The 72,089-nt window shown below is 38.2% G+C and overlaps 1 protein-coding gene across 2 annotated transcripts; it reads right to left on the bottom strand.

Annotated features, from left to right (window-relative positions):
- Positions 1-20,588: 20,588 nt before the first annotated feature.
- On the bottom strand, positions 20,589-58,279 carry LOC131166076 (probable L-gulonolactone oxidase 6). Of its 2 annotated transcripts, XM_058124316.1 has the most exons (4): positions 57,304-58,279; positions 23,487-23,742; positions 22,603-22,704; positions 20,589-21,512 (listed from the first exon to the last, which is right to left on the bottom strand). In XM_058124316.1, exons 1-4 carry the CDS (start codon positions 57,985-57,987, stop codon positions 20,797-20,799), a joined length of 1,758 nt encoding a protein of 585 aa, XP_057980299.1. In that variant the 5' UTR covers positions 57,988-58,279; the 3' UTR covers positions 20,589-20,796. The 2 variants fall into 2 exon arrangements, with proteins under 2 accessions (XP_057980299.1, XP_057980300.1); XM_058124317.1 differs by lacking the exon at positions 22,603-22,704 and having other exon boundaries at positions 57,304-57,491.
- Positions 58,280-72,089: the final 13,810 nt, after the last annotated feature.

Here is a 72,089-nt window from a genome sequence, read left to right as displayed (position 1 = left end):
ATGGCTCGGATTCTTGCACTCGAAGCAAGCCATCATTGTGTCCTATGGTTAGATCATCGTATCCCTACGGCTTGGATTCTTACATTCGAAGGAAGCCATCATTGTGTCCCGTGGCTGGATCATCGTATCCCTACGGCTCGAATTCTTACATTTTAAGCAAGCCATGATTGTGTCCCACGGCTGGATTATCGTATCCCTACGGCTCGGATTCTTACATTCGAACCAAGCCATCATTGTGTCCCATGGCTGGATCATCGTGTCCCTATGGCTCGGATCTTACATTCGAACCAAGCCATCATTCTACCCCATGGTTGGATCGTCGTGTCCGTACGGCTGGGATTTTTACATTCGAAGCAAGCCATCATTGTGTCCCATGGCTGGATCCTCGTATCCCTACGGCTTGAATTCTTACATTCGAAGGAAGCCATCATTGTGTCCCATGGCTGGATCATCGTATCCCTACGCCTTGGATACTTACATTCGAAGCATGCCATCATTGTGTCCCATGGCTTGATAATCGCTTCCCTACGGCTCGGATTCTTACATTCGAAGCAAGCCATCTTTGTGTCCCATGACTGGATCATCGTATCCCTACGGCTCGAATTCTTACATTCGAAGCAAGCGTTCATTCTGTCCCATGGCTGGATCATTGTGTCCCTACGGCTCGGATTCTTCCATTTGAAGCAAGCCATCATTGTGTCCCATGGCTGGATCATCGTGTCCCTACGGCTCGGATTCTTACGTTCGAAGCAAGCCATCATTGTGTCCCATGGCTGGATCATCCTATCCCTATGGTTCGGATTCTTACATTCAAACCAAGCCATCATTGTGTCCAACGGATAGAACATCGTCTCCCTACGGTTCGGATTCTTACATTTGAACCAAGTCATCATTGTGTCCCATGGCTGGATCATCGTATCCCTACTGCTCGGATTCTTACATTTGAAGCAAGTCGTCATTGTGTCCCATGGCTGGATCATCGTATCCGTACGGCTCGAATTCTGAAATTTTAAAAAAGTCATTATTGTGTCCCATGGCTAGATCATTGTATCCCCATGGCTCGGATTCTTACATTCGAAGCAATCCATCATTGTGTCCCATGGCTGGATCATCGTATCCCTCTGGCTCGGATTCTTACATTCGAAGCAAGCCATCATTGTGTCCCATGGCTGGATCATCGTATCCGCACGGATCGGATTCTTACATTCGACCCAAGTTGTTATTGTGTCCGATAACTGGATCATCGTGACCCTACGACTTGGATTTTTACATTCGAAGCAAGCCATCATTGTGTCCCATGGCTGGATCATCGTATCCCTACGGCTCGAATTATTACATTTTAAGCAGGCCATGATTGTGTCCCATGGCTGGATCATCGTATCCCTACGGCTCGGATTCTTACATTCAAAACAAGCCATCATTGTGTCCCATGGCTAGATCATCGTTTCCCTAAGGCTCGGATTCTTTGATTCGAAGCAAGCCATCATCGTGTCCCATGGCTGGATCAACGTATCCCTACAGCTGGGATTCTTACATTCGAAGTAAGCCATCATTTTGTCCCATGGCCGGATCATCGGATCCCTACGGCTTGGATTCTTACATTCGAAGCAAGCCATCATTGTGTACAATGGCTGGATCATAGTATCCCTACGGCTCGAATTCTTACATTCGAAGCAAGCCATCATTCTGTCCCATGGCTGGATCATCGTGTCCCTACGGCTCGGATTCTTACATTCAAAGCAAGCCATCACTGTGTCCCATGGCTGGATCTTCGTTTCCCTATGGCTCGGATTCTTACACTCGAAGCAAGCCATCATTGTGTCCCATGGTTGGATCATCGTAACCCTACGGCTCGGATTCTTACATTCGAATTAAGCCATCATTGTGTCCCATGGCTGGATCATCGTATCCTTACGGCTCGGATTCTTACATTTGAGGCAAGCCATTATTATGTCCCATGGCTAGATCATCGTGTCCCTACAGCTCGGATTCTTACATTTGAAGCAAGCCATCATTGTGTCACATGGCTGGATCGTCGTGTCCCTATGGCTCAGATTCTCACATTCGATGCAAGCCATCATTGTGTCATATGGCTGGATCCTCGTGTCACTACGGCTCAGATTCGTATAATCCAACCAAGCCATCATTCTGTCCCATGGCGGGATCGTCGTGTCCCTATGGCTCGGATTCTCACATTCGAAGCAAGCCATCGTTGTGTCCCATGGCCGGATCATCGTATACCTACAGCTCGGATTCTTACATTTGAAGCTAGCCATCATTGTGTCCCATGGCTGGATAATCGTATCCCTACGGCTCGGATTCTTACATTCGAAGTAAGCCATCATTGTGTCCCATGGCTGGATCATCGTATCCTGACGGCTCGGATTCTTAAATTCGAAGCAAGCCATCATTATGTCCCATGGTTGGATTATCCAATCCCTACGACTCAGATTCTTACATTCGAAGCAAGCCATTATTGTGTCCCATGGCAGGATCATCGTGTCCCTACGGCTCAGATTCTAGCATTCGAAGAAAGCCTTCATTGTGTCCCATGGTGGGATCATCGTTTCCCTAGGGCTTGGATTCTTACATTCCCGGCAAGCCATCATTGTGTCCCATGGCCGGATCATCGTACCCCTACGGCTCGGATTCGTACATTCGAAGCAAGCCATCATTGTGACCCATGGCTGGATCATCGTATCCTTACAGCTCGGATTCTTACATTCGAAGCAAGCCATCATTGTGTCCCATGGCTGGATAGTCGTTTCCCTAGGGCTCGGATTCTTACATTCGAAACAAGCCATCATTGTGTCCAATGGCTGGATCATTGTATCCCTACGGCTCGGATTCTTACATTCAAAGTATGCCATCATTCTGTCCCATGGCTGGATCATCGTATCCCTACAGCTCGGATTCTTACATTTGGAGCAAGCCATCATTGTGTCCCATGGTTGGATCATCGTATCCTTACGACTCGGATTCTTACATTCGAACTAAGCCATCATTGTGTCCGATGGCTGGATCATCGTGTCCCTACGGCTCGGATTCTTACATTCTAGGAAAGCCATCATTGTGTCCCATGACTGGGTCATCGTCTCCCTACGACTCGGATTCTTACATTCGAAACAAGCCATCATTCTGTCCCATGGCTGGATCATCGTTTCCCCAAGGGTCGGATTCTTACATTGGAAGCAAGCTATCATTGTGTCCAATGGCTGGATCATCGTATCCCTACGGCTCGGATTCTTACATTCCAAGCAGGCCATCATTGTGTCCCATGGCTAGATCATCATGTCCCTATGGCTCGAATTCTTACATTCGAAGCAAGCCATCATTCTGTCCCATGGCTGGATCGTCGTGTCCCTACGGCTCGGATTCTTACATTCGAAGCAAGCCATCATTGTGTCCTATAGCTAGATCCTCGTGTCCCTACAGCTCGGATTCTTACATTCGAAGCAAGCCATCATTGTGTCCCGTGGCGGGATTATCGTGTCCCTACGTATCGGATTCTTACATTCATGGCAAGCCATCATTGTGTCCCATGGCCGGATCATCCTATCCCTACGGCTCGGATTCTTACATTCGAAGCAAGCCATCATTGTGTCCTATGGCCGGATCATCCTATCCCTACGGCTCGGATTCTTACATTCGAAGCAAGCCATCATTGTGTCCTTTGGTCGAATCATTGTGTCCCTATGGCACAGATTCTTACATTCGAGGCAAGCCATCATTGTGTCCCATAGCGGGATCATCGTATCCCTACGGCTCGGATTCTTACATTCGAAGGAAACCATTATTGTGTCCCATTGCTGGATCATCGTATCCCTATCGCTTGGATTTCTACATTTGAAGCAAGCCATCATTGTGTCCCTTGGCCAGATCATCCTATCCCTACGTCTCGGATTCTTTCATTCGAAACAAGCCATCATTGTGTCCTATGGCCCGATCATCGTGTCCCTACGGCTCGGATTCTTTTATTCGAGGCAAGCCATCATTGTGTCCTATGGTTGGATCATCGTGTCCCTACGGCTCGGATTCTTACATTCGAGGCAAGCCATCATTGTGTCCCATGGCTGGATCATCGTATCCCTACGGCTCGAACTCTTACATTTGACGCAAGCCATCAATGTGTGCCATGGCTTGATCATCGTATCCCTACCACTCGGATTTTTACATTCGAAGGAAGCCATCATTGTGTCCCATGGCTGGATCATCGTATCCCTACGCCTCGAATTCTTACATTTTAAGCAAGCCACGATTGTCTCCCATGGCTAAATCATCGTATCCGTACGGCTCGGATTCTTACATTCGAACCAAACCATCATTGTGTCCCATGGGTGGATCATCATATCCTTACGGCTTAGATTCTTACATTCGAAGCAAGCCATCAATGTCTCCCATGGCTGGATCATCATGTCCCTACGGCTTGGATTCTTACATTCTAAGCAAGCCATCATTCTATCCCAAGGCTTCTTCGTCGTGTCCCTACGACTCGGATTCTTACATTCGAAGCAAGCCATCATTGTGTCCCATGGCTGGATCCTCGTATCCCTATGGCTCGGATTCTTACATTCGAAGCAAACCATCATTCTGTCCGATGGCTGGATAATCGTATCCCTACGGCTCAGATTCTTACATTCGAAGCAAGCCATCATTCTGTCCCATGGCTGGATCATCGTTTCCGTAGGGCTCGGATTCTTACATTCGAAATAAGCCATCATTGTGTCCCACGGCTGGATCATCGTATCCCTACGGCTCAGATTCTTACATTCGAAACAAGCCATCATTCTGTCCGATGCCTAGATCATCGTATCCCTACGGGTCGGATTCTTACATTTGAAGCAAGCCATAACTGTAACCCATGCTTAGATCATCGTATCCCCACGGCTTGGATTCTTACATTCTAAGCAAGCCATCATTGTGTCCCATAACTGGATCATCGTATCCCTACTGCTCCCATTCCTACATTAGAAGCAAGCCATCATTGCGTCCCATGGCAGGATCATCGTATCCCTACGGTTCGGATTCTTACATTCAAAGCAAGCCATCATTGTGTCCCATGGCTGGATCATCGTGTCCCTACGGCTCTGATTCTTACAATCGAAGCAAGTCATCATTTTGTCCCATGGATGGATCATTGTGTCCCTACGGCTCGGATTCGTTCATTCGAAGCACGCCATCATTGTGTCCGATTGCAAGATCGTCGTGTCCCCATGGCTCGGTTTCTTACATTCAATGCAAGCCATCATTGTGTCCCATGGTTGAATCATCGTGTCCCTACCGCTTGGATTCTTACGTACGAAGCAAGCCGTCATTGTGTCCCATGGCTCGATCATCGTATCCCTACGGCTTGGATTCTTACGTTCGAGGCATGCCCATCATTGTGTCCCATGGTTGGATCATTGTATCCCTACGGCTCGGATTCTTACATTTGAACCAAGCCATCATTGTGTCCGATGGCTGGATCATCGTGCCCGTACGGCTCGGATTCTTACATTCGAGGCAAGCCATCATTGTGTCCCATGGCTAGATCATCGTATCCTTATGGCTCAGATTCTTACATTCGAAATAAGCCATCATTGTATCCCATGGCTGGATCATCGTTTCCCTAAGGCTCGGATTCTTACATTCGAAGCAAGCCATCATTGTGTCCCACGCCTGCATCATCGTATCCCTACGGCTCCGATTCTTACATTCGAAGCAAGCCATCATTGTGTCCCATGGCTGGATCATCGTATCCCTACGACTCGAATTCTTACATTCGAAGCAAGCCATCATTGTGTCTGTACGGCTCAGATTCTTACATTCGAAGCAAGCCATCATTCTGTCCCATGGCTGGATCATCGTGTCGCAACGGCTCGGATTCTTACATTCAAAGCAAGCCATCATTGTGTCCCACTGCTGGATCATCGTATCCCTACGGGTCGGATTCTTACATTCGAAGCAAGCCATCATTGTGTCCCATGGCTGGATCATCGTATCCCTACGGCTCGGATTCTTACATTCCAAGCAAGCCATCATTGTGTCCCATGGCTGGATCATCGTATCCCTACGGCTCGGATTCTTACACTCGAAGCATGCCATCATTGTGTCCCATAGCTGGATCATCGTTTCCCTAGGACTTGGATTCTTTCATTCGAAGCAAGCCATCATAGTGTCCCATGGCTGGATCATCATATCCTTGCGGCTCGGATTCTTACATTCGAAGCAAGCCATCATTCTGTCCTATGGCTGGATCATCGTGTCCCTACACCTTGGATTCTTACATTCGAAGCAAGCCATCATTGTGTCCCATGGCCGGATCATCATATCCTTACGGCTCGGATTCTTACATTCGAAGCTAGCCATCATTGTGTCCTACGGCCAGATCATCGTGTCCCTATTGCTAGGATTCTTATATTCGAGGCAAGCCATCATTGTGTCCTACGGCTAGATTATCGTATCCCTACGGCTTGGATTCTTACATTCGAAACAAGCCATTAATGTTTCCCATGGCTGGATCTTCGTTTCCCTATGGCTCGAATTCTTGCACTCGAAGCAAGCCATCATTGTGTCCGTTGGTTGGATCATCGTATCCCTACGTCTCAGATTCTTACATTCGAAGCAAGCCATCATTGTGTCCCATGGCTGGATCATCATATCCCTACCGCTCGGATTTTTACATTCGAAGCAAGCCATCATTGTGTCCCATGGCTGGATCATCGTATCCCTACGGCTCGAATTATTACATTTTAAGCAGGCCATGATTGTGTCCCATGGCTGGATCATCGTATCCCTACGGCTCAGATTCTTACATTCGAACCAAGCCATCGTTGTGTCCCATGGCTGGATCATCGTATCCTTACGACTCGGATTCTAACATTCGAAGGAGGCCATCATTGTGTCCCTTGGCTGGATCATCATGTCCCTACGGCTCGGATTGTAACATTCGAAGCAAGCCATCATTCTTTCCCATGGCTGGATCGTCGTGTCCTTACGGCTGGGATTCTTACATTTGAAGCAAGCCATCATTGTGTCCCATGGCCAGATCATCGTATCCTTACGACTTGGATTCTTATATTCGAACCAAGCTATCATTGTGTCCCAAGGCTGGATCATCGTATCCCTAGGGCTCGGATTCTTACATTCGAAGCATGCCATCATTGTGTCCCATGGCTGGATCATCGTTTCCCTAGTGCTGGGATTCTTACATTCAAAGCATGCCATCATTGTGTCCCATGGCTGGATCATCGTGTCCCTACGGCTTGGATTCTTACATTCGAAGCAAGCCATCATTGTGTCCCATGGCTGGATCATCGTGTCCCTACGGCTCGGATTCTTCCATTCGAAGCAAGCCATCATTGTGTCCCATGGCTGGATCATTGTGTCCCTACGGCTCGGATTCTTACGTTCGAAGCAAGCCATCATGGGGTCCCATTTCCGGATCATCGTATCCCTACGGCTCGGATTCTTACATTTCAACCAAGCCACCATTGTGTCCAACGGATGGATCATCGATTCCCTACAGCTCGGATTGTTACATTCGACGCAAGTCATCATTGTGTCCCGTGGCTAGATCATCGTAGCCCTACGGGTCGGATTCTTACAGTCGAAGCAAGCCGTCCTTGTATCCCATGGCCGGATCATCGTATCCCTACGGCTCGAATTCTAAAATTTTAAGAAAGTCATTATTGTGTCCCATGGGTGGATCATTGTATCCCTACCGCTCGGATTCTTACATTCGAAGCAATCCATCATTGTGTCCCATGGCTGGATCATCGTATCCCTACGGCTCGGATTCTTACATTCAAAGCAAGCCATCATTGTGTCCCACTGCTGGATCATCGTATCCCTACGGGTCGGATTCTTACATTCGAAGCAAGCCATCATTGTGTCCCATGGCTGGATCATCGTATCCCTACGTCTCAGATTCTTACATTCGAAGCAAGCCATCATTGTGTCCCATGGCTGGATCATCGTATCCCTACCGCTCGGATTTTTACATTCGAAGCAAGCCATCATTGTGTCCCATGGCTGGATCATCGTATCCCTACGGCTCGAATTATTACATTTTAAGCAGGCCATGATTGTGTCTCATGGCTGGATCATCGTATCCCTACGGCTCAGATTCTTACATTCGAACCAAGCCATCGTTGTGTCCCATGGCTGGATCATCGTATCCTTACGACTCGGATTCTAACATTCGAAGGAGGCCATCATTGTGTCCCTTGGCTGGATCATCATGTCCCTACGGCTCGGATTGTAACATTCGAAGCAAGCCATCATTCTTTCCCATGGCTGGATCGTCGTGTCCTTACGGCTGGGATTCTTACATTTGAAGCAAGCCATCATTGTGTCCCATGGCCGGATCATCGTATCCTTACGACTTGGATTCTTATATTCGAACCAAGCTATCGTTGTGTCCCAAGGCTGGATCATCGTATCCCTAGGGCTCAGATTCTTACATTCGAAGCATGCCATCATTGTGTCCTATGGCTGGATCATCGTTTCCCTAGTGCTGGGATTCTTACATTCGAAGCATGCCATCATTGTGTCCCATGGCTGGATCATCGTGTCCCTACGGCTTGGATTCTTACATTCGAAGCAAGCCATCATTGTGTCCCATGGCTAGATCATCGTGTCCCTACGGCTCGGATTCTTCCATTCGAAGCAAGCCATCATTGTGTCCCATGGCTGGATCATTGTGTGCCTACGGCTCGGATTCTTACGTTTGAAGCAAGCCATCATGGGGTCCCATTTCCGGATCATCGTATCCCTACGGCTCGGATTCTTACATTTCAACCAAGCCACCATTGTGTCCAACGGATGGATCATCGATTCCCTACAGCTCGGATTGTTACATTCGAGGCAAGTCATCATTGTGTCCCGTGGCTAGATCATCGTATCCCTACGGGTCGGATTCTTACAGTCGAAGCAAGCCGTCCTTGTATCCCATGGCCAGATCATCGTTTCCCTACGGCTCGAATTCTAAAATTTTAAGAAAGTCATTATTGTGTCCCATGGGTGGATCATTGTATCCCTACCGCTCGGATTCTTACATTCGAAGCAATCCATCATTGTGTCCCATGGCTGGATCATCGTATCCCTACGGCTCGGATTCTTACATTCAAAGCAAGCCATCATTGTGTCCCACTGCTGGATCATCGTATCCCTACGGGTCGGATTCTTACATTCGAAGCAAGCCATCATTGTGTCCTATGGCTGGATCATCGTATCCCTACGGCTCGGATTCTTACATTCCAAGCAAGCCATCATTGTGTCCCATGGCTGGATCATAGTATCCCTACGGCTCGGATTCTTACACTCGAAGCATGCCATCATTGTGTCCCATAGCTGGATCATCGTTTCCCTAGGACTCGGATTCTTTCATTCGAAGCAAGCCATCATAGTGTCCCATGGCTGGATCATCATATCCTTGCGGCTCGGATTCTTACATTCGAAGCAAGCCATCATTCTGTCCTATGGCTGGATCATCGTGTCCCTACACCTTGGATTCTTACATTCGAAGCAAGCCATCATTGTTTCCCACAGCTGGATTATCGTATCCCTACGGCACGGATTTTTACGTTCGAAGCAAGGCATCATTGTCTCCCATAATCGGATCATCGTATCCCTATGGCTCGAATTCTTACATTCGAAGTAAGCCATCATTGTGTCCCATGGCTGGATCATCGTATCCATAGGGCTTGGATTCTTACATTCGAACCAAGCCATCATTGTGTCCAATGGTTGGATCATCGTCTCCCTATGGCTCGGATTCTTAAATTCGAAGCAGGTCATCATTGTGTCCTATGGCTGGATCATCGTATCCCTACGGCTCGGATTCTTACGTTCGAAGCAAGCCGTCATTGTGTCCCATGGCTGGATCATTGTGTCCCTACGGCTCGAATTCTTACATTCGAAGCAAGCCATCATTGTGTCCCATGGCTAGATCATCTTATCCCTACGGCTCGGATTCTTATATTCGAAGGAAGCCATCCTTTTGTCCCATGGCTGGATCATCGTGTCCCTAGGGCTCGGATTCTTACGTTCGAAGTAAGCCATCATTGTGTCCCATGGCTGGATCATCGTCTCCCTATGGCTCGGATTCCTACATTCGAAGCAAGTCATCATTGTGTTCTATGGCTGGATCATCGTATCCCTACGGTTCGGATTCTTACATTCGAAGCATGCCCATTATTGTGTCCCATGGCTAGATCATCGTATCCGTACGGCTCGGATTCTTGCATTCGAACCAAGCCATCATTGTGTCCGATGGCTGGATCATCGTGTCCCTACGGCTCGGATTCTTACATTCGAGGCAAGCCATCACTGTGTCCCATGGCTGGATCATCGTTTCCCTAAGGCTCGAATTCTTACATTCGAAGCAAGCCATCATTGTGTCCCATGGCTGGATCATCGTATCCCTACGGCTCGGATTCTTACATTCGAAGCAAGCCATCATTCTGTCCCATGGCTGGATCATCGTGTCCCTACGGCTCGGATTCTTACATTCGAAGCAAGCCATCATTGTTTCCCGTGGCTGGATCATCGTGTCCCTACGACTCGGATTTTTAGGTTCGAAGCAAGCCATCATTGTGTCCTATGTCTCGATCATCGTATCCCTACGGCTCGGATTCTTACATTCGAACCAAGCCATCATTGTGTCCAATGGTTGGATCATCGTCTCGCTATGGCTTGGATTCTTACATTCGAAGCAGGTCATCATCGTGTCCTATGGTTGGATCATCGTATCCCTACGTCTCTGATTCTTACGTTCGAAGCAAGCCGTCATTGTGCCCCAATGCTGGATCATCGTATCCCTACGGCTCGAATTCTTACATTTTAAGCGAGCGATTATTGTGTCCCATTGCTGGATCATCGTATCCCTATGGCTCGAATTTTTACATTCGAAGCAAGCCATCCTTGTGTCCCATGGCTGGATCATCTTATCCCTACGGATCGGATTCTTACATTCGAAGCAAGCCATCATTGTGTCCCATGTCTGGATCATCGTATCCCTACGGCTTGGATTCTTACATTCTAAGCAAGCCATCATTGTGTCCCATAGCTGGATCATCGTATCGCTACGGCTCGAATTTTTACATTCGAAGCAAGCCATTATTGTGTCCCATGGCTAGATCATCGTGTCCCTACGGCTCGGATTCTTACATTCGAAGCAAACCATCATTGTGTCCCATGGCTGGATCGTCGTGTCCCTATGGCTCGGATTCTTACATTCGAAGCAAGCCATCATTGTGTCCTACGGTTGGATCCTAGTGTCCCTACGGCTCAGATTCGTATATTTGAAGCAAGCCATTATTCTGTCCCATGGCAGGATCGTCGTGTCCCTACGGTTCGGATTCTTACATTCGAAGCAAGCCATTATTGTGTCCTATGGCCGGATCATCGTATCCCTACGGCTCGGATTCTTGCATTCGAAGCTAGCCATCATTGTGTCCCATGGCTGGATCATTTTATCCCTATAGCTCGGATTCTTACATTCGAACCAAGCCATCATTGTGTCCCATGGCTGGATCATTGTCTGCCTACGGCTCGGATTCTTACATTGGAACCAAGTCATCATTGTGTTCCATTGCTGGATCATCGTATTCCTAGGGCTCGGATTCTTACATTCGAAGCAAGCCATCATTGTGTCCCATGGCTGGATCATCCTATCCGTACGGCTCGGATTCTTATATTCGAAGCGAGCGATCATTGTGTCCCATGTCTGGATCATCGTATCCCTACGGCTCGGATTCTTACATTCGAAGCAAGCCATCATTGTGTCCCATGGCTGGATCATCGTATCCCTATGGCTCGGATTCTTACATTCGAAGCAAGCCATCATTCTATCCTATGGCTGGATCATCGTATCCCTACGGCTCGGATTCTTACATTCGAACCATGCCATCATTGTGTCCCATGGCTGGATCATTGTCTGCCTACGGCTCGGATTCTTACATTGGAAGCAAGTCATCATTGTGTTCCATTGCTGGATCATCGTATTCCCAGGGCTCAGATTCTTACATTCGAAGCAAACCATCATTGTTTCCCATGGCTGGATCATCCTATCCCTATGGCTCGGATTCTTACATTCAAAGCAAGCGATCATTGTGTCGCATGTCTGGATCATCGTATCCCTACGGCTCGGATTCTTACATTCGAACTTAGCCATCATTGTGTCCCATGGCTGGATCATCGTATCCCTATGGCTCGAATTCTTAGATTCGAAGCGAGCCATCATTGTGTCCCATGGCTAGATCATCGTATCCCTATGGCTCGGATTCTTACATTCGAAGCAAGCCATCATTGTGTCCCATGGCAAGATCATCGTATCCCTACGGCTCGGATTCTTACATTCGAACCAAGCCATCATTGTGTCGCATGGCTGGATCGTCGTATCCCTACGGCTGGGATTCTTACATTCGAACCAAGCCATCATTGTGTCCCATGGCTGGATCATCCTATCCCTACCTCTTGGATTCTTACATTCAAAGCAAGCCATCATTGTGCCCCATGGCTCGATCATCGTATCCCTACGGCTCAGATTCTTACATTCGAAGCAAGCCATCATTGTGTCCTATGGCAAGATCATCGTATCCCTATGGCTCGGATTCTTACATTCGAACCAAGCCATCATTGTGTCCCATGGCAGGATCGTCGTATCTCTACGGCTCGGATTCTTACATTCGAAGCAAGCCGTCATTGTGTCCCATGGCTGGATCATCGTATTCCTATGGCTCGAATTCGTACATTTTAAGCAAGCCATTATTGTGTCCCATGGCTGGATCATCGTATCCCTACAACTCAGATTCTTACATTCGAAGCAAGCCATCATTGTGTCCCATGGCGGGATCATCGTGTCCCTACGGCTCGGATTCTTACATTCGAAGCAAGCCATCATTGTGTGCCATGGCTGGATCATCGTGTCCCTACGGCTCAAATTCTTACATTCGAAGCGAGCCATCATTGTGTCCCATGGCTCGATCATCGTGTCCCTACAACTCGGATTCTTACATTCAAAGCAAGCCATCATTGTGTCCCATGGTTGGATCATCGTGTCCCTACGGCTCGTATTCTTACATTCGAAGCAAGTCATCATTGTGTCCTATGGTTGGATCATCGTATATCATTGTGTCCCATGGCTGGATCATCGTGTCCCTTCGGCTCGAATTCGTACGTTCGAAGCAAACCATCATTGTGTTCCATGGCTTGATCATCGTATCCCTATAGCTCGGATTCTTATATTCGAAGCAAACCATCATTGTGTCCCATGGCTGGATCATCGTGTCCCTATGGCTCGGATTCTTACATTCGAAGCAAGCCATCGTTGTGTCCAATGGCTAGATCATCGTGTCCCTACGGCTCGGATTCTTACATTCAAAGCAAGCCGTCATTGCGTCCAATGGCTGGATCATCGTGTCCCTATGGCTCGGATTCTTACATTCGAAGCAAGCCATCCTTGTGTTCCATGGCTGGATCATCGTGTCCCTACGGCTCGGATTCTTACATTTGAAGCAAGCCATCATTGTGTCCCATGGCTGGATCATCGTATCCCTACGACTCGTATTCTAACATTCGAAGCAAGCCATCATTGTGTTCCATGGCTGGATCATCGTATCCCTATGGCTCGGATTCTTACATTCGTAGCATGCTATCCCTGTGTACCTCAACATGGATTCTTACATTCAGTACAAATAATCCCTAATAGGCAAAAGCAAAGAGTACCTGTTTGAAAAGCCCAGACAGTTGTGTGGCTTGACTAAATTAGTTGTCTTTTATCTTTGCAGGCTTGTTGCTGCAAAAAAATGTAGGAGAGTTCCTGCCGTTACATTGAAGCAATAAAGCCTACAAAGAGGGGCAATTGTATACACCCTATTTTTTCCCTAGCCAAATAGAACAAGGGGTTTCCTTTTATTATTTTATTATTATTAGTATTTTTATTATCGTTATTTTATTATTACTTTCTTATAATTATTTTTATTATTTATTATTATTATTTTACTATAATTATTATGGATTATTATTACTATTATTTTTATTTATTTATTTATTTTTTACCTTATTATTATTATAATAATAATAATTATTATTATTATATTATTATTGTTATTATTATTATTATTAGCATTAGTATCTTATTTTGATTATTATTATTTTTATTATCTTTATTTTTATTAGTATTATTATTATTATTGTTATTTTACGGATAGTATCTTTATTATTTTTATTTTTACTATAATTATTTATTATTATTTACTATTAGTAGTACTATTAGTATTATTTATTATTATTATTACCTTATTGATGTTATTATTATTATTATCCTTATATTATTACTATAATCCATAAGAATAAAAGTAAAAAAAGAAAAAATAAATAAAATCAAAAAAGGAAGTTTTTTTAGGGTTTTAGAATATTTCTTATAAAAGGAGGGGGTGGAGACCAAAGGAGCGGAACCCAAGTCTCCTCATTGCCTTCACGGGGGGAGACATTCAAAGAAAAAAAAACTTACTGTTCATCACCTCACAGTCAAATCTCTGCCCTCCAGTCGTCCACGAACCAGCCTCCCTCTGCAACTCCTTCTTCTTCCCTGCGTTGCACCAGACCACCCTCGTTCAACCCCTCTACACTGCTTCAGCCACCGCGTGCACCAGCAGCAGCCACCAACTCCAGCAGCAGCAGCGGTCGTCCTGCAACACCGGCGAGTTCCCCTACCAGACGCTGCACAGCCGAGAAAGCCACACCACCTCCTCCCTTCTCCAGACTTGCTCCAGCCACGACTGACAGCCCAACCTGGCGTGGCTGTCTCCGTTCATCTCCATCCTCTGCTCCGGCCATCTGCCGCCAGCCACAGCAATTCTCAGACCAGACTCGAATACCCTCTGACACCGCTGTTCGCAGCCACCTGCGATCTCCACTTCTCGTCGCCGTCGCCGGAGTTCATACTCGAGTCCACGACCACTCCAGTCACCCCTCTGTAAATCCCCTGCCCTCCAGCCAGCATCTCACAGAAAATACACACACACACACACAGTGAACTCAGCACACACAACACTCACACATATACATATTTATTTTATTGATTGTGTTATATATGTTTATATTGATTATATCATTATTGTTATTTGTATATTATTAATAGTATTGATGTTATTATTGACATGTTATTATTAGTAATATTATTACATTGTTTGTATATTATTATTTCGTAACATTATTATATTGCCCTATATTACTATTAGTAATATTATTGTTATTGGTATGTTATTATTAATATTATTATTATTTGTTCGTAGATTATTATTAGTTATATTATTATTAATTTATTAATCTTACTATTATATGAATTGTGTTAGTATTAATATTATATTATTTGTATATATTAGATATTTGATATTTGATATTTGATATTTTGTTGGTTTGGGTTTTGATACTTGATCTTCATGTTTAGGTTCTTAGTTTTTATTGTTGTATACTATCTTGTGGTATGTTATTTATTTTAGTATATATTATGTATTTAGGGTTTAAATTATTACATGTTGTATCTAGGGTTTTAATGGTATATTTAGGGTTTTGTTCATCATATGCTTTATTTAGGGTTCGATTGGTCTCTCATATTGTCATGATATATTAATGGTAAGGTTTTAAAATTATTTCCATAATTATTGTTGCGTGTTTTATTTGTTAACTCTAGGGTTTAAATTGCTTCCCATAATATTACTTGTGTAATAGTTTCCATTATTGTATATATTGCATGTGTATTATAGGGTTTAATTTGTTTCTACATTGTTATTGTACATTAATTGTAAGGCTCTAATTATTTCCAAGCTATTATTATTATTATTATACATATTGCCTATTATATTTAGAGTTTTGATTAGTTTCCATGTTATTAATATTTTTAAGGTTTAATTGCCTCTATATAGATTGTTTATTAATTTTAGGGTTATGAGTGTTTCCATATTGTTATCACATTTCAACTTTAGGGTTTCATATGTTTCCAAATTATTAGTACATATTTTTTAGGATTTTTGATTTATTTCCATATTATTGCACGTTTGATTATTTTCTTATTATTGTATATTATTGCGGGTTTGATTGACATTGTATATTTATTTTAGGGTTTGTCTAATTCCATAATTTCGTCTTATTTGTTTCCATGTTTGTTTATATTACCTTTAACTTTTAGGGTTTGATTTATTGTCATGTTCTTAAATGTTTCCTTTATTGTTAACATTAGGGTTTTATTAGTGTTATGTTAAAGTTTTGATTATTTATAGTTAAGGTTTTTGCATGTATTTGTTAAGATATATTATTATCATATTGTATAGTTAGTAAAATTATGATATATATGTATTATTAGTCTAGTAGTATTATTATGGTATAGTATTAATATTTACGTGTTATGATATATATATATATATATATATATATATTAAAGTGGTATTATAATATCGCATTGGTATTTATGTGTTATTAATATTATGAGATATATATGTGTTATTATTATAGTAGTATTATTATTACAGGTAATGTATTATCATTATAATATATTAGGGCTATTATTTTCACATATTTATGGAATTTTCAACTATATCCTATGTTTATATTTTGTATTGAGATATCCATTATTTCTAATATTTTGGTATTATTTTAGTAAGTATTTTTGTGTGGGTATATCTCTATGATTTTAATGCTGAGGTATGAGCCTTCGGGTTTCACGTACCTTTAAGCTCTGAGGGAATATATATGTATATATTATATTTATTTAGTTATTTAGTTATTTAGTTATTTTCCATGTGTATTTATAAATTCATAAAAGGAGTAATTTAAAGACTTACTAGATTAACTTAGGGATAATTCCAAATTAGTTAGGTACCGTTCGTAAGAACGGGCGTGTAGGGGGTGCTCGTACCTTTCCCTCGCTTAACCGAACTCCTGACCCCAGCTCTGGTAACGTAGACCGATTCTACCCCTAACGTGGTAGTAATCATGTGTTCTAACCACACTAAAAGGTTAGTGGCGACTCCGACATTCTTTGTTTTCACCGAAAATATTAAATCACATTTTTTTTAATTTCACCACAAGGGCACACGCGCTCCGGGACGTTGCGATAGTGATCAGTAATACAGAGATTCAACAATTCAGTTGAGCAAGGATTTGAGCAAGAGAAAGTTTTGATTGCAAGATAGTTTTTAGTAGATTTTTCAATTCTTGGTATGTTTTGATTTGCAAAATCATGTATTTATAGGCTTCTAAAAGTGATTTTGTGTTGCCCAAGAGTACTTGGAGTGTCCTCCAAGTTTTTAGAAAATTTGAGGCACAAGAAACCAATATTCAAATTTAAAAATATTTAAATTTCTAACCATTAACGGTGTTCAGACAACTTAACTATCGGGTTTACTCTTCTGATGTTCCTCAATACACTAAAAATTTTGAACTGGACACAAGGTCAAACGACTGAACTGTAGGTTCAGACTTCTGAAGTCCCAATTCAGACGACTAAACTGAGGGTTCAGTTTTTTGAGGGTGTACTGCCTCTTCAGGATTTCTCTAGAAAATTCTTCAGTAGACTAAATTTATTTTTCAGTCTTTTGAAATATTTTTTTCAGTCTTCTAAGAGTGCTCCTCAGTCGTCTGGGCAGTCGCTTTTCAGATTTTTCATTTTGTTTTCAAAAAATATTTTTGCTCTCTTGCTTTGTTAACTTATAAAACATTTTCCGAGGTTTTAAATAAGGTCTCTAAGTTAATGAAAAACCCTTAAAGAGCTTCAAAAATATTTCACAAGATATTCAAACAAGAAGAACTTACAACAATGTCCTTAAAGCCTAATACTCTACTCTTCAAGCTTTTCATTGTATTTTTCTTTAAGTTCCTTTTGACTTGAGCTTTGAGTCAGCTTTAAGTGTCCACATATTTTGCTCATGTTGGTGTTGCTTTGAGCTTTCTTTTGGACCACTCTATATATACATGTGGCTTTATGAATCCTTGAGCTTTCCATTACTTTTTGTTTTAAACTTTGTTTTTCCCGAAACATCATCATTCTAACAAACACATATTAAATCATCTTTTGTTTGTTGTCATCAAAACATGATTGAAAAGTCATGTTAGGCCAACAATATATATATATATATATATATATATATTATAATATTATATTATATTATATTAATATATTATTATATCATATTATATTATTTAATTAATAATAATAATTAATTAATTTTAATTTAATTTAATTAACTTTTTTTAGTCTTACATGTATATTATTTTTGGGGTCGTTACATTCAATATATCCAGATCCTCTTCCGCGAGATCCTTGACCTCGCGTTCATCCTCGGTGCGACGTCTACCCTTGCTCGTGTCTCCCATTAGTAAAAGATAGTTTTGACTCTAGGACTTGTTCCAAAGACTTACCGTCACTTCTTTTGTTCACCTTCTACTCATGAGCTTGCAAAGATCCTACGAGCTCTTTTACAGGCATGGTCTCTAGATTTTTCGTTTCTTCCAACATGATGGCTATGTAGTCAAATTTTGGATCCAAAGATCGTAAAAATTTCTCACATATCCTTATGTCTATGAGATTCTCTCCATTTCTCTTCAACTGGTTCGAGACAACCATTACCTGAGTATAGTACTCGACAATGGACTCAACCGACTTCATTTGCAAGGATTCGAATTCACCTTGAAGAGTTTGGAGGCAAATCCTATTCATTTTTTCAGCTCCTTTGTATGTCTGGTGGAGAGTATTTTAGACTTCTTAGGGCGTCTTGGTGGAAGCGATGATTTCAAAGGTGGCCTCATCAAGACCCTGGTAGATTATGGACTTGACTTTGCAATCCCTTTTCCAATTGGTGCGGAGGGTCGTTCGTTGAGCATCAGATGTAGATGCTTCAGCTTCTTTTGATGGGGCTTCTTGGTACCCATCTTCAACGATGTCCATGACATCATGAACACCTAGTATGGCTCTTATTTAAATACACCAGTTGTTGTAGTTATCTTTTTTCAGCTTTGGAATGACCGCTTGCGCTATTTGCCATTGGATTTGATATATTTCAAAACTTACTATTGGGGAAGGATTTTGGCCAATCTGATGCCACTAGTGTATTTAGAAGGTCAAAAAAAAATTTAGGAATCGATTTTGGAAAGCAAAGAACCGATCTAAATAACACTAAACTGGTTATAAAACATTCTAGACCGATTTTTTTTAACGGTCGATTAACAGTGTCAATTAGCACCATTAGGCCACGTGGTGGCTTTTGGGTGAGACACGTATCGTGACGATCCACGAATCTAGACGTAGGTCATTTTTTTGGGTCGAATCGTGCTCGTGGGTCTGGATACCGGTTGCTGTTGTCGGATCGGGTCGGGTCACGAATTGGATTGTGGGTTTCTAGGTCGGATCTCATTAGTCAGGCGAAGAATATGCGTGCATACGTGTAAGGCGTGTGACATCGCTGGTCAATACTCTCGCCGGCGCATACAACGCGTTTCGATAATGTTGTTTCAGCTGGTGGAGCGTGTGAGCGCGTGGGAAGGCCTCTAGACTCCATTTGAGATGTGATTTTCACCTATGGACTCATCTCGAAGTATTCTATGCAATGGTATGCTCAAAAATTGATTTCGAGCAACTTCAAATTTGGAAAAAAAATTCAAATTCTTCTATGTTCGCTTCTATTTGGCAAATTTCGACAAATTAGAAGCTCTTATACCACTGATGGGTGGAGGGGACTCACTCAATCACTGGTTGTGATTGAACTCAGGGAGGAAACACTCTGATTGCACACAAACACTCAATTGATTTCAACAATAATCTTTAAAATACAACGGACTCTCAGAACATATAATATCTTCTTCTTCTTCTTCTCACTAGTTACTCTCCTTCTCTACACCCCATATTAATTACACACACACATATCATATATATAGTAAAGGATGGGATGGTAGGTGATGATTAATTCAAAGAAGTAGGCTGGGTTTGGTGTAGGTGGCTGCCGACTGAAGCTCAACAATTCAATGAAATTGGCTGGGGTTGGTGGCTGCCCATCAAGTTTAATTGTCAACACTTATTATCAGTACCCTCTCGTATAAGTACTTTTTTCTAATGTATATATATATATATATATATATATATTAAAAAAACATTTTTTAAAAAAGATAACTACTATTTATAATTACTTCCAAACAATTTCTTAGTTTGGAATGGGAATGAGGCGTAATTGAGAAATGTAACAATCCGAGGCTATAACCTTAAATGGCTCCAAAGAATCAATCCAATTTGGCCAAAATATTGAAAGTTGAAACAATTGGTTTAGCTTTACACTCCATCTAACCCCTCCAGGTTGATCATTATGAGGAGGATAAGTCATATCACCATTGAAATTTTGGATAGATCGAATAATATAATAAAAGAACATCCAAGTGAAGTGTGAAAGTGCAATTGGTATGCCTCGGTGTCACGGGCCCATATGCATATGTATTTATAGGGGTATCAATTAAAATTTTATTTTTAATTTAAATAAATAATTATATTAAACATAAATAGAATTTGATGAGTATTTTAATTTAAGCAAGAGAACTATTAGAAATAATTATTACGAGTATTTTAGACATTTAAAAAATAAGAATTTTTTATTTCTAATAATTAGAAATATAAATAAATGAAAACATATAAGCATGCGAGCATCCCACGACATATGTCGAATTTTTAGTAAATAATAATTCCAGTGGTTAATAATTACTATTGGCACAACCTTTTCACTCAATGCTTTAGTTTTTCATGGTTTTTTTTTTTTATTTTAATTCTTCCCACTATGGAGAACTTAAACGAGTACAGACCCTGGCATCCTTATAAATCTTCCCGGGTCGACAGTAGTACCCCTTCTTCGGCGCGCAATGAACGTCCTCGGAGCACACGCACAGCCCCTCCAGCGCGCACCCATCTCGCACAATGCTCACCCCGCCCTTCAGCCCCAGAACCTGGTCCGTCCACTCGCTTGAAAACAACCCCAGCGGATCGTAAGCCTGCTTCACTTTCAAGAACTCCCCGGCGTTCTTATACTTCCTGATGGCTCCGTCGAAGGCCAGGTTCCGATTCTTGCCCCAGTGCGGCAGCGCGCCGTACTTGAAGAGCGCCAGCTGCTCCACCTCCTCCAGCACGTCCTCGTAAAGCCTGGGCTGCAATGGGTCTTTGCTCCTGTAGTAGGTGATGTCAAAGTCCAGCGCGTCTTCCTGCTTTCCCAGGTAGGCGGCGGATGCCTTGACGTAGCGCATGAGGATGCCGTTGTAGAGTTCCAGGCCGCACAGCGCCTTGGGCTGGAGGTTGACCAGCATCTGCACGTCGCGGATGAGGCTCTTGGCGGCGGACAGCCCGATGCTGAAGGTGGTCTGGTGGAAGAATTCGCCCTTTACGCGGGGATCCCATGCGCACGCCGTCGCATGCAGATCCTCGAGGCTGTCCAGGCATGTTCCCGACGCCTGCAGCCGGTTCTGGTATCCGATGACGGGATACCCCGTGAATACAATGCCTGTTTAATGATCATAAGAAAAAACTACAGGATTATTAATTATGCTAGCTGCATGCCAAAGATGATCGTTTGAGCACGTCGGCTATACAGTATGCTATGTGCATTATTTAATTTAGAGTTAATTTTATTTTGTTACACTTCATCCTCAGGTTTGTTATTTCATCAAGCTGCTTTGGTGGAGGCTTTTTATCTATTTGTTTATCTTCAGATATATATATATATATATACATATACATGTTCATTCAAAATTAACTTTGGGTTTTTTTTTGTTTAAAAATATGTCCATTCATCCTCATATGATTTTTTTTTTGTTTTATTTTATTTTATTACAAATTTGTTGAATTTCAGTTGATTTTGTCTTTTTTATTGTGGCACGGATCTATAGGATATTGTTTATATTAAAGTCAAGAGGATTTGGTAACTTCCTTTCTCCATTGAGTCAATTAATCATGGGTTTTTAAGTTGTAATTGATCATTCAAATTGAACTTAACTAATAGGAAGACACAAGTCTCTAGGATTTGTCCTTGTCTTATGAATTTTAATTTATCTTTGAAATGTTGGAACTTTTGTATTGTAATTTTGGTTTGATTTGTGCCAATTTTGCATTCGTCCAAATGATGAGTAAAATTTTGTTTGAAAATTTGCACAAGATTTAAGGACAAAAAATGCGAAATAATATGTTTATTTTTTAAAAAATTGTTATTTTATTTTTGACAACATCAATGTTGATGTAAAAAAAAAAAAAAAAATCATCCTTTGAAGATAGATTTGCCCAAAAAAAATATAAATAAATAAAAGAGCGTGAACAACATCAAATTAACTAATTTTGTTAGCTATAAATCAAGATGGTTTTGTCAAAACCTTTGGCATCATTTGTAAAAGTTTCATCAATTTTGCAATTGTCAAAACCTTTGGTTATGCCAATTTATTTATTTTTTTCATCGATAGATTGATGTTAGAAAAACTTGATTTTTTAGTAGTACTAATGAAATAAATGGAACCTAATTTTCATGTGCTTTTGAATTGCTATACATCTATACTTAAAATGGATGTCTATTTGGGTTTGGAATTTTAAAATAGCAGTCTTACCATTATTTGTTAGCCCATTAGCTTTGATCGCGAGAGTTGACGTTACTACATTTCCGCTGTTGCACTTTCCATTAGTGTCGCCTGTGGACTCTTGAAGCTCCTCTAAATATTTTATAGCAATGATGAAATTAAAATGGTGTGAAATGCTATACATTTAATTGAATGCAAATTTATTAAAGCATAAGAGATTGATTCATACAATGAAATTGAATTAATGAAAATGAAGTTAAACTAAAATTTTAAAAATACATACACATGCATTTGTAAAAGGAAGCAAACATTTGCTAAAAAGAAATAAAGTTAAATGTTTGATAAAAAATGAAAGCATTATAGAAATGTTTTGAAGTACAAAATATGTACATAAATTTGAATATTTTGTATGAATTTTAAAACATTAAGGACAAATTTTGTATATTAAATTCATTTTGAGGAAACTTTTTTATTTTAAATTGAAGCTCCAATTTCTTAATTTCAAAAGCCCTAAAAAAAAGTCAAAAGTTAGCTTTCACAAGCTTAAAAACATGTACCAAAATGCTTCATATGTTTTCCCCCCCAAAATTAGAAAATTTTTTTAAAAGTAGCCAAAACCCAATTGATCTCATTCAATTTTTTTTTTGTGGCCTAATTTTGGGCATTTATTTTCCTAAGTTTCTCTTTATCTCATCCATCACACTTGAACCTTGTCCCACCCAATTAAGCGTTGAATAATGAAAATCTTGGCTAACCCTAACTAGTTACGTATTGAAAATTTGTGTGATATATTCCTTTTGTTTAACTTCCATTTGATTGAAAGTCTAATGGTATATGATATGCCATATATGAAACAATCCCCTTATGATCTGAAACTAGCTACTAAAATAACAATCAATAAGTATATCACTAACCTGTTGTTCTTATAACCGCTAGTGTGAGCGAGAGTGTTGAGCGGAATCCAATAAAGTCATTTAGACCATTACCGGAGATGTTTGAGGAGACGCGATCGTCAACTCGATAAAGTGCCTTCTGCTGACTGGGGTACCATGTTATATCTGCAAACTCATGTTGTTTGCCGAATGCAACCACTTGATCTCCCAAATCTGAGTCATTCTTGGTCACATAGGTGATCGATCGCTTGAACATTGGTTCTAGCTTTAAAGTTATCTGCAAGCATATAATTTTATTGTTGGAGGCTTTATTTTGATTCGTGAAATATAATAGGTTCTAATGGCACATCTTAAGATTTCTTTTTTTAGAGAATGAGATATTTATCTAATTTGTATCATAAGGCTTTAGGTGTGATGTAACGAGTAAGTTACTTTCGGTCCAAAACAAAATTTGAAGAATTTTTTCTTTGAAAAATCATATAAACTAAACAATACCTTAAAATACACATATTTTTATTTCGATTGGACATTGGTATGAAGATTGAGTAGAGACTTTAGAGTTGAACAACCCAATTACTACAACTTAATTATATACATGTTGAGAATTCCACTTGTGAGCTTGTCCCAAATTGGAAAATAAGAGTGGATAATGGGTTCTCATATACATGGATGGACCCAAGACCCAATAAGCTTAAGCTTTTGGGTCAAATTGATGTTCATTCATGTGTATCAAGCCCACCCATGGGCTCCTCCGGTCCTAATAAGTGGTATCAAAGTTGACGGTTTGTAACTCTGGGTGAGCAACATTGTAAAAGTCGAGAGGTGAAACTAATTCTCCTGACGTGCTAATAGTTGGAGGACCAAGTGTGTGATCGAGGCCAATAAGGATCATCTAGGCCGGGGATGGATCTGAATAGGGTCAAGACGTGAGAGGTAGGATTGGTTAGGAAGCATGTGGAATGCAATCTGACGCACATAAGGCTCCAGTGGTAAGGCCCACTTAAGCAACTGTTGGGGAATTAGGATTACTCCCATAAAGGAGATGGTTTCCGTTCAAGGGGGAGCCGGTTGGAACTCACAAGTGAGGGGGAGATTGTTGAGAATTCCACTTGTGAGCTTGTCCTACATTGCAAAATTAGAGTGGATGATGGGTGCTTATATACATGGATGGACCCAAGACCTAATAGGCTTAAGTTTTTGGGTCAAATTGGTGTTCACCTATGTGTATCAAGCCCACCCATGGGCTCCTCCGGTCCTAACAATACCTGTTTAGTCAAAAGTCCAATTTGCATCCCTTCAAAGGTTAATTGAACACAACCAAAATTAGTAAACCACAATGGTTTTGTGTTAAGTTCGCATTAACATGTGTGCACACCTTTGACAAATTAAGAAATAGTTTTTATTGGGTGGTTGAAAACGATAAGGAAGAAGTTAATGTGGACGTAATTATGGAAGGTGGATCCTATCCTCCCATCAAGATATGAAAGACAAAGGTTTATGACTAGCTTTTGGTTTTAATAGGTAGGCCTTAAATTGGCTACAAAAGCCTAATCTTTCAACAACTTTCTCCTTTGTACATTGCAGTGCACTTTCCAAAATGAGAACTAAAAGGATAGATAGGTTTGTGGTGCATTGTAATGTTGGTGTGAAGATCGCATTGACGCAGATTCTTCAACTATGCACTGTGTAGGTATTACAGGAATGTCTTCTTGTTCTTATTTTACCTTATTTGAGGCTTGTAGATAATAGCAGAGTTGCTTGGATTTTTTGACAAAGTAGACTCGATAGTGACTTATATGAATGAGCATGTTCAAAAGGAACAGGGTCTACAGTTAAAGGATGGACTACTTTATGCCTAAAATGCTGAGATGCACCTTCTTGAAGCCAATTTAATAGATACAATCTTAAACAATAAGCTATAAATTAGAGGTTGAATATTAAGCTATGAAGGTAAAGGAGATAGTTGAACTAGAATGAAAGAAGGCTGATCCAATGTTAATAGATAATAATGGAAGAGAACTGATGAATATTAGAAGGATATTTCTTGAAAGTAAATCGTTGCTCATTTGAAGACTTCTACAACATATTTTAGCTTCAATACAAACATTTAAACACTTCCCTTTATAAGTTTTAGCTTGATTTAAATAGCCTTTTATATATTACTATATGAGGATAAAATAAATGGTAAAAGGAAGATGAGCTACTTGAACCTAGGTTTTGATGATGTCATTAGAGTATGCTATTGAAAAGTAAAATAAATATGATGGAGGCGGCTAGGATATTAAAGTTACTATATTGTGTTGATGTTCAGTTTTGATGATTGACAAAATTGATTAATGATGAATGTGTTCAACATTCATAGACTTAGTCATAGACTAATGAATAAACTTGGTCATAGACTCATGCATAGACTTTATCACAAACTCTCACATAGACATACTCATAGATTCACATGCAAACTTTGTATAGACTTTTTTACAGACCTATTTATAAATGTACTGTAAATTATCGTCTAGATTAGTGTGCTTTTTGGTTAACTTATTGATTTAATTTGATTTGAATTATTTCTTATTTCATTGATTGATATAGTCATATGGCTAACTCTTGATGTCAAAGCTTAACAATAAAAAATTTAAATTCGAGAACCAAGGAGGATCAATCCAAATGACTAGGAATTTCATTTTTTGGATAATACAACAACATTCACTTCCATTTGCAATTATCCTCCAACTCGATCATGTATTTACTACAAAATCCAGAAGAGGTAAGTTGTGAACTCAACCAACTCTCTCTATATCTACTAGCCGAAGTAGACTGAACAGAAGATACAACACATGAAGAGAATAGAATCACTCACACTTGAGTTTCATAGTACTATATGTTCAATTTTGGTTGCATTACTGTTATAGTTCTCATTCTATGATTTTATTGTCTTATTCTAACTAATAGGTTATCCTTTATGAAGGATCTCTAGTCTCACAATTTCTTAATATTCAAGCTAAGTGTGTGGGCTAGAAAAGACCTCAGAGGTGTGTTATATTGTTGTTACTTTATTTGTGTGTAATCCTGATTAGTGCGTGTGTCATGGAGTACTTTTGGAAATATGTGTTGTTGGGTGTAATCCTAGTTAGGATGTGTGCTCCAAAGTGCTAGGCAGTAAGATTAGCCAAGGGTTGTGTTAACCTTGTAGGGCTTTATTGTCCTTTGTTCTATGACATGGATTGTTGCTAATTTTCCAACAACATAGGACTATTATCCTGTAATTTGTAATACCACATGTAATAGTGAAAAGATCAAACTTGTTTGTTTGTAAGTGGAATTATGTTAAGAGATCGAACCACTAAAATTTTTTTTTGTTACTCTTAGTTTTCTTTTACTGCCTATATTAAATTGGACACCATATATCGAGCATCCTTAATTAATCAACTTAATGATTGGATTTTGGCTGTGAATCTCATATTAAAACATCTTTGATCAATCAACTAATTAATGATTGGATTGTTGTTGTGAACATCATTCAAAACATCTTGATTAGTCATCCTAATTTATTAAGTAGATTATACTGTGGCTGTGTATTTCCTATTAATCATTCTTAATCAACTATCTTAATGATTGGCTAGATAATATTATTTTCATGTATATCATATTAAGTTTTCTTGGTCAACCAACATGAAAAAATTGAATCTTTTACAAAATTTTTTATTTGATTCATTTCATCAAAAAAGCAAATTAAGTTTTGAGCATAATTTGTTATAAAAAAAGATAGAAGTTTAATATCACCTCAAATCACCTGTCTCTTGAGTGCCTAATTGGACCAACATAGTGGTTAATCCCAACATCGCCTAACTATTGATTTGAAAAAATGTCTTTATTTTGAGACACAAAATTTATCTTGCCTAGGAATTTCGTAAAGCTTGATTATACTAACTTTTAATTTCTTTCCCACTTCTTTGAATTTTGAATCCTAATTGTATGCTTTTAACACCTCTCTATGTTGCTTTTATCATGTGTTGTGACTAATTTTGTATGTGCTAGCTTAGAGAAATAACAAAGTTAGCCTACTAATGTATTCATTACCCCTTAATTCTAGGGGTAGGAATTGCACGCTATATATAGGCATGAAGATAGATATCTTGAGTTTTGAGTAATGTCATAGACCCTATTTGATTACAGGTGTTACCTTCTAAAGCCAACTCTTTTTATCTTGAAAAGTTTAGCTCTTTGATCCTTACTAAGTTATAGTTGAAGCATTTCCTCTTGGATGTCTTTTTGATATATACATTTTTGGAGAGTAGGTTTTATAAAAATCAATTTTACTCTTTTTATAGTAAAAATAGTGATAAAAATAAGGTCCATGTCTTTTGACCTAACTTTCTATGTCCAATGTCCTTTGAGTATTGTTTAAGTGAGATTATAGATTTTGAGAATCGGTCATCTCATAGGCCCTTTACTCTCTCAAAATGAAGAAGGTTGGGAATATATCTTCATTAATTCCGTAGGCTTAGGTCAACCCATAGCTTGGGTGATTTCTTTTTGAATGTTCTTTAAAACGGAGTTTGAGAATAGATATTCTCAAAGCCTTTTAAACATTTTGAGAATAGGTCTTCACCAATCTTTTAGGTCTCTACTAACCTATAACTTGAATGGTTTCTTTTTGAATGTTCATCAAGTACGACTGAGATTTGAGAATAAATCTTCCCCAATCTCTTTTTCCCTTTTGTGGATTTGATTTTCATCTTAATTTCTTGGCCAAATGATTCGGTGTCATTCTGAATATACATTAATAGAATCTTTTAAGCGAGGTACATTTATGAGTGTGTAGTTATAAAGGACTATTTGGGTTCCTTCTTCATTTTCTTCATCAATTGATTATCGTGAAAATTAAGATTAATCTTGATAGTGATTTAAACTTTTCTCCGATCACTTAATTTCCACTTGCAAAATTTATTTTTAAGTTTTTTTTTTCTAGCCTATGACTCTAATAGAATTGTCAACTCAAAAGAGAAAATATATGAAATTCTTGGGTGGAGATTTTGGAAGGAGAAGTTGGATTTTACATTCTTCACCCTAGATATTAAAGTTATGATCTTAACATTTTAGCTTAATTATCCTCAAAATTTTTAGAACTTCCATGTTGAACATCTTGGTATAGTTCCATAAAGATTGATGGCGTTTGTGCTATACCACCATAAAATCCATAGTCAACTTTCTAACCTTCTAGATTAAAATTAGATGGATAAGCAATGAAAGTTGTATCACTCAAAATTATATTAGATTAGCATTCTTGAGCATCTTTATGAAGAAATAGCACATACTAGTGTTGAAAACTGTATGGAGCATCATAAACATTTGAAAATCTTTGACACGGTCAGTAGGATATAGGGGCCATCAAAACTATCTATTTAACGTTATCTATAAGTTTCTATTATGGACTTGTCAAAAAAACTTCACAAAAATGGAAATTGATACAATATCCCCCCCACCTTTTTTAAGAAGGAGATAAGCTTTTTGGTCTCAATTTTCGTCTTTGTTTCATCACTTTTTTGGTTTTTTCTTCTATTCTCATAGCTTCTTGTTGCATAGGAAATCTCTACATATTGTAATCATCATTAGAATTTTTAGAATAGTGTGCTACTTCTCATATTAAAATGGGACCCTACTCTATAAGCACTGGGTATCATGTTGTTGCACTAATTTATGCTTGTGCCACCTATTATGCGTAGGGGATTGCTTAATCGAATATTAAGAACCTTTTAAGGATAGAGTGCATTGAGATGGGGACATGGTGAATGGGTTGTGAAAGGACTTCATTTACCAACCGTCATTAGAGGTGTAATGATAAGGATAACTAGAATCATAGAATTCGTAGAAATTCATAAAAGGAGGGAGAAGGATAGGGAGGTCAAAGGATTTAAAACATAAATTAGGGAAAAGGTGATAAGGTGAAATAGATTAGAGACAGAAGAAAACAAAGAGATAAAAAGATAAAGACTGTCGCGTTATACGTATTGAATTGATTAAAAGATGCTTACAAGACAGGTTGTACACCTATTTATACCCGTCTAATGTCAAATTTACATAAATTCTAAGGTTACAAAGAGGTTAAATACTATGTATAAAGTTGTAGCTTTGGAAAAAAAAAAAAAGTACAAATCCTAGATGCAAAATCAATGGCAGTTCAGTTGAGACAAGAAACCATCTATTTTTTTAAGCGTAATGTGCTGAAGCAGATTTACCAAAGGATAAGTGGATAGTTAAACTTACAAGGATTTTTTATGAACATGGAGGAAATTTGGTGAAGCTAAAAGTTATGGATTGTTCAAAGAAATATACTATTTGTAAAATGGCTTAGTTCCGTTTCATACAGATAAGCTAAATTACGAGCTCTTCTAGACCTTATGTCTGAGATTTCGCACTCAATTGGTGATGAAGATTCATTCCTCTATGGTGAACCATGTGGAGGTGTCTACAGCTTAGTAACTTGTGACTCGATAGCCACTTCTCTTGTCTGTGTGGGTTTTTCTCCTTTAAGCGTCAATTTCGCATCTTTGGAAGCCTTTCCCACTTTTAGGATTCATTTTATTCAAAGATTACATCTCGATTGTGAATGACTTTCTTGTTGATGGGATTGTAGAATCGATATCCCATGGTGTTGTAGCCGTATCCAACAAAGATACACTTCTCTCCTTGATCTTCCAACATTGTCCTTCTTGCCTCTAGGATCTTGGAGTACGCTATGGAACCAAACACTCTAAGATGACTCACACTAGGCTTGTGAGTACTCTAGGCTTCATGTGGCATCTTTGTATCAAGACTCTTCGTATGACACTTGTTAAGCAGATAAACTACACATGATATTGTTTCTACCCAAAAACTCTTTGGCATATTCTTATCCTTTAACATGCTCTTGGCCATGTTAAGGATCGGGCGGTTCTTCCTCTCGGCTGTACCATTTAACTGGGGAGTGTAGGTTGATGTGAACTTTTTTTGAATCCCTTATTGCCTAAGGAATTTCAAGAAAGTTTCATCCTTGTACCCTCCTCCTTGGTCTGATTAGAGTGACTTGATGCGATAGCAACTCTGTTTCTCCACAAGACCTTTGAACTTTTGAACTTGTCGAACACCTCTAACTTCCATTTCAGGAAGTAGACCCAAGTATTCCTACTGTAATCATCAATGAAGGTGAGGAAGTATGGGTTTTTTCCATTTGAAAACAGACTCAATGGACCACACACGTCTGTGTGAACTAGTTGGAGCGGCATGGAAGATCTCTAGTCGGCTTGCTTTCCAAAGCTATTTCTACATTGCTTGCTCAGAACACAACTTGCACATATTATATTTGGGTGGTGGATGTTGGGTAAGCCTTTCACCATCTTCTTGCTTTCCAACTGTTTCAAACTTTCAAAGTTTAGATGTCTGAACCTAAGATGCCATAGCCAGTCTTTGCCTTTGATGATAGCGCTCAAACACCTTGGCATATCATGTTGAATGGTGAATGGAAACATTCGATTCTTTGGCATTTTTACTCGAGTAACGAGCTTACCTCGAACATCTATTATCACCATCTACTTATCTTTAAGGCTAATTTGGTAGCCTTTCTCCATAAGTTGTCCGAGACTAAGTATATTAGTCTTCATGGCTGGCACATAGTACATGTTGGAGATAAAAGCATGGTCTCCATCCTTCCTCTTGATTAGGACATTTCCCCTCCCTCGAACTGGGACTTTAGAGAGATCACCAAATGATATCTCTCCCTAAACTTTCTCATCAAGTTCATTAAATAGGTTCTTTCTACCACTCATGTGATTGCTGGCTCCAGAGTTAAGGTACCAAATATTTTGTCCTGGTGGGTTGAACTATGTGTCATTAGCATCAACGATTCTCCTTCGACTCTCTCCTTTTCTGCAAAGTTAGCATTTTCATTTATTTCGTGATTTTGGGGATTACCTCTGCACTCATTACTGTAGTGTCCGTATTTATGGTAGTTGTAGCACTAAACGTTTCTCTTGTCTGTGTTCAAGTGGTTATTGTATCCCCCTCTTCTTCCTTGTCCTCTGCCTCGTGGGACATAGTTATGTTGATTGCGTCCTTCTCAAGTGGGACCTCTTCTACCTATGCTACCTTCTTTGGAGTCAAAATTTCCATAATGCCTCATCCTCTTCCTCGCTGTGACATCCCCCTTTGTCGTATCTATCTGTAGTGAAGGATAACTTCATTTGGAGGGCTTGCTTTAGTGCTTTTTTTTATCACTTCTTCTGTTGACTTTTGGCTCATAGACTTGAAGTGAGCCCATAAGTTCTTCTATGGACATGGTTTCCAAATATTTTGTTTATTTTATGGTCACTGCTATATAATCAAATTTTGGATCCAAAGATCGCAAATTTTTTTTCACAAATTCTCTCGTTGTTGAGAGTCTGTCCATTTCTTCTCAATTGATTTGATACTACCATAACTTGTGTATAGTAATTAGCAATAGATTCAATAGTTTCATTCTTACAGATTCGAAATCACCTCACAATGTTTGAAGACGAATTTTCTTCACTTTGTCTACACCTTTGTGTGTTCGATGGAGAGAGTCCCAAACTTCTTTAGACATATTGGCGGAGGTGATGATTTTAAACATGGCCTCATTAAGGCCTTGGTAGATTATGGACTTCGCCTTGCAATCCTTCTTTCGATCGGCTCACAAGATCGTTCTTTGAGCGTCAAACATAGTTGTTTCGGCTTTTTTTTATGGGCTTTCTCCGTACCCATCTTCAACGATGTCTATGACATCTTGAGCACATAAAAGGGCTCTCATTTGAATAGACTAGTTGTCATAATTCTCCCATGTCAACTTTGGAATGACCATTTGGGTAACACCGTTCGCCATAGGGTTTAATATATATAAAAAAGAAGTTATAGAGATTGATTTCAGAAAATTTGATGCCACCAATGTGTTCAAAAGGTCAAAAAATTTTAGGAACCGGTTTTGGGTTGCAAAGAACCGGTTTAAAAATAACTGAACTGGCCAAAAAACAATTCTGAACCGGTTTAACTAGATCAGTTTAACTTAACGGACGTTAACAGAGATAATGGCGTGAGTGATTATTGTTAGGGCCATGTGGCGGCTTCTAGGCGTGCCGCATGTCGGTGAATGAACGTAGGTCTGTCACCCGATCAGGTCGTGTTCGCGGGGCTGGTTTCGGGTTTCTAGATGTTGGGTTGGGTTTCAGATCAAGTTTTTGGGTTGGATCACGTCAGCCGGGTGGAGAAGATGTGTGAGGACACATGGAGTGTGTTTCTTCTCCGGTCAGTAATATTGCCGGTGATACACGTGTCACTGACAATGAATTCGCTGGCAGCACGTGAAAGCGAGTGTTGGGGCTCTCGGACTCCGTTTGAAGCATGGTTTTCACTGTTGAACTCATATTGATGTGAATTTCACAATAGTATGCTCAATTATGGATTTAGAGTAACTTAAAATCTGGAAAAAAATATAATTTCCCCTATGTTCGCCTCTATTTAGCAAATTCCAGCAAACCTAAAGCTCTGATACCACCAATGGGTGGAGGGGACTCATTCAATCACTGGTGATGATTGAAACTCAATGAGGATTACACTCAATTTGCACAATAAATGCTCAATTAATTTCAATATGAAAAATTACAAAGGAATTCAAAGTACACAAACACTTCTTCTCACTGGTTAATGTCTCTCTCTACACCACACTTTACATTACACACACACACACACACACACACACACACACATCTATTTATAGCAAAGGATGGATGATAGGTGAAGATTATAATCAACAATGGTGAGTTGAAGTTGGTGAAAAGTTAGTGGCTGCCGATCTCCAATGTCAACAGAAGCGGCTAGTTGGTGCGGCTGCCGACGACTCCAGTCAAGTTTAATTTTCAAAAATTCCAAAGCTTGGCAACATGTTTAAGGTTTCTAAAATGAAATTTCTAAGAAAGAGCTTTGTAGAAACTGGAAACCAAATGTTTTTTTAGAATTTTTGAGATCCTAGGAGTGAGAATCGGAAGTGCATCTTCTTATTGAAACTTTATAAATCAACTTTAAAAGCTCAATCGCTTGGTTCACCTCATTTCCTCCTCCTTTCCTCTAATATGCCAATTAAAAATCAAATCCCAAAAGGGTCTATTATTGGGGAAGTGCAAAACCTCTGCAATTTTAGCCTTTTGATGAGTCACCATAGCGAAAAAGGTTCGAGTAAAGATTTTGAATGGTGTCCTTAGTAGCCCATTTGTCTATCCAAAATTTTTTTTACTCTCATCACCAACCAGAATCTTCATATGCTCCCACACTTCTAAATTAAGTTTGAGAATATTCATTCAACCAAAGACTCCCTCCAAAGGCTTTTGAATTCTTGGGATAGTACCAAATGGGGGTATTGATTCCATACTTAGAGCAAATCACCTTTCTCCCATAGGCTATTGTCTTCTTTAGCAAATCTCTATATCCATTTTGCAAGAAGAGCTTTATTCATGATCTCCAAATTTTTTATTCCAAGACCACCTTTAATTTTGGGATGAGTCACCGAGCGCCATTTGACAAGGGGATATTTAAAACTCTCGCTTGTTCCTTTCCACGGACAATTTCTTTGCAGGTTTTCAATGCGAGTAATGATCCTCTTTTGCAACGGAAAATTGACATGCAGTAAATGGAAGATTGGAATGAACTGAATTAATCAATGCCAGTATGCCTCCAATAGATAAAAGGTTTGATTTACAGGAAGCAAGCTTTCTTTCCATTTTTTTCCAAAATTGAGTCCCATATGTGCCTACATGTTGTCTTTGAACCCAACTAGATACCAAGGTAAAGAGAGGGAAAGGAACCCGTTGTGAAACTCAATATATCTGCCATGGAGTCTGCATCCTCAATGTTACCGATCGAATATATTCGGTTTTTGGACAAATTCACTTTAAGACCCGTAGCCGCCTCAAAGCAAAGCAAGATGGCAACATATTTCTGAGCTCCGATGAGGAATTACTGTATAAAATTAAAGTGTCATCGACAAATAAAATATGTGAGAGGATTTTGCAGTGTGATCGGTGGTGGATTTGATTCCTTTAATCAACTTCTTCTCAAATCCTCGCACTAACATTTGACAAAGCGCCTCCATAATAATAACAAAGAGAAAGAGAGATAGGGGATCTCCTCGTCTAAGACCCCCCAAACTCTTGAAATGTTAGAGATTTATACTGAAATACATGCTTTATGGAATCAGTTTTATTGTTTATCAATAACTTCCGTTATTCCATTTTAATGAGAATCATTGTAGAGACCCAAAGAATTATAGAAAATAAATAATAAAGGAAAAGGAGAGAAAAATAACTTTTCAAAAGGAGGCTTAGTAGGGTCTTGTCGACGAATGCAAAGCACTCATTAACGAGCAACCTTTTTGGGCTTGTCGACGGAGACTCGTGTCTCGTCAATGAGAACTTACCGAGAGAGGTTTAGTGGAACTTGAATTTCATTGATGAGGGTTACAAGTTCATCGACGAACTCTATTCATGGACTCGTCGACGAGGTGACGTGTCTCGTTTACAAATCTGTATCTTATAAATAAGCTGAGCTGAAGACCTAGCGAGAAAATTTCATGCAATATATTTCTCTCTCTCTAAAAACTCATCCCTCTCCCCTTCTTTCTAGAATTCTGGCTTCGTTAAAGCCCAGATCGATGATTGGAAGGTACCACACTACTCTTGGAAAGATTCTCTTCAAGTTTGCTGGAGTAGTTCGTTAGTTAGGCCAACTTGGACACTATCCCAAAATTAGGGTACGTAAGAGATTTAAGAGTATTATGAGTTGTTTGGAGTATTTGAAATGTAAGTAGTATTATACTAAAATTGTTATGGGTAATGAGGTGATTAATTTGGTAAAAATATGATTTTTAGGCTTTTGAGTTGGGAACGTTGGGGAGCGTCAAATTGGGTGTTGTTGTGAGCATCTTAGTAAGTCAGGAAAGGGGAATAAATTATAGCAGGTATTTTTGTGAAATACTGGGTCAATTATATGTGAAATGATTTATTGTATTTTCCCTCAAATTATTTTGATATGTTTAACAAATGAAATCTGTGTGGCTTATGATTATATGTAAATTATGAAATGTTAATGGTGATTTTTGGATAATAAGGAAATGGGATAAATGATGTATATGAATGTTTTTTTTTTGTGAAAACAGTGATAGTATGAAATGCTAATATTTGTGAATATAGAGAAATGTGGAAATATGTGAAATATGGAAAGGGATTTATGAAATGAGGAAAATATGAAATATTGATATGTGTATACTGGAGAAGATGAAACATGTGATATGTAATATATTTTCATATATATATATATATATATATATATGCATATTATTATGAAAGGAAATTGGTATGGAAATATTGAGAATTTATCGGTAGATAAATGTAAATTTACTAGGAATATTGAAATGGGAGTATTGATCGGTAAATATTGAATTGTGAATGGTAGTTGTGAATATTGGGAAAGTGAACATTGTAACTAACAAATGCAATGAATATTGAATTTGGAAATACTGATATGAGAAAAGTAAAATAGTGGAAAAGAAAACCTTGATGGAAAGGATATGTAAACCCTAGCGATGGGTTATGATATCGAGCACGGTACTGATGCTAGAGGATGAAAAGTGTAACCACACAGACTCGTAGAGCGTGTGGCGAGACAGTGCAAATGGGCCAGAGAAGGGTTGTATATTGTCCCCTGGATTCTGGACCAGGGTATTTGGCAGGTCATTCGTTACTACAGATAGGTATATGGGATTATTTGATCTAACCGACTCGGCTAACTGTGGTTAGATCCAGCTTTCGGGCCGCACAACCTTGACCATAAGGGGAAGCATAGCGTGGAGAAAAATCCTCAGGGCAGCCATGAGTTACATACAGTGCAGTATGGGTTACCAAGGATACTAATTTGCTAGATATGGAAATGGAAAAAGGGAAAGAAATGGAAATGGAAAATGGAAATGAAATGAAAATGAGAAATGAAATTGCATGAGTTAGTAAATAATCAAATCGAAGTAAAACACACTGCCTGAGGGCTTACTAAGTAAGGTGAGTGCTTTAATAAGTATCAGTTGTAGTTGAACCCGGGTAAATCAGGTTAGGCTATAAACAATTTCAGGGGAAAGGGAAACTACTTGTATGGGCGGGTAAGTTTCCCTATTCTCAGGAACTTCGTGGGTAAACTTGGATTATGAATGAATGATTTTAGAAATGGAAGTAAAAACTTATAAAAGCTTGTGTTGTATATCTATATGATTATGGTTATATAAATATTATATTTTCTCAGAAGATACTATCACTGATATGTTATATGCTATGAAACAATGAATCTCATATTGCCACATACTGTAAATAATTTATTCTGGCTTAGTGAGATGTGTCTCACCCAATCATTCAAATATTTTAGGAAACCGAGATCAAACTGGTGATAGATCTCCTAGGTAGAGTGGAGGTGGTACCCTGACATACAGGGTGAGGATGTAAACTAGGGATGAATGATTCCCTTAGAGTTTTGGTTATTTTGGGTTGTATGTTGATGTATAAACTTCTGGCTAGTTGAGACTCTAGTATGTGTATTCACTGTGATGTATATATGTATTTTGTGACTTCCACTAATAGGAATACTGGTATGGTTGTTTTATCCGGTACGCACCCCGGGTTGGGTCATGTTTAAATGGTATCAGGGTGGTGACGTGGCCAATATGTTATGTATACTAATATGTGAAAAAATGGTATAAAAAATCGTGGCGTCACAGTTTGGTATCAGAGCCTAGGTTTGCTTGGTTTTGCAGACTTTAGTAAACAGCGGAATACATTACCAGAGTGTAGGAATGGATATTGACGGGATATAAGCCAGTTGTTGTAGAGAATGAGATTAGAATTTAGGGTTCTGTCTTGCGACCTGTAAGCAGGGGTTCCGTCGTTGTTTCTGTGTTTTTCCTAAGGTGACAATTCCAAGAAAATCATGAATACTATCGTTGGGTCTTGTTTTGGGTGGTAGGATTGAATTCTAAATGGGAACTAAGAATAATAGAATATATTATTTTAGAAGGATGTTTAATAAGTTATAGTTTGATGAATATATTGATTGTGTGATAATGATGGAATTCTGAGATTGGTTGTTTCCTTTTTAGGATGGACCCTGGGAATAGTGACACGAATGCTAGGGGTGATAGAGCAGAACCTTCTAGTATGGGGGGCAAAGATTCCGACACAGTATTGTGCAGTGTCACTCAGTGGGTAGTGGCTGAGATGGTCAGGAGTTCGGGGGAGCGGAGCTGCACGATCGAGCAGTTTATGCATATAAGACTCCCATCCTTTGCTGGAGGAGCAGACCCAATAGTGGCTGAGAATTGGGTTCAGGATGTTGAGGAGATGCTAGTAGTGCTCCTGTGTGCCGATGAACAGAAGGTGTCATTTGCAACATTCAAGTTGACCGGGGAGGCAAAAAGCTAGTGGATTTCAGCAAGGTTGATTGAGGAGCAGAGACCGGATCCTGCGCTGGTGTCGTGGGGTTGGTTCAAGGAATTGTTTTTTAAGCAATATTTTCCTACTATCATTCGAAGCGTGAAGGCAGCAGAGTTCTTGCACCCGACTCAGAGACAAATGATGGTGTGGTTGTACGCAGCCCGGTTTATTGAGCTATCATGGTATGCCCCACATTTGGCACTAGGTGAGGAGAAGAAGGCCAAAAAGTTCGAGGAGGACCTCAGACAGAATGTATTTGAGTAGGTCATAGGTTTTTGGGCCTAGACATTTGCTGAGGTTGTGGACAGATCTGCAGTGATCGAGAGTTGCATGAAGACAGGTATCGTAGCTCAGAGTCAAGAGAAAAGGCCAGTACCTTCAGAGTTTCAGGCAGGGTCTAGTTGGGGCCCATAGAGGAGGCAGAACAGTAGAGGAGGACGGAGACTGGGGGGAGGTGATTGAGCAGGATAGGGTAAAAAAATGCCCTCTCTTTGCCCTACATGTTATAAGAGGCACTTGGGAGAATGCCGACTTGGGGAGACAGTCTGCTATCGGTGTTATCAGCCGGTACATATGGCAAGGGATTGTCGTGCACCCCCGGTGATAGTGCCTACTCTGAGGCCATATAGAGGAGGTCATCAGGCACCTCGCGGTGGTCAGCAAAGGAATACCACGTCGGCACGAGTTTATGCATTGAGACTTGGGATGCGGAGGCTGACGGAGACATCGTGACGGGTACCATTTTAATTCTATCATTTAAAGCTACTACATTGTTTGATTCAGGGGCGACCCATTCCTTCATCGCCCAATAATTCGTAAAATTATGTGGGTTTGAAACTCAGTGGTTGGGGGTTAGTTTATCAGTAGCTACACCAACAAGGTCTGTGGGGATATACTATAAAGTACTTAGCAATTGTCTAGTGTGTATTCAGGGAAGGATTTTAATGGCCGGTCTAGTTGTCTTGGATATGCAAGGATTTGGGGTGATATTGGGTGTGGACTAGCTAGCCGCTCACTGTGCCAGTATAGATTGTCATCAGAAAGAGGTTGTGTTCAGACCTCCAGGAAAACAGGAGTACAGGTTTGTGCGATCTTGTGTGCGTACCCCACCACAGTTGTTATCTGCCATTTAGGCGAGGCGGTTGCTACTAGAGGGTTGTCAGGGTTTTGTGGCTTGTGTAAAGGAGACATTAGAAAGGGAGGTGAGATTAATGGATATCCCGATAGTGAGGGATTTTCTTGATGTTTTTTCCTGAGGATTTGTCGAGACTACCTCCTGATTGCGAGGTAGAGTTTTCAATTGATCTAGTACTTGGAACAACGCCGATTTCAAAAGCACTGAACATAATGACACCGAAAAAATTAAAAGATTTGAAGGATCAGTTGCAAGAACTATTGGATAGGGGATTTACTCGGCCCAGCGTGTTGCCCTGGGGAGCACCGATTTTATTTGTGAAAAAGAAAGATGGGTCGATGAGAATGTGCATCCACTACCATGAAATTAATAAAGTGGCCATCAAGAGTAAGTACCCGCTTCCCCACATCGACGATTTGTTTGATCAGCTATAGGGGACACAAGTTTTCTTAAAAATAGATTTACGGTTTAGGTATTATCAAGTAAAATTCATATTAGAGGATGTTCTAAGACTACATTCAAGACTTGATATGGCTATTACAAATTTTTGGTCATGCCATTTGGGTTAACAAATGCTCCTGCGGTGTTTATGGATTTGATGAATAGGGATTTTCACCAGTATTTGGATTAGTTCATGGTGGTATTTATTGATGATATACTGGTATACTCAAAGAGCCCATAGGAGCACAAAGAACATATGAGAATAGTACTTTAGATACCGAGGGAAGGGAAGTTGTTTGCGAAATTTAAGAAGTGCGAATTCTGGTTAAATCAGGTTACCTTCCTTGGACACATGATCTCTAGGGGTGGTATCTCAGTAGACCCAAGTAAGATCGAGGTAGTAGTAGATTGGGTACGACCAAAGAATGTGCAGGAAATTAGAAGTTTTCTGGGATTGGCTGAATACTATCGCACAGGTTCCTTGAGGGTTTGTCTAAATTTCTGGGTCCATTGACGAGGTTAACTAGGAAAAGGGTAAAATTTGAATGGTCAGATCAATATGAGCAGAGCTTGCAAGAGCTGAAGCAGCTACTCATCACTGCACCGGTGTTGACAATTCCTTCAGGTGAGAAGGGTTTCGTGATTTACAGCGATGCATTGCATAAAAGGCTTAGTTGTGTTCTGATGTAGTAGGAGAGAGTTATATCATATGCCTTATGTCAGTTGAAAGAATATTAGAAGAATTACCCTACCCATGATTTGGAGCTGGTAGTGGTAGTGTATGCACTAAAGATTTGGCAGCATTATCTTTATATGGGTAGGTGTGAAATTTTTTACTGACCACAAGAGTTTGAAATAAATTTTCATGTAGAAAGAATTGAACATGAGGTAGAGGAGATGGTTAAATATGATAAAGGATCACGATTGCACCATCAGTTACAACCCAGGAAAAGCTAATGTGGAAGCTGATGCCTTAAGTCAAAAATTCGTGAGCGCATCAGTATCTGCAGTGGGGATTCAGCATTCGATTAAGATGGATCTAGAAAGAATGGGAATAGAACTCGTAGAGGGTGATCATCAGGTCTTTATTGTTAATCTGGTGTTGAAACCGACTCTACAGGAAAGAATTAAAGTGGCACAGAAAAGTGAAGCAAAATTAGTAGAGCTAATAGAGAAAGTATAGGATGGTCTGGAGAAAGATTTTAGTATCTTAGATGATGGGGCCTTGAGGTTCCGTACTAGGTTATGTGTACCTGCTGATCATGAGATTAAGAAAGTGATTTTGGAGGAAGCGCACTGATCCTTGTATATGGCACATCCTAGTAGCACTAAAATGTACATGGATCTTTGGGATTCGTTTTGGGGGAGCAAAATGAAAAGTGAAATTGTCGAGTTTGTAGCATAGTATTTGACATGCTAGTAGGTGAAAGTTGAGCATTAGAGACCAATGGGGTCATTGTAGTAGCTGTATATTCCTGAGTGGAAGTGGGAGCATAGAGCGATGCATTTTATCACTGGGTTATTGCTGGTGCTTCACGGATAGGGCGCTATTTGGGTAGTGGTGGATCAACTTATGAAGACTGCCCATTTTTTTCCTATTAGAGTTAACTACTCCTTAAACCGGTTGGCAGAGTTATATATTTAAGAGATAGTGAGAATGCATGGTGTGCGTATGTCTATAATTTCAGACTGAGACCCATGGTTCACATTCTTTTTTTGGAGGAGTTTGCAAGAGGCCATGAATTCTCAGTTGTCGTTCAACACTGCATTTCATCCTCAGATAGATTTACATACGGAGAGGATGATACAGATATTAAAGGATATGCTACGTGCATGTGTGCTAGACTTTGGGGGCAGTTGGTTACAGTTTATACCGTTAGTCGAGTTTGCATATAATAATAGTTATCAGACCAGCATAGGGATGGCACCATTTGAGGCATTATATGGCAAAAGGTGCCGATCCCCGTTATATTTGGATGATATTGGTGAAAGATAGATATTGGGGCTAGAACTGATACAGCAGACTCAGGAAAAGGTTAGACTTATCAGAGATAGAATCAACATAGTGCAAAGCCGGCAGAAGAGTTACGCTGATACTCGTCAGTAAGAATTGGAGTTTGGAATAGGGGATCATGTGTTCTTAAAAGTGGCACCGTTGAAAGGTGTTATGAGATTCGGGAGGAAGGGTAAACTGAGCCCTAAATATATTGGGCCATTTGAGATTCTAGAGAGAGTGGATCTAGTTGCTTACAGGTTGGCTCTGCCACCTGCTTTGTCTAGAATTCATGATGTATTTCACATTTCGATGTTGAGGAAATACATCCCGAACCCCTTCCATGTGATCAGATATGAGGCATTGGAGTTCAGTGATGCTTTGTCTTATAAAGAAGCGCCAGTACAGATTTTGGACTGGAAAGAATAGGAGCTACATACAAAAAGTATACCCTTGGTAAAAGTTTTGTGGTGCAAACATGCAGTAGAGGAGGCTTCTTAGGAATTAGAGGAGCAGATGCGCCAAAGGTATCCCCACCTATTCAGCGAAAATTAGGGTTAAGGTATGTAATTTAATTTGTATAATGTAGGTTAGCTAGTGTTTAGATTTTAATGGTTTTGGGGAGAATTTTATTTCAATGGTTGTAATCTCCCAGAACCCTTTATAACCACGGTATTCCTCCGCCATAAGTAAGGGTGAGTAATAAAATTTTCCTTCAGTGGATGGTGTATATTAGAGGTAGTAAATTTCGAGGACGAAATTTTTATAAGGAGAGGAGAATGTAAAGACCCGAAGAATTATAGCAAATAAACAATAAAGGAAAAGGAGAGAAAAATGATTTTTCAAAAGGAGACTCAGCAGGGTCTTGTCAACGAACGCAGAGCGCTCGTCGACGAGTAGCCTTTATAGGTTTGTCGATAGGAACTCATGTCTTGTTGATGAGAACTTACCAAGAGAAGTTTAGTGGAGCCTGAATTTCGTCGATGAGGGTTACGAGTTCGTTGACGAACTCCCTTTATGGACTCGTTAACGAGGTGACGTGTCTCGTCGACGAACTCCCTTCATGGACTCGTTAACGAGGTGACGTGTCTCGTCGATGAATCCGTATCTTATAAATAAGCTGAGCTTGGGATTTAGCGAGAAAATTTCATGCAGTATATTTCTCTTTTTCTAAAAACTCATCCCTCTCCCCTTCTATTTAGAATTCTGGCTTCCTCAAAGCTCGGATCGACGATCGGAAGGTATCACACTACTCTTGGGAAGATTCTCTTCAAGTCTACTTGAGTAGTTTGTTAGTTAGGCCAACTTGGGCACCATCCCAAAATAAGGGTAAATAAGAGATTTAAGGGTATTATGTGTTGTTTGGAGTATTTGAAATGTAGGTAATATTATACTGAAATTGTTGTGGGTAATTAATGAGGTGATTAATTTGGTAAAAATATAATTTTTAGGCTTTGAGTTGGGAACGTTGGGGAGCGTCAAATAGGGTGTTGTTGTGAGCATCTCAATAAGTCAGGTAAGGGGAATAAAGTATAGTAGGTATTTTTGTGAAATACTGGGTGAATTATATGTGAAACGATTTATTGTATTTTCCTTAGAATTAATAGGATATGATTAACAAATGTAATTTATTTGGCTTATGATTATATGTAAATGATGAAATGTTAATGGTGATTTATGGATAATAAGGAAATGAGATAAAGAATGTATAGAAAAGTTTTTTTTTTTTTTTGTGAAAATAGTGATAGTATGAAATGCTGATATTTGTGAATATAGAGAAATGAGGAAATATGTGAAATATGGAAAGAGTTTTTATGAAATGCGAAAAATATGAAATATTGATATGTGTATACTGGAGATGATGAAACATGTGATATGTAATATATCTTCATATATATATATATATATATATATATATATGTATGCATATTATTATGAAAGGAAACTAGTATGGAAATATTGAGAATTTATCGGTAGATAAATGTGAATTTACTGGGAATATTGAAATGGAAATATTGATTGGTAAATATTGAATTGTGAATGGTAATTGTGAATATTGGGAAAGTGAACATTGCAACTAACAAATGCAATGAAGCAAGCAATGTTGACATGCCTTGTCCATTAATTCCTCACCAATTGCACAAAGTTGGATTTTAAAATGGATAAGATAATTTTAAAATTTTTACCATTTTAATATTATTAACTCTTTTTTTTTTTTTTTAACATAACATAAGGGGTTGATTGTGGGCCTTAGTTTTGCTTTACTCTATTCATTAGTACTGTTAATTATTAGTGAAAGTATGTGGCTATGTCATTTCTTAATATTTTTTTCTCATTTCTAAACTAGTAGCTTAAAAATCCAAATTTATGATATTTTTTAGATCCCTTATTTTATTGAAACTAGTTGTCAAAAGACAGTCACATTTCGTGTAGGTATACTAATGAATAGATATTTAAACAAACAAACAATAAAAAAAAAAAAATTAGATTACAAACATTAAAAAAAAATTAAAACATATTGAATTAAAATTTGTCTAAATCTACCCAAATCCTAATGCAAGATCGGAAATTAATGTTTCCAAATAAAACGTAATATAAAATTATATTGAATTTTAATCAAATTTATCTAAATTTAACTTCAAAGTCCGAAATTTATGCACCTAAACGGATAATAAATGATGTTCAAGTTTCAACCATTGATCAGCTTTGAAAGCTTGGACAATTGTTTTAGCCTCCAACGTGGATCAGTATTTGTAGACTCCTTCAGTGAATGAATTCAATTGTTTTATCTACTTTACAACTTGCAAACAAAACAATGCCAGGACAACTCTGAGGCAATAGTCTTTGATGCCTAAAGTGGTTCAAGATTTTAGAAATTTAGTGAGGAGGATTGTATACCTTCGCCTTGGATTTTTTTTTTTTTTGGGGCCTTCATTTAGGTCCATAGTTTTATATTTGGAAACTTGCTGTGATTATGGGCTTCCATCCTATATGGGAATGATTACCGTCCAACACTGATGCCTCTCTTTACCACCATAGGTGTACTAGCTGTGTCCAACTGATATTTTCTTATTTGTTTAAAATTAGGGTGTTTGAGATGAGCCTGTCAATGTGTCACGCCGATAAAGCTAGCTTTCTAATGTGTTGACCTTTCTAGGCAAATGTTGTTGGTTCTTTTTTTAGTTTATAGGTAAATTCATTGATAGTGGGAGAACCAATCAAGAAGCTTGGAGCTCCCAAAAAGGGATACAAAAAGAGTGAAGAAATCACCCTCCCATGTTGGGAAAAATATAATTGAATTCCTTACAGTTTTGATTAGACAAAAAGGAGTTAGACCTGAACCAGTGAAACAGATTAGTAAGACATCTTTTGTACACAACTTGGGTCGCATTGTATTTTTTCTTAAAAATTTTGTCTTTCCTTTCCTCCATTTTGTCCAACAGAAAGCTGCTTTTAATCTTCTAAGGAAACCCTTTAGATTTGTGGAACTCCACAAAAAGAACAATGAAGGAGATTTTTTGGCATAACCAAATGATTCAACATGTTTTTACAGGCCAAGCTCCAAATCTTCCTATTGTAATGGCAATGAAGAAAATGTTGAAAATATTAACCTTGACTAAATGTGGAGATGGCCGGCAGCCCACTGCTGTTGACATTAGAGATTGGCAGGCAACCTACTCCACCTACCAGCCCACCTCCGTTGAAGTTTAATTCCTACAATTGTTGATTATTTGTTTTCTCTAATTGCTATAAATAGGTGAGTGTGTGTGCAATGTAAAATGTGGTGTGTTGAGAGTGTAAAGCTAGTGAGTGAGCGAGAGATTTTGTTTTTGAATTCCTCTGTATTATTTTCCATATTGAAATATACTTGTTTGTTATTTATCCTCACTGAATTTCAGTCACATCCAGTGACTGAGTGTACCTCTCCACCCATCAGTGGTATTAGAGCGTCCAGGTACGCCGGAATTCGCCAAATAGAGGCGAACAGAGGAGAAATTCAATTTTCTTCCCAATTTTGAAGTTGTTCCAAATCTCAAATTGATCCTGCCATTGTGCAATTTGCTTCGAGACGATTCTAACGGTGAAAACCACGTTTCAAACGGACACCACGAGACTCCACATGCGCTCCCACGCGCCTCCCAAGAAGACAGCGCTCCTCCCACGCGCCGCATGCGCTGACGAAGACTCCGGCAGACTGCCGCATGCGCCTCACGCACCCGTACGCGTCTTCTTCGCCCGATTGGCGACCTGGATCAGCGACTTGCAAGCCGGATCCGTACCCGAGCTTTGACCCGCATCCAACCTGCCTCCCAGTAGCGGACACGCGGCACGCACAGAGAATGCCATGTAGCGTAACGGGATCATTAACGTCGTTAAATGCTCATTAAGTTAAACCGGTTAGTTTAAAAATTCACCAGAACTTCCTGTAGCCGGTTCAGTGATTTTTGAACCGGTTCTTTGCAACCCAAAACTGGTTCTTAAGGTTTTTCGATCCTCTGAATACATTGGTAGCATCATATTTTCAAAAATCAGTCCCCATTTCTCTATTTTTATATATTAAATTCAATGGCTAACGGTACTATCCAATTAGTCATTCCAAAATTGACCCGAGAGAATTATGACAATTGGTCGATTCAAATGAGAGCCTTTCTAGGTGCTCAGGATGTCATGGACATCGTTGAAGATGGGTACAGAGAAAGCCCATAAAAAGAAGTCGAAGCAGCTATGCCCGATGCTCAAAAAACGACCTTGCGAGCCGATCAAAAGAAAGATTGCAAGGAAAAATCCATAATCTACCAAGGCCTTGATGAGGCCACGTTCGAAATCATCGCTTCCGCGAAGACATCCAAAGAAGTCTGGGACTCTCTCCATCGAACACATAAAGGTGCAGATAAAGTAAAAAGATTCGTCTTCAAACATTGCGAGGTGAGTTCGAATCTCTAGAAATGAAGCAGAATCCATTGCAGACTACTATACACGAGTAATGGTAGTATCAAATCAAATGAGAAGAAATGGAGAGATTCTCAATGACGAGAGAATTTTTGAGAAAATTTTGCGATCTTTAGATCCAAAATATGATTATATAGCTGTGACCCTAGAAAAAACAAAAGACTTGGAAACAATGTCTATAGAAGAACTTGTGGGCTCACTCCAAGCCCATGAGCAGAAAGTTAATAGAAGAAGTGATGATAAAGCACTGGAGCACGCCCTCCAAACGAAGTTGTCCCTCATTGCAGAAGGATACGACAAAGGGGGGACGTCACAGCAAGGAAGAGGACGAGACCGAGGATCTCGTGGAAGAAATTATGGAAATTTTGATTCCAGAGAAGGCGGCAGAGGCAGAAGAGATCCCACTAGAGGAGGACGAAATCAACAGAACTATGTCATACAAGGCAGAGGACAAGGAAGAAGAGGAGGATACAATAATCGCTCGAATGTAGATAAAAGAAACATTCAATACTACAATTGTCACAAGTATGGACACTATAGCAATGAATGTTGGGGGCGACAACAAGAAAAGGTTAGTGAGGAGGCCAACCTTGCCGAAACTGATCATGCAGATGGAGAGTCATTGATGCTGATGGCACACAATGCAACTCCTTAGGACGAGGGTGTTTGGTACCTTGATTCTGGAGCCAGCAACCATATGACTGGAAAAAAGAAGCTATTCTTTGAACTTAATGAGAAAGTTCAGGGGGAGATCTCTTTCGGTGATAATTCTAAAATCCCAATCCAAGGGCGAGGAGATGTTTTGATCAAACAGAAGTCTGGAGATCATGCTTACATCTCCAACGTCTACCATGTGCCAGCCATGAAGACTAATATACTTAGTCTCAGACAACTCGTGGAGAGAGGCTATTGAATTAGCCTCAGTGATAAGTAGATGGTGATAATAGATGCTCGAGGAAAGCTTGTTACTCGAGTTCAAATGGCAAAGAATCGAATGTTTCCGCTTGCCATTCAACATGATACGTCAAGGTGTTTGAGCGCTATCATCAAAGACAAAGACTGGCTATGGCATCTAAGGTATGGGCATTTAAACTTTGAAAGTTTGAAATAATTGGGAAGCAAGAAGATGGTGAAGGGCTTACCCAATATCCATCATCCAAATATGATATGTGAAAGTTGTATTTTGAGTAAGCAACACAGAAACAGCTTTGGAAAGCAAGCCGACTGGAGAACAACCATGCTGCTCCAGCTAATACACACGGACGTGTGTGGTCCACTAAGACCATTTTCAAATGGACAGAATCGATACTTCCTCACCTTCATTGATGACTACAGTAGGAAGACCTGGGTATACTTCCTGAAAAGGAAGTCAGAAGTTTTCGACAAGTTCAAAGGGTTCAAAACTCTTATGGAGAAATAGAGTGGCTACCGCATCAAGTCACTCCGGTCAGACCAAGGAGGAGAGTACAAAGACGAAGCTTTCCTGGAATTCCTTAGACAACAAGGGATTCAAAAACAGTTCACACCATCATACACTCCCTAGTTGAATGATGTAGCTGAAAGGAAGAATCGCACAATCCTTAACATGGCTAGAAGCATGTTAAAGGATAAAAATGTGCCCAAGAGTTTTTGGGCAGAAGCAGTATTATGTGCAGTCTATCTGCTCAATAGGTGTTCGACGAAGAGTCTTGATACAAAAACACCATATGAAGCCTGGAGTACTCACAAGCCCAGTGTGAATCATCTTAGGGTGTTTGGCTCCATAGCCTATGCCAAGATCCCAGAAGCAAGAAGGACAAAGCTAGAAGATAAAGGAGAGAAGTGTATCCTTGTTGGATACGGCGATAGCACCATGGGATATCGACTCTACTATCCCATTAACAAGAAAGTCTTTCACAGCTGGGATGTCATCTTTGAAGAAAATGAATCCCGGAAATGGGACCAAGTTGAATGTTCCAAAGATGCGAAATTGACACTTGAAGGAGAAGAACCTACACAGACAAGAGAAGTGGCTATCGAGCCACAAATTCTCGAGCTGCAGATACCTCCACAAGTTTCATCACGGAGGAATGAAGCTCTATCACTAATAGAGCGTGAAATCTCAGACATGAGACCTAGAGGAGTTCGAAATCTAGCCTATCTGTATGAAAATACAGAACTAATTGAAGAGTATGTTACTCTTTACTGTCTATTGTTAACCAGCGACCCGGTTAGCTTTGAGGAAGCTAACGAAGAAGACCAATAAAGAAAAGGGATGGATGAGGAGATTCAATCCATCGAGAAGAACAAAACTTGGGAGTTGACAAATCCCCCGAAGGGCCGTAAAACCATTAGTGTGAAATGGGTCTACAAGACCAAAAAGAATGCTCAAGGAGAAGTTTAGAGATATAAAGCAAGACTTGTCGCCAAAGGCTACAAGTAAAAAGAAGGGATTGATTATGGAGAAATCTTTACCCCGGTTGCCAGACTTGAAACCATCAGATTACTTATTTCACTTTCAGCATAAAATGGATGGAAAATTTACCAGCTAGACGTGAAATCAGCATTTCTGAATGGTTTTCTAGAAGAAGAGATTTATATCGATCAACCACCTGGATATGTAATGAAGGGAAAAGAAGACAGAGTGTACAAGTTAAAGAAAGCACTCTATGGCTTGAAGCAAGCACCTCGTGCGTGGAATATGAGGATTGATGACTACTTCCAAAAGAATGGATTTGAGAAGTGTCCCTACGAGCATGCGCTTTACATAAAGATGGAGACAGATAGAAGCATGCTGATAGTTTGCCTATATGTTGATGATTTGATCTTCACCGACAACAATCCAGAGATGTTTGCCGCTTTCAAGAGGAGCATGGTCAAAGAATTCGAAATGACGGATATTGGCCAAATGGCTCACTTCCTTGGCATAGAAGTCGTGCAAAGCGAGAAAGGAATTTTCATCTCCCAGAGCCATTATGCAAAAGAAGTATTGAAGAAGTTTGGGATGGACAAATGCAACCCAATGACAACTCCGGTTGAAACAGGATTGGAGTTGAGAAAGAATGAGCAAGGAGATGTTGACCCCACATATTTTAAGAGTCTGGTTGGAAGCTTGAGGTAGTTGACGTACACAAGACCAGATATACTTTATGGAGTTGGACTTGTTAGCAGGTACATGGAGACTCCTGACTAGTCCCACCTGAATGCAGCGAAAAGGATACTCCGATATGTCAAAGGTACCATCACCGATGGTATGTTTTATTCATCAAGAGGTGATTGCAGACTTATTGGCTATTCAGATAGCGATTGGGGAAGAGATCTTGATGAAAGAAAAAGCACGACTGGATTCACATTTTTCATGGGAGATACAGCATTTACATGGTCTTCAAAGAAGCAACCCATCGTAACGTTGTCATCATGTGAAGTTGAGTATGTTGCTGCCATCTCGGCTGTTTGTCATGGTATATGGATTAGGAATGTACTGAAGTATCTGGGATTTCTTGAAGATAACCCCACAGAAGTTTACATCGACAACTGATCATCGATTGTACTTGCGAAAAATCCAGTTTACCATGAAAGAAGCAAACATATTGATACTCGGTATCATTTTATCAGGGAGCATGTCAAGAAGAAAGAAGTGGAATTGATATCTTGCAGAACGTATGATCAGATTACTGACATTTTCACAAAGCCACTCAAACATGATATTTTTACAAGATTGAAGACAATGCTCGGAATGACAAAGTTAGCAGAGTCAAGTTTAAGGGGGGATGTTGAAAATATTAACCTTGACTAAATGTGGAGATGGCCGGCAGCCCACTGCTGTTGATATTAGAGATTGGCAGGCAACCTACTCCACCTACCAGCCCACCTCCATTGAAGTTTGATTCCTACAATTGTTGATTATTTGTTTTCTCTAATTGCTATAAATAGGTGAGTGTGTGTGCAATGTAAAATGTGGTGTGTTGAGAGTGTAAAGCCAGTGAGTGAGCGAGAGATTTTGTTTTTGAATTCCTCTGTATTATTTTCAAGATTGAAATATACTTATTTGGTATTTATCCTCACTGAGTTTCAGTCACATCCAGTGACTGAGTGTACCTCTCCACCCATCAGAAAAATATGATCTACTCCTTCACTTTCCTCCTTACAAAGAACGCACATTGAAGCCATCTTCCATCCCCTTTTTTGTAAATTCTTAACTATCAAAATTCTATTGTTAATAACAAACCAGCAAAAAATAATGACCTTTGAGATAATGAAAGAGTTCCAAATCTGATTGGAGGGTAGTCGAGAGTTTAAATGGATTTTTTCTTTTTAAAGGAGTTTATAACAACTGGCCACTGGGAAAGCTTTGGAACTTGTGGGTTCCTAGGAACAAGAATCGAGGTCCCCCTACTCATTGTTGCTTCATAGACTAGTTTGAGCAACTCAATGACTTGATCGCCCTCCTTGCCTCTAATCTTCTTAATGAAAGAAATATCCTAGAGTGGTCTATGGTTGGGAAAACTAAGAACGTTCGCCACTTTTAACTTTTTTTTTGGTCGGCCAAAGTAAACTGGTTTTGGTAGAGATCCTAACGAGTTGCATTGGTGGCCCAAATATCCAACCAGAACTTGTTTTGTTTCCATCTCCCACTCTGATCTTCATGTGATCCCAAATAGTTGGCTTGAATTTTGTGAAATTCCATAAGCTCCAATTGATGCATATAGAGTGCTTTGACGAAAACCAATTAGAGGACGTATACCTATATTTGATACCTATCACCGATATCTGTAGGCTCTTTCCCTCTCTGCAAAAGCGTCAAATCCATTTCCCAAACAGAGCTTTGTGCATGGTGTCAAGGTGTTTGATTCCAAGTCCACTATGGCATTTGGTTTGAGACACTAAACTCCACTTTGCGAGAGAGAATTTAAATTTCTCTTCTGTTCCTTTCCAGAAAAATCCCTTTGCAGCCTTTCTAAAACCTGAATCACGTTCTTTTGCATGGGGAACATAGACATAAAGTAAATGGGTTGATTGGAAAGAACATAGTTAATCAATGTCAGTCTACCTCCTATTGAAAGAAACTTTGATTTCCATGTTACTAGCTTCCGTTCCTTTTTCTCTGTGTCTTTAAGGGCTCTGATCGGGAAGATGCGACTTTTTGATAGATTAAATTTTAATCCCTTGATTGCCTCAAATGAAGTTGTTTTCATGATTGTATACGACATAATTTCCAATGTTAAGAGGTTCAAGGGATTACGTTAGTTTTCATATTTTTTTGGGTGTTTTTCTACTGTACTTTCTATTTGTATATTTTATCCCTTTGTGTTGTTACATTCTTTCATAAGTTGTAGAAAATGTACATTCTTGGGTACTCATTTTTTTTAAGTATCATAGATTTTCTAGTAGACACATAACTAGAACTTGATCGCGTATCACTTCTTTCATGGCACAATTAATCTTACACTCTTCCGCTATACATAGGTTTGTGTATGTGTGCACACCAAATGTTTGACACTCTCCTTCCTATAGGTTTCCATCAAAATCCATGGATGAAAGGCCTTTTGTGCTCAATATTTATACTTATATTTTAAAATTTCAAAATCATAAACATTCCAAAAACTATGCAAAAGAAGAAAAAAATAAAAAATTTTGTAGCATGAAACAACGCATCATGTTTACGTATGCATTTTAATTGTTCAATCTTCAATACTATACATGTGTCCTAATTGATGATCTTGCTTTCTAGGGTGTTAATCCCTATCTGTGATGGATCATTAGGATGATGTTGCTTTGGTATAACAATCATAATGTGATATGAGGTATAGAGCACTTTATGAAATATTGAATTACTGAGAGAAAACTAAGGGTTTGTCCAAAAAACAAGGCATCTAAATGAATTATTTAAGGATCTCTTTGACATATATTGTGATATCTTTAATTCAATTATGATAAGTAGTTATTTCATCAATTTGGAACAATTATACGTTGTTGTACTAATCAATCCAAAGAGAGATGCACAAGCTAGCTAGCTCTCATTTAAGATGTGTTTAAGTGTAGAAGACCTTGTATACTACCAACAAAGAGTAAAGATAGCTTGATATTATAATACAAAGAGATATTCAATGCTACAAAGAAGTCAGAACTATTTCAATCAAGTTGATAATCCATGGCTAATTGGTACTTCATAAAAGAAAAGTGCAATAGAGACACCAATATATCATCTCTAGCATATCTAATCTAACTGCCCATGCAGAATAATGCTGCACCTTTTTTTTTTCATTAATCTAAGTTATAATTTTGCAAATTAATTAATCAATAGCTAATTAGGTGATCTAACAATCGAATCTTATATACAAATCAATTATCCTATAAACCTTTTGGAAGAGTAACTATATGTATATTCTTCTCTCTCGCTAAGCATTTGACTCCTAATATTCCACATGCTATGATAGCTTTCATGGCAATTGCAACTAAAAAGCATTACATTTAAAACATTTAGTACATATATGACAAGCTATATATATATATCCAAAAAGATAAATAAAATATATAGCCAATATAATTGCAAAAGGTAAGGAAAAAAAAGAAGAAAAACTATAATTTTATCTATACTATCCATCATAATAGTAAGAATATTGCGGATATTTTTTTTTAAAAAAAGGTATTTTTAAAAAAAAAAAAAGGTATTTTTTTTAGTTCCATTAATAAATGTGGTCGTGTAGACTCAAGTTATTTGATTTTCTTGGGCTCTAAATAAAAAATAATGCCATTTATTAAAATTTTAATCTCTTCTTAGAAGTGAGATTATAAGAATAATTTTCCTTCATGATACTCTTTAAGTAAACCAATTGAGAGGGTGCTAGTGTAATTTAGAAATATGAAGGAGTTCAATACAATCATGATAAATTTTACTTAGAGCCAATGTAAGTTACCCTTAATATTGATGATGATGGTGATGATATATGACAAATTTTTGATGGTGTTGTTGTTGTTGTTGTTGTTGTTGATGATGATGATGATGATAATAATAATAGACGCAAATATTAAAATTGATGTCTTCTATTACTAATTAATTTTTATTTATTCTAAAAATTCAGCCTAGAGTTGATGAAGGCGGAAGATTCTTAAATGAGGAAAAGAATATTCCTATAACATGTTATGTCATCGGAGAAAATTTTGTTATTATTATTATTTTTTATTTTTATTATAGCATGCTTGAAATTTTGCATAATTATACTTACTTGCATCCAAAACATTTCAAAGTCATGTTCACTCATGTTCACATCCCACGAATTGGCATTTAATTACTATAAGAGCTCTTGTATCAATGTGTGCAATTATTAACATACCTATTTAGACCAGTTGGGTTGGCTCAATTAGTAAGGACAACTTATGATTTGAGTGACCCCAAGGTCACATATTCAATTCCATTTTGAGAGTTTACCACAGTGAATTACTAAGGGTGCTTCAATCGGGGGGGGGCAGCTTTCACCCCCGAGTTTTGTGTCATACCCTAGCATCCAAAGTGGTGCGATGGTGGTTGGAGTCCTCAGGTTATAAAAAAAAAAAAAAAACCTATTTATCTAATATTTTATAACTTATTGTGGCAAATTAAAAACTAAGTCAAATTATTACTATATGGAGATGGGCCTTGATCCATCCTTCACTGGCACTCATGGTGACATTTGTGAGTTGTATCACTAAATATATAGCTAATATAATAATATGGTTTACTTATTTTTAAATACTTTTATAAATTGGAGAAACTTGCATGTAAATCATATTATGTGTTGAAATATTGAGAAGCTTTATATAGAAATCATCTGATTATATATTTCTAAGTCAAATGTATCTTATTCATCTTTTTATAGTTTTTTTTTTTCTAAAAAAAAATAAAAAAGAGGACGACACATCCATTTATTTATTAATATACCCTCACTTATGGCGGAGGAATACCGTGGTTACAAGATCTTTTTATAGATTTAAGTAAGCAAAGTGAATAAATAATATAAATTTATTTAAAATGATATTATTATGAAAGTGTTTTATTTGTTTCATCTTTTATTCTACACAGAGAGATCAATTTTACTTCATAGATACAATAAAAATGATGACTTAAGAGAGTTTCAACCCTTTAATAAATTAATCTGCACAAAAGCGTTCAAAGAAATTATATATCATCACATTTTAGTGATCTCTTAATAATATATAATCTTGATAATTTTCCTTTAGGGTAACAGAAGAGATATCTCTATTTTTCTTTTGAAAATTTTGAAAAATTCATGTTAGGCCTCCAATAACAAGGTTTAAAAGAGCCCTTGAGCAACTAGATCGCTAAATATATCCATATATATACACACACACATTTATATAAAAAAAAAAAAAAAGATTCAAAAGCTACTTCTATTAAAGTGTATTGCCCCAACATTAATACATGCTGCAGTTATTTTATTTTTTTTATTTTGCTCAAATAAATAAAGTAATGTTGTTTCTTAATTATTTGCAACTTCATTTAAAAAGTGAGGGTATAGTTAAGATTCTTCGATTTTGATATTTTAATATTAATTATTAATTAATTTCCTTAGAAAGAAGTTTTAGTTATACTTTTTGTTTTTCACAAAAATACAATGGTGATTTTAGTGTGATTATGACAAAGTCTCATCATTAATGTTTGTGTAGTATATCATCTCATCATCCATTTTGGTCATCATACTTGTTTATCTATTAAATAAAATTACATTCAATAATGTTTATTGCCACAACAATATTTTAAGTTGTAGTTATTTCATTTTTTATTTTCTTAAAATAAACATAATCATTTTTTGTTAATGATTTGAAATTTCATTAAAAAAAAGTGAGAGTATAATTAAGACTCATTAATCTTGTTAAGATTATTAGAAAGAATTTTGTTAGTGCAATTGTTTTTCTTTTTTATTGAAGGATAGGAGTAATTTTAGTATATTTAGGTCAAACCTCCTTGGGGTAAATATAGTTTATCATCATCATCAGCATCACCATTGCTATCACCATTATCATTCTCTTCCATTTTATTCAACAAGACTTTTTGTTTATCAAATGAAAAAAAAAAAATCTTTTATTAATGTACAATATTGCCATAACAATTGTGTTGGTTTGAAGTTATTTTATTTTTTTTATTTCTTCAATAAAATATAAAATCACGTTTATTATTTTTTTGCAACTTCACTTAAAAAGCAAGAGTATGTATGGTTAAGAGTCAATTATTTTGAACTACTAGTATATTCTTTAAAATTATATGAAAACAAGTTTATTGTTTGTGATGCGAGGCTGAAACTTGGTTGGTTGGGGTTAAGTTGATGGATTATGTCAAACTTTATTGGTTGGGGTTAAGTTGCTATCATCATCATCATCGTCGTATAATTTATGATCATCGTTATTACAATTTTTCAGATCATCATCTTACTTGTTCGTTTTTATAAAAAATTAATCCTAACGTTATTTGAAAAGAAATCTTTGTATAATTTTTTAAATATGAGGGTAACTTTAATGTCACCATGTCAAATGTCATTGGCAATATTAGAATAATTTACTATCATAATCATATATTTGGGTTGTTATTCTTGCTTAAAAAAGTTTATATACTTCAATTAATGACTTATGCTATTAATAAGATGGTTACTACAGTGAGAAACTTGAAAATAGACAACTTCCCTTGATAATAGTTACTATTTGTTTATTCCTTTATATTTTATGGATCTGACATTAAAAAGGAAAGGAATAAACATTCTTATGACGAAATTAGGAATTATTATTAATCCTTATTTATTCCTTGTTATGGAGTCGTAAAAAGTTTTATATTATTATTTATTTTATAGTAGAAGCCCCCCTCCCCCCACACATACACACACAATCAAATCATTCTATATTAACCATTCTATTCTTAAGAATGGACTTTCTGTGAATTAAACATAACCTTGAATTTAAAATGTGAGAAAAATTAAATTAAAAGACATTATATAAAATGAATATATTTTATCCAAAATATATGTAAGAAGTTTTTCGATAATGTATAAAAACCTACTTTTAGGCTCCAATCAGACCCTTGAGCGTTTAGGTTGATTGGTTGATTCTTACATTAATTAGTTCAGCCAAAGTAAGTACAATATTATGGTGATATTATGTAGAGGAACCTATATGTCCATTGTGTTCATGTGCTTATTTTTTTAAATGTGTAACATGTGGTCTCATATTTGTTTGCTTTAGACATATAAAGAGTATAATGAAAAAAATAGGCACATAGATAATATGGAAGAGCAGGTTTGCTTGTATAATTTCTCAAATCATGGATATGAAACTTGTTAAACATGCATTAATATAACAACACAATTTGAGGGTTTCAAATTCTATTAGAGAAACCCTTCATTGTAAGTCTTTCTCTAAGCACAAAACTAGTAGTTTGTTCGTTATGAGTTTTCATTTAAAACTCTTTTGGGTTTATGATAGATTAGTAATTTTTTCAATGACACTAAGTAGTCTCCAAAGTACTTCTTAGTTGGTTTAGAATAGATTAGTAAATTTTTCAAGGACATTGAGTAGTCTCCAAAGTACTTCTTGGTTATAAACTAAAAAAAATTAAAATAAATGTATGATTGCTACTTAGAAGAGACGAAGTGTGACCGGAAACCTTTTCTGAGTGTGGCGTCTATCCATCTACACCTTGTATTTTCTCAAAATCAAAATGTGGCTAGCCTTCTCGGGATTATATTCCGAGAGACATCTCCCACGCTCTATTGTATGATATAATCCCTACTAATGATTTCATTTTTATGAAGGTTATCATTTCTCTTAATAAAATTAACCAAACCATACCTGTGAAATGACCCCAAGAACTCCAAGCGAGACCTTAGCAGCATTAAAATCCGGATCCGTGTTGTCAAGCGTTCGCACCTTAGCATATCCCTCTGGAGCTGCCCCCGGGCTTACTATCCTAATTTCCACTACGTGGTCGTGAACAGAGCTTCCATTCCCCCAGAGCGAGCTCCCATGCGCCCCCGTCCCCAGCATTCCCCCCACCGTCAACCCCCACCAGTACGGCGCGTAGGGCAGCGCCAGCCCTGCCCTCGCCGCCTCCCCGATCACTTGCCTCAGGCTAACCCCACTCTCCACCTTCATCGTCATCGCCGAAGCATCCACCTCCAGCGTTCGGTTCAGATACTTGGTGCTGATGAGAACCCCGTCCTGGCCGTCGGGGCACACCAGCTTCGGAATGGTATGAGAGAACCGCGTCACCGCCTTCATCTTCCTTCGCCCGGCTGTCGCCTCCGCCACCGCCGCGACTAGTTCTTCCTCCGTTGTGGGGTACACCACGTTGGCCGCGCGGCACACGGCGCGGTCGGGGAAGACGCCGTAGGAGTTGCTGATGGTGCAGTTCCTGTTTGCGGAGGTGCACGTGATGGGGTCCCCGGGAGGGCTGCAAACGGCCTGACAGATAACCAGTAAGAAGAAGCATTTCAGCCAAAAGAGTCGCCGGAGAAAGGCATTCTGATTAGGCATGGCTGGCTGCGTGCTTACTTTTAGTTGGTAATTAAAATGAAAGGCAGGGTAGTGTTTTATGGCAGGGGTGGCGGTATGAATCGTAGAGGAGTAACGTAGATGAGTGAGGGAGGGAGAGGTAGGTAGCTAGCTAAGTTAGGGATCCAAATGAGGAGGTGGATGTCACAAGGATGCTTTGAAGCCAAGAATATCTCAAGATTGTTTTTCTTTTTTGAGGGTGTACGTTCACTCAAAGCCGTGGGCGATTGCATTTATAAATTATAATGCGTGGTTGGATGTAGGAATGAAAGGCGGGGACAGATGGGGCTGAGGATGGAGTTAAAAGGTGGGGCTGGGCTCCGTTGGTTCACTAGAAGGGCAAGAAGTGGTTGAGCATTAAAGCAGTGTTGGTATGATCGAGGATTTCTCTGCCCCGCGTGAAATGTGGGTCAGGACTTTCGCGCTCAAATTAATTCCGGACGTGTTTGACTATTGGCGTATATTTGGGTTTGTTTGATTTGTTTGGTCTAATTCAACGCGGGCAAGCAAATCTGAGTACTTGGTATAGTAAGATTTGTTTAGAATAAAAGTTAGTCTTGATACATGGTAAATCTTGTTATTTGATTCATCAAAATTATGTGAGCGTCATTTTTGAAAAATATTTTTCTCAATAAGATATTATTTAATATATTATTTTAAAATAATAAGAAATGGAAAAAAAAAAAAAAAACTTTGTATTCCTTATTTACTTGTATATTTCTTATTTATTATACTATACACTTATACTGCATTTGTACTACACACTTGTATTGCACTTGTACTATACTTGTACAGCACTCCGTGCCTCCTATATAAATAGGCACCTGTGTAAAGTCCTATGAATATGAAATACAATTATACTTGTTCAGTATTTCTAACATGGTATCAGAGCCACTACTTTGACCTTTTCTTAGCAGTCTTGTTTTCTTGGTGTTGCTCATTCCCTATCACGCTTCCGTTGCCGTCAAAGAACGACACCACAAACCACTACATCCTCTGCTTTGGAGTCTATACACCTCACACGCTAATCGTCGGCAGTCTACATGCTAGATCGGAGGTCTCAGGAGTTATATTGTGCTAATTATATGTCTAAGGAAAATTATGTCTACGAAAGTGGGACTTAAGCGGTCCATAGTGACCCTCCACTTACTTGGGAATTTACTTGGTGTAATTTAACACAATCATTACTGGGTCCCACCATCACATTAGCTTGCCACGCAAGCACGCCACTATTAGCCGTTGATCCCCAGCATTGACCATTGACTTGACTGTTGACCATTGACCAGATTGTTGACCGTTGCCTTTGACCATTGACTTTTCCGGTGTTGGCATTATCAGGCCAGATTCTCCTTACTCAATTTTATGCATAGATTTCATTTTTATAGTATATTTTTGCATATTACATCTCTAGATGGATAAAAAGGATATTTTTATTTCTCGCCTCATCAATACTATATTGGAGGGGACTAGGAATTATTTATCTTGGTCTCAAGTTATGCACAATTTTCTTAAGGGTTACATGCTTTGGCAATATTGTGCTGGTGCAATCACTACTCCTGTCAAGGGGGCAGCCGAAGAAGCTACTGCATTCACTGCTCGCCTAGTTGAATGAGATAGTCATAACCATATAATCCATTCGTTCCATCTCCAATTTGTTGGACAGTTTTGATGATGCAAAATCTGCATGAGATATGTTGGCCAAATGATATTCCACTTTTTACGGATCCATGAAATATCAGTTAGTGGTTGAGTTGCATCAACTCCAGCAAGAATTAGGGCAATCTATCAATGACTACTATGATCAGCTTCGCTTCCTTTGGGACCGAATTGACCTTTTTGATCCAACTTGGAAATACTCAAAAGATGCTTAACAATATGCTGCTGTTCGAGATGAATTTCATCTCTATGAGTTCTTGATGTCACTTAACAAAGCCTATGAACCCATTCAAGGTCAGCTTCTTAATCGCAATCCTCCTCCTCCTCTTAATATTGCTGTAAATGAGTTGGCTAGAGAAGAAGCTCATCTTGCAATCCTTCAAGCCCAGAATAAGCTGAATGTTCTGGCTATTACTCCCTCTGCTCCCTTAGAGCAACCTTCGCAATTAGGGTTTGATGCCTCTATCTTTGGCAATAGTCGCAAGCAGTCTAAGAAAAAGTTCTACAACTATTGCAAGCATCTTGGCCACACTATTGAGACTTGCTACCATTGTAACAAATCTACTGCATCTGTTGCCAATTCTGAGTCTACTCTACCAATGTCTTTCGTCTCATCTGAGTCTTAATCTTTTCGATCCATTATTCACCTCTCCTTAACTAAACTATAGGACATAATAGCTCAGGTTATTAGTATGGCTGGTAATGCATCTCTTTCCAGTGCTCTCTCAGTTTTGCGTGGTAAGTCTCAATCTTGGTTTTTTTATTCTGCCTGTTGCAACCTCATGACACCTCACTCGTCCTTATTTTCTAAACTTGAACTTGCACCACACCCTCTAAATATTCATATAGCCGATGGTTCCACTTTACATGGCAATAGTTTAGGGTTTGTTTTGACCTCCAACCTTTTAGTTCCTAGAGTCCTCCATGTACTTGATCTATCCTATAATTTATTATTTGCGGGATAATTAGCTAAACTAGATTATCGCTTTATCTTTGACTATTCTAGATGTATTGTGCAAGATCTAAGGACAGGGCAAGAGCTTGGGACCGGTCCTAGAGTTGGGTGTATGTTTCTCATGGATAACCTTCATCTTCCACTTGTTACTCCTATTTCTGTTGCTGCTGCAAATGTTGCGGTTTCTTCTTTACCTTCTCTCGCACTTTGGCATACTCGTCTTGGTCATGCACCCTATTCTCAGGTACAAAAATTATCTTCTAAGGGTCTATTAGACTATGTGTCCAAAGACAATTTTGATTTTACTTCACACTAGTTAGGCAAACAACCAACTTTACCTTTCAGTAATAGTGAATCTATCACTAATAGCATTTTTGAGTTAAGTCATTCTCATGTTTGGGGACTTTCTCCTATTACTAGTATTGGTGGATCTCGATGTTTTATTATCTTTATTGATGATTATTCTCGCTATAGTTGGATCTTTACCATGAAATCTAGTTCTGAATTACTACTAATCTATAGTAGCTTTGCAAAAATGGTTGAAACACAATTTTCCAAACATATTAAGAAAGTTCCTTTTGATAATGCTCCTAAATATACTCAATATGCTTTTTAAGCCCTTTTGCATTCCTATGACACTATACATCACCTAACTTTTCCAGGTACCTCTCAGCAAAATGGTATAGTCGAACGAAAACTTTGTTATATTCTGAGCACTGTTTTTACTCTCCTTCTCTTTGCCAAAGTTCTTGCTCCTTTTAAGGGTGAAGCTGCTCTTCATGCTATTCATACTATCAATAGCATTCCCAGTCCTGTCTGTAACGAATCGAAAAATATTGGTATTTAAATAATAAAAATAAAGAGAAATAGAAACAGGAACAAAAGAAGGCAATTGATGACGTTACATTTTGGATGGGATAATCTTGTGGAATTTCTTAGCTCCTCGTCGACGAATATAGGGGACTCGTTGACGAGGATAGGATCCGTCGACGAGAAGATACTGAGAGAGGATTTGTGAAAACCTGAAATTCGTCGACGTGGGTTGAAGTTCTTTGATGAACTTTCTATGGGACTAGTCGATGAGGTGATGTGGCTCGTTGACGAATCCCATAATATAAGTAGGGTTAAACGTGATTTTCAGTCATTTTCCTACACAGAATCTTTATCTCACTCCTCATACGGTTCCCTACCCTTCTCTCTATGATCTCGGGCCGATTTTCTACCGGTTCGATGATTTGAAGCCACCATAATGCTCATGGTAAAGTTCTCTGCAAGTCTGTCGGAGCAGATCGTCGGTAGGGCTAAGTTGGAAACCATCCCAAATCCAGGGTAAGGTTTTCTATTCAATATTAGGATTTTTAACAGTTGTAGAAAGTGTAGTACGCGTAGAAATACTAAACTTTTGTTCTGAGGAATGTTGTTTTCAAGGTGTTGAGTAGGGAACCCTGTGGGTGCGGGACAAATTTTCTTAGGGGCTTTTCAGAAATCAGGTAAGGGGATAAACTAAGCTAGTTCTTTTATGAAAATGTATGTATATTATTATAGAATTTGATTTGAGGGAAATAAATATATTTATATATGATTTATATTTGGGAAATACTGCTGAAAATGATGGTATGTTAAATATACAAAAAAACGTATTTTGTGTGGCATGAGTAGAAATTATGAAATACTATTTTCTGGGAATATGTTAATGATATGGATTTTTATAATGGAAAACTAGCGTACGGGCAGAGATTTTGATATGATTTGCCGGCGTATGGATCAAGTTATGTGTATGATTTGCCGGCGTACGGGCCGAGCTATGGAAATGATTTGTCGGCGTACGGGTTGTGCTATGTGTATGATTTTATGGCATAAGAGCCGAGCTATGTGAATGATTTGCCAGTGTACGGGTTGTGCTATGATATGAATTGCCAGCGTACGGGCCGAGCTATGGTAAAATATGAAATACAAGCATACGGGTTGATGATTTTCATGATATACATATATATGCAAAATGATATGATTGATTTGATAATTAATGATATGAAATATCCATGTATCACAACTTCAGTATATGTTACATGATATCAGAACCTAATTGGCTTAGTCTAGGCTAGCACTTGCATGGTACCATTGCTATGTGTCAATGGCCATCATGATCATGATATTTGTGTTAACGCCGCTGTACGGAGTGGTATGAGATTGGATGGTCGATGTGGTTTTTAAGAAGTGTGTGAGCGCCTCTGGTGTACGGACCAGGTCTGGTAGACCCATCAGAATTACAGACTATACTTTTGACTTGACAGTGGTCGACCAACCATTGTTAGGTTTTGCCTTCGGACCACACAACCCAATCATGTGGGGGTAATACATGACAATAGCCAGTTAACCTACCAGGATTGTTTTTATATTATTATTATATGAGATGATATATGTTCATGAAAATGCAATATATTCTGCCATGTTTTGATGATATATATGTTTTCCTAGATTTGACATAACAGTTTACTAAATATGTTCTGTATGGTATATTTATAACATGAAATACTTATGTTACCACACACTAGTATTAGTTTATTTTCCTTACTTAGAGGTATCTCACCCCAAAATTTTATAAACTTTTTAGGAGCCTTTGATAGGAGAGTAGAAAAAGCCCTGCTAATCTAGTGCTGTTGATCTGCCCTCTTTGAAGGGTAAGTTTTAGTAGGGACAACTGAATTCTGTGAGAAATGTCCCTAGATCTTGTTTTTGGGATGTGTATACTGAAATATAGTGGATATAGTGACTCTGGTATTTATGGTATTGTGATGGATGTTTTCGTATTTATGATATTGTGATTGTATGTTTCCTTCTGTTTAGGCTTCCTCTATGTGTGCTAATGTATCCCTGGTACCCACAGGTCCAAGTGGATTATGATCTGTTGGGTTTTATTGTGTTGTAAAAAAAAAGAAGAAGTGAAAATTAACCAGGTCGTCACACTGTCATCCAAAATCAAACTCCATATGAGTGTCTTTTTAGGTGACCTTTAGACTATCATCACCTTCGCTCCTTTGCTTCTTCTTGTTTCATTCTTCTTCAACCACATGAGTACAACAAACTTAAGCCTTGATCTAGACTTTGTTGTTTCCTTGGCTATGGTGAAACTCAAAAGGGGTATCAGTGTTATGATCCTGTCTCTCATCATCTTTATGTCTCCCGTAATGTTGTCTTTTGGGAAGATTGATCCTTTTATTAGTTCTCTCACTTTCTATCTTCCCTATCTACCTCCTCTATGTCATAAATCTTTCCAAATGAGTCGCCTATTCCCTTTATAGGTTCTCATGATCCTCCTATAGACTTCTCTATCCAACCACCAAATACTTTTGATCCCTTTCCTAGTTCACCCTTCAATGAACAAGTGGAAGATGAATAGGTCGGTGATGGGCTACCCAACCCTGAGCTTGGGTCCCATGCTCCTGCTCCACCTAAAGATCTTGTAGAAGAAATTCCACCTCGCCACTCAACTCGGGTAAGACCCATTCCTGCACGCTTACTTGACTATCATTGTTACACTGCTCTTGCTACACTGCACCAGCCTCACACCTATCTTGACGCCTCCACTGACCCTTTATGGAAGATTGCAATGAAAGAGGAACTTGATGCATTATCTAAGAACCATACTTGGGATTTGGTTACTCTCCCTCCTGGACAGCCCGTTGTTGGTTGTAAGTGGATCTACAAGATCAAGACTCACTCTGATGGGTCCATTGAGCGCTATAAGGCTCGTCTTGTTGCAAAAGGTTTTACATAGGAGTACGAGATTAATTATGAGGAGACCTTTACTCTAGTTGCTCGTATCTCATATGTTTATGCCCTCTTAGTTGTTACTGCTGCTAGTAAGTGGAGCCTTTTTCAGATGGATGTCAAAAATGCCTTCCTTAATGGGGAGATAAGAGAAGAAGTTTATATGCAACCTCCATTTGGTCTCTCTATTGAATCAAATAAGGTTTGTCACCTTCGACGTGGACTTTATGGTCTTAAACAAGCTCTACGAGCTTGGTTTGCCAATTTCAGCTCCACTATTGTTTGCTTGGGTAACATTGCCAATTCTTATCATTCTACCTTATTTCTTCACCGCACTGACAAAAACATCATTTTGCTTCTCCTATATATGGATGATATGATCATAACTGGTGATGACCTCCTTGGCATTCAAGAACTCAAGGATTTTCTCAATCAGCAGTTTGAGATGAAAGATCTTGGTCATCTCAGCTACTTTTTGCGTCTTAAAATCACTCATTCCACAGACGGTCTTTACATTTCTCAGGCCAAGTATGCATCTCAACTCTTGTCTCGAGCTGGACTCACTAATAGCAAGACTGTTGACACTTTAGTTGAACTTAATGCGCATCTGACTCCCTTAGGGAGGAAACCGTTGTCTAATCCCTCTATTTTTAGACTCTTGGTTGGCAGCCTAGTTTATCTCACTATCACTCATCCAGACATCTCCTATGTTATTCACTAGGTCTACCAGCATAGGTCCGCTCCATGATTGACACACTGTTGTTGTTTTGCGCATTCTTCGATATCTGAAGGGCACTCTTTTCCATGGCCTTTTCTACTCTGCTCAGTCTCCGCTTGTTCTCCATGCATTCTCTGATGTTGATTGGGCAGGAGATCCCACTGATCGCAGGTCCACCACTAGTTATTATTTTCTTCTCGGCACTTCTTAAATTTCTTGGCGAAGTTAGAAACAAACCCTTGTGGCCCACTCTAGTACTGAAGCAGAATATCGTGCCCTTACTAATACTACATCTCAGCTCCTTTGGCTACGATGGCTTCTTAAGGACTTAGTCGTGTCCATATCTGCTACTCCTCTTTATTATGACAATCAAAGTGTAATGACCTGATTTTATTCATGCCATATTTTTTTTTATAACATATATACATAACTATAAAATTTCACTACTCTAATACCTTCTCATAAAACTAAACCACCATCACAGTCCAAATAGGAGTCGTGGAATCTGAGACACAATAAACTACCTATGCAATGGGAAGCAAAATACATAAAACCATGTCAATATATACAATACCAGAGTGTAAGAATTTTTCCCAAAATATGCATACATAATCATATCCAAAATACCCTCAACTGAACCTAGGGACTACTCAAAATGACTTTCCAAAATACTCACCCTACAGATAGGGTAGTAGTGTAGTCCCCTCTATCTGCGAGTTTAATCTGCTCGCCTAGTTGGATCACCTGAAAAATATTAAATCACTAGGATGAGACAACACTCAATAAGATGAAATATGCTATTACTAGTGTATGGAAGGTGAGTTTACATATTAATAAAATCTGATTTAGAAATACCATAAATAATTGAATATGAGAAAACACGTAAAAATAATGTATAGTATAACTCAAACTTATGTTACTTAACACAACCTATTTTTCTGAATTTTCTAATCATAATACTTCTAATATTCATAGGTATGTCTACGGTTTCTGTAAATCTGTATATATATAATAACTAAGAAAAATCCTTGGATGGATAACTGAAAGTCATGATTTAACCCCTCATGATAAGGTTGTGCGGCTTGAAGGCGGGACCTATCTTGGCTGGCCGACCAGGATAAGTCAACTGAACTCTAAAAGTCAGATTGGTCTCCTCAACCCTAATTGACGGGGAGCCTGTCCACAACATAGGCATGATCGACTGCTGAAAATCCACATACTATTTGAGTTATGTGGTTGCACTCTGAACTGAAAATAGCTACGGTATCGTGCTTTACTGATTGAATCTGGTCCATCAGGGTCTGATATTATATATGTAGCTGATATTTCTATATTACTATTACCATTATTTTGAAATAACCATAACACTTGTAAAACTGATATGAATAAATCTGAAAATTTGAATAATTGACTGAATATTTAATATCTGTATAACTGAATTTTTGTTTGAATATCTGAGTATTTGGGTGTTATGGTTTTAAAATCATGGTGTTCTGAAATTGTTGAAAATATATGTTTTTGAATATACTGTATAATTTCTATTTGTATGTATACTGAAAAAGTCATCATTCTATAATACACACACACACACACACACACACACACATATATATCCCATGATATTTTCTTCTAATATACTGTAAAAAATGTTATTTGTAGCTGCATAAATACTGTGCTAATTTGCTATAAGCTCATGCCACACGATTTAAATAAATAAATTCACATGCTTTAAAATCTGTATTTTCTGCTATACGTATATTTTATAATCTGAATAATAAAAATCTGGTTAAACATGTAATTTCTACTAATAATCATACTAAAACTCCTAACATAGCATATTTCCCTTACCTCATAGTTAAGCTCGCCTACTAATGTTCTAAATTACACCTCTAGCATTTATAATTCTATAACCCTGAAAATAATATATATATCTTGTCAATCAACTAATTCCTAGAATTTTCTTCATTTTTCCATCTTCAGAATTATAAACTATTCATTATTTACTTGGGTTTCAGAAAAGATATCCACTAAAGTTGTTAACCCACTCCTACAGGATCCCCAAAACACTCTATTCCTGAAAATATAATACCTTAATTTTACTTCACAAAACTCTAGTATATTCTCATATAATACAAAATTTATGCTCAAATGAACTTGGTAATACTGAAAAAACCCAAATAATCTATTTACCTCGGTTTTGGAATGGATCTCAAACTTCTTAAATCAATATTTCACTCTGACTATGTTGTAGAGAATCTCCCCAGGATCACCGTGGTAGCTTCTGATCGTCAAACCAAGGAGAGATAGAGTCAGAAACCTAGAGAGAAGTCAGAGGAACAGTTAGAGAGGGAGAGAAAGAGAGAGAGAGAGAGAGAGAGAGAGAGAGAGAGAGAGAGAGAGACTGTAAAAATGAATTATTTTTCGTTAAAAGTCCGTTTTAGGGCTATATATAAAGTGTTGTCCACGTAGCCTTGTCGATGAGCCACGTAACTTCGTCGACAAGTCCAAGTGGTAGTCTTATCGACGAATGCGTACTCCTCGTCGATGAGATTCAGGGCCTAAAAAACGGACCTCTTGGTAACTTCTCGTCGATGAGGCGAATGTCTCCGTTGACAAACCCAAGTAGGATGCTCGTCAACGAGCACCCTACGTTCATCGACAAGACCCTGTAATACCCTTTTTTTAAAATTTTCATGTTTTCCTCTTTTATTTTATTATTTAATCACTATAATTCTTTGGGTCTCTACACAAAGTGCCATTCACATTGCTCACAATGATGTCTTCCATGAACGGACTAAACACATCGAGATTGATTGTCATTTTATCTGTTATCATTTTGTCCATGGTGTTCTCAAGCTCTTCTCAGTTTCTTCTAAAGATTAGTTTGCACATATCTTTACCAAGTCACATCTGAAGGGACGTCATCGTACTTTCGTTGACAACCTCAAGCTGGTCTCCCACCCATTTTGAGTTTGAGGGGGGTCGTTAACGTGTATTTCTTATTTACTTGTACTACACACTTGTACTACACTTGTACCACACTTGTACTGCACTTGTATTATACTTGTATTACACATTTGTACTGCACTTGTATTGCATTTATACTATACATGTACAACACTCCGTGCCTTTTATATAAATAGGCACCCATGTATAGTCTTATGAATAAGAAATATAATTATAGTTATTTAGTATTTCTAACATCGACAAACTTCTAGCAGTAGTTTTTAAGCATCAAGTACAAATATAAACTTGAAAGAAGTTTATGTTTGGTTGGTACGTAAGAATGGGGAAATAAGTAGATACATGGTGTATCAATCAAATTTAACATGATTTTATTTTATATATATATATATATATATATATATATATATATATATATAATATGTTATTAAGAATGTAATGGAATTTAGTCAAATTAGTTTTCTTCTATTAGTTACATATTTTATTGTATAATTTTTTATTTTATTTCACTCAATCCCATTTCATTCTATTACATTTTAATCTATTAAATCATTTCAAACTCTCAAAACATGGAGTTAATTAGAATAAGCTTCAAGAGAGATTTTAAATACAAAATCACTGCACCTTTAGAATGTTGAGTTAGAATCTTGGCATAAGATTTAAAACACCAATTAGTAAAATTCAGAACTTACTAATTGTAAAGTATCATACTAATATATACTTGACCCATTTAACAGTGAGAAATGTATTAATGTGGTGTTTTTAAAGAAGAAATGTAATAATGTGGTTCCTAATAAAACTGTGGGTTTCATCATCTTATAGTATTTTAATATTCTAACCCACTACCTTCAATTCTTCAAATAAAAATAATAAAAATTTAACACTTTAATTTATTATTATCATTTTTATCATATTTTGAAGTCCCCAACGGTGGTGTTGAGCTGTAAACTCAAAGGGAACCCATCACTTATTCTTTATCATCCTAGGGAAGGTATAGTTTAAACTAGTAATTATGTTATATTTTAAACAATCAATCTTAAAATTCTTGGATTGTTGTGGGACGTTTTCGTGTAAATAGTTAGCCATCAAATAAAAATTATTTAAAATTTAAGAATTTAATTTTCAAATAAAATATAGTGTGACTAGTAATCCAACTATATAATTTCTCTCTAAACTAATAAATGAATTATGAGTCCTACCTTAAGGGCTGCTCTTTATGACTCTCTCGGTTTTTTTTTTTTTCCCTAGGGAGGTGAAATGGTGTGTTTTACACTATCCCACTTGGGATTTTGTCCCTGGAGACAATATTAATGCTAATTTACTGCATACACATGTTTTGTTTATGCAAACAAAATGATTGAATGACTACTCATGAAATGGTGGGTCATCCTTCAGAGCACAAAAACTTAATGGATGCAATCAAAAGAAGTAAGCGGCATGGTTATCGGAAATTTTGATTGTTCTTGCAAATCTTTGACAAAGATTTTGCCCCTTTTTTTTTAATCTTACATGATTTGTGAAAAATATCTTGATCGGAGCAATGCTACTCTTAAAAAAAATATCTATGAGAGTAGCATTTCTTCTAAATTCAAAAAGTTGGACTAAAATTGATATTTATTGTTCAATTATTTGACTAACTATGGACTAATATAACAAAATAATCAAATTAAAGCCATAATAAGCTGGTTTTAATTTTTTTTATAATACTCGTGACGTTTAACATTGATTCCCATATCTAAATCTAAGATGCACTTTTTAGGTTTCAAATGCATTGTTCATACTGTACATATAAACATAATCTGTAATAATATTTTAATCCTTTTTAATGCATTATTTGAGTAAAAACTGTATTGCAAAACCACCCACGTGCATGGCTTAGGATAATAAGAAAGCTGTTGTTTTATTTTTAACTTCGAGAATATTTCCTAAGCTTTTACATTTAATTGTATAGACTTTAAAAACATAATTTTGAATTCTTATTTTCAAAAAATAGGTTTCAAGAGCAAAGCACTGTTAACATGCATGCTGGTAAAGACAAATATATGAACTAGGAAGGATGTCACATGGCAATGCCCACATAGGCTTGGGACTAAAAGATTCTCCCCATGATCCTACAAATCATTGATTGAAGAGAACTTGAAAATTCATCGACCAGACTTTACATGCATCTCCGTAATGTGGTCTTTAAAAGTAAGGTTGATTTGGGAAAATTCTTACCCATTATTCTTGGCTCCAAAAGGATCTATTTATATGAAATTATCTGCAATATACATAGCTCGATCAAATCTTGTACAGCTAGACCTGATCTTGAAGATACATACACTATACATACTCTAAGATGTATAGTCACTCAAACTCAAGTAGGGAAGAAATTCAGAGCCTAGAATTTAGAGAGAAAGAATTTGGAGAGGAAGAATAGAATTGAGATAAAGATTTATTTTTCTATTTCTTGGTATATCTTTATATTGTACGGTGCTCCTATTTATACAATTTCATTAGTAGACAATTAAAGTAAATCACGTTGATTACACCAATTAAGTATCCTTGTCTGGTGTTTGGCCAATCTCAAGAGAGAATTTCGGTCTTTATTGTCACACAGTGAATCTTGGGTTGCCTCGTATGTATGATTTTCATATGGAAATTCTGTTATTTCCTTAACATTCCTTAACACCCCCCTCAAGTTGGAGTAGATATTGATCATACTCAACCTGCTTAGAAAATGGTTGATTTGTTTGGGTTCGAGTGCTTCAGTGAATAAATCCGCAGGATGCTGACTTGTGGGTATGTGAAAAGCTTGAATAACTTGATTTTGGATCTTCTCCCGTACAAGATGGCAATCGATCTCTATATGCTTTATTCGCTCATGGAAAATTGGATTAGATGCGAAGTGAATAGCTGCTTTATTATCACAATATAGCTTGAATGGTTGTGGGTGAGCTATCTGGAGATCTGACAAAAGTTGCTTTAACCAAGTAATTTCACAACAAGTTGATGCCATAAAGCGGTATTCCGCTTCAGCTGAGGATTGTAAAAATGTTGTTTGCTTCTTGGTTTTCCAAGAGATTGGTGATTTTCCAAGTAAAATACAGTACCTAGTAACAAATCGCCGAGTGTCTCTGCATCGAGCCCAATCAGCATGACAAAATGCATGTAACTGGATACCATTGGAAGCTGACGAAAGAATTCCTTGTCCAAATGACTCTTTAAGATAGTGCAAAATCCAATGTGCTGCATCCAAGTGGGAAGTTCGAGGCTTATCCATGAATTGGCTCAATGTGTGCATTGCATATGCCAAATATGATCTAGTGATAGTCTAATATATCAGTTTCCCAGCTAGTCTTCGAAATGAAGATGGATCCGAGATAAGTTCTCCATCCTTCTCACTAAGGACCTGGTTTGGTTCCATTGGTAGATTACATGGTTTTTCCCTAAGGAAACCGGCCTCTTCAAGTACCTCCAAGGCATATTTCCTCCATGATAAGAAAATTCTAGTTTTGGAGCAAGGCACCTCTATCCCTAGAAAGTATTTCAAGAGACCAAGATCCTTTAGTTTGAAGCATTCTCCCAAGTATTTCTTAAGCCCATTGATTTGTTCCAAGTTGTCTCCTTCCAAAATAATATCGTCTACATAGACCAAGATTGTTGACTTTTTGAGTCCGATCCCTGTTTTGATGCTCATAAAGTACAAGTATCTTATATGTGCATTTAGTGTTTTTGAACAGTTTCATGATTGAGCACACACATGAAGTAAAGCACATGGAAGCCTAGAGAAACATAAATATCATATTTTTCGGCGTATTCCCTGAAGACTGAAGAGCAAAAGACGAAGACGTTAATTTTAATTTGTATATGCATTTAATTTTTATCTTTGGTCTGTAATAATGCATGTATCTGCATGATATGTTTTTAATGCTCAAATGACCGAAGAATGACCATAGGGACCGAATGACCTTAGGAAACCCTTTGGTCGACCTTCCGTTGACTGACGCCGATTTTCTTAGGGTTATTCATCAAAGACCTTAG

Source organism: Malania oleifera, chromosome 10, assembly GCF_029873635.1.
Source record: "Malania oleifera isolate guangnan ecotype guangnan chromosome 10, ASM2987363v1, whole genome shotgun sequence".
NCBI classification, from domain to species: Eukaryota; Viridiplantae; Streptophyta; class Magnoliopsida; order Santalales; family Ximeniaceae; genus Malania; species Malania oleifera.
Note: the sequence above shows the minus strand (reverse complement) of the source record. Positions and strands in the feature narration are given on the sequence as shown.

Excerpts from the sequence above, each read along its gene's own strand:
- LOC131166076 (XM_058124316.1), bottom strand. The coding sequence starts at position 57,987 with ATGCCTAATCAGAATGCCTTTCTCCGGCGACTCTTTTGGCTGAAATGC. Across the intron at positions 22,705-23,486 it reads AGCGGTTATAAGAACAACAG|AGGAGCTTCAAGAGTCCACA; the intron begins GTTAGTGATATA and ends TAAAATATTTAG. Across the intron at positions 21,513-22,602 it reads TAATGGGCTAACAAATAATG|GCATTGTATTCACGGGGTAT; the intron begins GTAAGACTGCTA and ends ATCATTAAACAG.